At 31.1% G+C, this 72,089-nt stretch overlaps 5 protein-coding genes across 9 annotated transcripts; 3 read left to right on the top strand and 2 right to left on the bottom strand.

The window, feature by feature from the left end:
- The first annotated feature begins 2,866 nt into the window (after positions 1-2,866).
- LOC109814043 (protein INVOLVED IN DE NOVO 2) lies at positions 2,867-12,128 on the top strand. 3 transcript variants are annotated; one of them, XM_020378371.3, is made up of 12 exons: positions 2,869-3,190; positions 3,473-3,597; positions 4,333-4,680; positions 4,842-5,186; positions 5,369-5,860; positions 6,039-6,395; positions 6,555-7,493; positions 7,887-8,068; positions 8,832-8,921; positions 9,022-9,309; positions 10,896-11,105; positions 11,886-12,128. In XM_020378371.3, exons 3-12 carry the CDS (start codon positions 4,365-4,367, stop codon positions 12,120-12,122), a joined length of 3,456 nt encoding a protein of 1,151 aa, XP_020233960.1. In that variant the 5' UTR covers positions 2,869-3,190; positions 3,473-3,597; positions 4,333-4,364; the 3' UTR covers positions 12,123-12,128. The 3 variants fall into 3 exon arrangements, 2 of the variants coding, with proteins under 2 accessions (XP_020233960.1, XP_082920614.1); XR_002241046.3 differs by lacking the exons at positions 3,473-3,597; positions 11,886-12,128 and adding an exon at positions 10,365-10,448 and having other exon boundaries at positions 2,867-3,190; positions 10,896-11,099; XM_083064488.1 differs by lacking the exon at positions 3,473-3,597.
- A 2,860-nt stretch (positions 12,129-14,988) lies between these two features.
- Positions 14,989-16,828, bottom strand: LOC109814044 (expansin-A4). Its single transcript, XM_020378374.3, has 2 exons — positions 16,263-16,828; positions 14,989-15,628 (listed from the first exon to the last, which is right to left on the bottom strand). Exons 1-2 carry the CDS (start codon positions 16,730-16,732, stop codon positions 15,319-15,321), a joined length of 780 nt encoding a protein of 259 aa, XP_020233963.1. The 5' UTR covers positions 16,733-16,828; the 3' UTR covers positions 14,989-15,318.
- Positions 16,829-42,547: 25,719 nt separating this feature from the next.
- Positions 42,548-47,993, top strand: TBP1 (telomeric DNA binding protein 1). Of its 2 annotated transcripts, none has more exons than XM_020378353.3 (9): positions 42,548-42,770; positions 44,064-44,204; positions 44,295-45,087; positions 45,192-45,416; positions 45,511-45,590; positions 45,733-45,962; positions 46,330-46,647; positions 46,720-46,783; positions 47,470-47,993. In XM_020378353.3, the coding sequence occupies exons 2-9, from the start codon at positions 44,124-44,126 to the stop codon at positions 47,644-47,646; spliced, it is 1,968 nt and encodes a 655-aa protein (XP_020233942.1). In that variant the 5' UTR covers positions 42,548-42,770; positions 44,064-44,123; the 3' UTR covers positions 47,647-47,993. The 2 variants fall into 2 exon arrangements, with proteins under 2 accessions (XP_020233942.1, XP_020233943.1); XM_020378354.3 differs by having other exon boundaries at positions 42,548-42,842.
- Positions 47,994-48,144: 151 nt separating this feature from the next.
- On the top strand, positions 48,145-49,516 carry LOC109814030 (FtsJ-like methyltransferase family protein). The gene is made up of 2 exons (XM_020378355.3): positions 48,145-48,920; positions 49,049-49,516. Exons 1-2 carry the CDS (start codon positions 48,365-48,367, stop codon positions 49,177-49,179), a joined length of 687 nt encoding a protein of 228 aa, XP_020233944.1. The 5' UTR covers positions 48,145-48,364; the 3' UTR covers positions 49,180-49,516.
- Positions 49,517-49,646: 130 nt separating this feature from the next.
- On the bottom strand, positions 49,647-55,464 carry LOC109814028 (actin-related protein 5). Of its 2 annotated transcripts, XM_020378351.2 has the most exons (12): positions 55,196-55,464; positions 55,047-55,117; positions 54,130-54,254; positions 53,991-54,035; positions 53,630-53,732; positions 53,275-53,384; positions 52,272-52,381; positions 52,092-52,182; positions 51,575-52,015; positions 51,118-51,245; positions 50,445-50,787; positions 49,647-50,323 (listed from the first exon to the last, which is right to left on the bottom strand). In XM_020378351.2, the coding sequence occupies exons 1-12, from the start codon at positions 55,294-55,296 to the stop codon at positions 49,820-49,822; spliced, it is 2,172 nt and encodes a 723-aa protein (XP_020233940.1). In that variant the 5' UTR covers positions 55,297-55,464; the 3' UTR covers positions 49,647-49,819. The 2 variants fall into 2 exon arrangements, with proteins under 2 accessions (XP_020233940.1, XP_020233941.1); XM_020378352.3 differs by lacking the exons at positions 55,047-55,117; positions 55,196-55,464 and having other exon boundaries at positions 53,630-53,737; positions 54,130-54,226.
- Between the last annotated feature and the right edge of the window lie 16,625 nt (positions 55,465-72,089).

The raw sequence follows: 72,089 nt of genomic DNA, 5'->3' as shown, positions 1-72,089 counted from the left end.
CGCATATCCTGACCTAAAGGCATGAGTAGCTTAGGACATCATGCTAGGTCACAACCCTTATGGCATTCTATATTGGGTGGACATACACCAATGGCGCATTTGGACAATCGTGTCTCACAAATTCCACCACATGTGCACAAACAGGTGAGAATGGGGCTCCCAAATCCAATTGTCCCTTAGGTCATAAACCTCCAAGCTTTTACACAAAGTGAACCTTCCCTAGTAATAACATATTTAGCATCGTATCCATCATAAAACACATTATGCACATAATGCATGTTCATATCAACCATGTTCACAATTCTTAATTCACAATGACTACATCTTTGTTAGGCAATTCATCCAAACTTTCACACTGCTAAGTTAGACTTAAACTTGATCACATGATTACTCGCACATTTGTCACATAACACATATCTCATGATTTAAAGGTTTCACAGAAGCAACACACATGTTCTTATATTACCATTTTTCCACATTACCATCTTAAGCACACATACTTCACTTATCGTAATCAACTAGTTCATATGGTTCACTTATCTTAAAGTCATTCACGTTCACTAATTAATTACATGCAACTTAATTTGCAGGCAAAAGATAACGCTCAATGTGGGGTGCCTTGCGTCAACACAATCAAGGCCAAGAGCACTTTGTGCTTTATAGGGGAATCACATCCAACGCAACCATTCCCACACCCGATGAATTTCGCAATAAGGAGCCCTTGGAGCTCTTACACCCAATGTAACCATGTTCATGCCCAAAATTAATATCACTACGAACACTTTATGGCTCTCATGCTTAGTGTGGTCCATCTTGTGCTCGACATGATTGTCATAGAGAGCCCTCAGTCACTTCGCTCTCGATGGCCCCATGTGGCGCTTGATGTTGTATCAGTAAGGATTTTCTGCATAATGTACAAATTACAAATGATACAACCTACAAATGTGACTCTACGAAATTATGTGATATTATGAGATCTACAACATAATTATTTTATTTTACTTTGTAGGCTTCCTATTCACCTTTATTTCTTTGTTAATTTGTTTTGTATTAATTCTTAAGGTTCTTCCAATAACTTACAAGTACTCATAGGTTCATAATTATAAACAATCTCACATATTAGAAACACAATTATAATATAATATCACAATTAGAATGTGAGGGAATTAACATATACCATAAATTTACTGTCACAATCAAAATTGGGTTTACCTTCTCAAGCATCACACACAGACAAATGACGGGGGCCAATCACACACAGACTCAAAATGAGATTCTTATTCCCCCTTACCTTGATAGATGTCAAACTCCACATGTGTATCCTCAAGGTCGTCTCCAACTATCTCTAGTTCTCTTTATTCTTCAAATACACGAGCGCACATTAATTTATAAAGTGAGACAACCTAACTTTACTAATATATTTATACAAGGAAATACTAAATCATATCCCGCATATAATCTATTAATAAAAGTTTGTTATCTCACCGTTTATTATTATCCTTCTCTAAAAATTTAAATAATTATCTATAATAATTATTTTTCAAAAATATTAATTTTTTTATCAATAACTTTTGTTATCAAAATAATTCCAATTAATTAAATTAATGTATATTTATTAATTTATTTAGAAAAAATTATGATATTACAAATATGGTGAAAAAAAAAAGTTAAAAATCTTGATTTTGGAATTAAAACTTAATCTTCAAAGACCAAACCAACCCATTAAACGTGATGCAAATTTGATTTTACCCTAAACTTTAAACCAAACCTTCAACACCCCTAATTCCATGAAATGGGTGTGCAAAATCATTAAAGGCAAACATCATAAACCTTGTTTATAATGAAACACACCAAATACCGAGACTTAATAGTGTTGGAATTTCAATAACCATGTAATACACGAGTATATACATGCATCGGTACATGTATTATACAAATATAAATATAAACATGTAAATAAATATAAATGAAAAATAATAAACAATTTTTTTTATATATATTCTCTTTAATCCTTTATATATAAAAATAACTAATCCATCAAAATCAATAAAAATATTTACGATAGTTAATTTTTATTAATATCACAGAAATAAATTTTATTTTAAAAATATTTTTTGAATTAATTAATTTAAACAGTTGATACATTAAATAATAAGAACTGATCCAACGGATGCTGGGATGATTAAAGATACAATTTCTTTTACCGATAAATATAATTTATATTATTAATAGATTAATAAATATATCCACTTATATCAGGGTATAGAAGTAATTTTCAATTAATACACTTAAAGTAAATATTTGTATATATTCATACATCTATGTATGTACTCATGTTCCATGTCAAAATATTATCATTAATCTAACATCGAGCCTAGTCTTTCTCCATTCTATCTTGAACAAATTGTTTCCGATAAGATTAAGATGCAATCTCAATACTGTTAGAAAACATTATGAACCCAGTAACTCACATATGTTTTATTAATTTTTTTGTTTATAATACGAATATCTCTTAATCAATGATTGGAGATCAATTTCTTCAAGCCTAAAGAGCACCAGAATAAACGTTTACATACACTTGATCAAGAATAAGATCTTTACAACATACTTTACAAAAAAAAAAAAAAAAACTCAATTATTTATAGATTATATATAAGTTAACCTCTAAAAATGTATTAAAAATATATTTGCATTCATAAAACTTTTTTCGCGATGGTGTACTTAACACTTTCGACTTCTGTATTAAAATAATATTTAATAAATAAATATGATGTATACATATGTTGGTGATTATGTCAGTAAAAAAAAATTATTTATATTAATATAATGCATCATCTACCCATAAAAATAAAATATAATACATGTATCGATGATGCATGTATCATAGTTCCGTTTCCCAAGTGCTCTCAGTTAACGCCGACCTGGGCCCCTGAGACTCACTGTCTGGGAAACGCGAAAACGTCAATGGCAATGGCAGCTGCTCATACCACTCACTTCACACTTCGCAGCGCCAAACCCTAGCTTCTGAGTTGTACAGATTCTTATCTCGCGTTTCGCTCCCTCAAATCCGATCCTGTTCCTCTTCAATTTCGCTCATGTTGACATTTATCGTCGGAATTTGCAGAATCTGAAGAACGACAATCCTCTCCTCTCTCTCCCTCTCTAAGTTCCTCTCATTTTGCTGCAATCGGTATTCTTCTAATCCTGCATTTCGCATTGAGAATTCAGGAATGATCGTATGTGTTGAATCGCTTTTACTTCTATTTTTATTTTTCATTGCATGTCGTTTTCTTTGGAACTTCATATCTGTACACGGAATTTCGTTGTCAGTTATCATTTTGCTTTTAGGAGTTTGGCCATGGTGATGACTGATAAGATAAGAGTCCGCATTTTTTTTTTTTGAAATATTTTATTTTCCCTTTCTTATATTTCTTCCAATGCTTGCTATGGCTGACTTGTTTTGAGTGAACAGTTCTCTCGGATGACTTTACTGTCTGACACGTGGATCGTTGTTTAGAGACAATTTCAGTTTCCGGACAACGAGACGCTGGTTTCTTGTTCATTACGCCATGGCTGAATGATTGGAAGTGTCTAAGGGTATATAAAAATTAGAAAAGAAAAAAGAGATGTCTCTTTGCTTCCATTCTTGGATCGTCTGCTGAATTTATAACATCCGTGTGAACTTTGAGAACTCTTCATTTTATTATGTTTTGGGGCTTGCTAACTAGTGCCCTTAAATTAGTGGTTAAGGACTCCATTACAAAATCAGTATGTAGAAGGTTTTTATTGAAAACTAGATAAAAGTTACATGGGAGAGAGTATGTTATATTTTTTAATAAAAAATTTCTACTTTTGATTCCTCAACCAATGCTCTTAACCATGACACTGATTAGCATTTTCCTTATGTTTTTCTTATTTTGATTGTAAGTTGTTTACCTGTTTATTGACTTTGGTTTTAGGATGCATATGTTCATGCTTTATTTTTTCTTCCCTAAATTATTCGATTCCATAGTTCAAGGCAAATTCTGATTTCTAAAATAGCAGTGAAGGATATTTGAATGTACTGGCTACCAAGTTTTTAAATTGCGGTAGTGGTTGTGATTTTGTTGCGATCCTTGATATTACTGGAAATTGTGGCCACAATTGCGGTCACATGTGGTTGCAGACACAGACACCCCAAAAACCTTGACGTTGTAGTTGAATTGAAATTGCAAATGTGGACCATTTTCTCAAAACCTTGCTTGCTGCTTTGTGATGATATTTATTGGAAGTAATCTGTAAAACAACATAACTGCTAGCACTAACAGTCTGACGTTAATTTTTATCTTTCAGGTGCCATAATATTAATTCTTGCAGATACCGTAATGGCTCACTGCTATAACAAGGATAATGACACAAGTGCATCTCAATTAAGTTGGTGGTATGTAGATATATCTTACCAAGAACTTAAAAAGGGAAGTTACAAAGTGAAAAGCTCAGATGATACTTTCATTTGTCCATACTGTCCTGAGAGAAAACAAGATTATAAGTACAGGGAACTCCTTAATCATGCTTCTGGAGTTGGTCGGAGTAGTTCAGAAAAGAGAACTGCAAAAGAAAAGGCTAATCATCTGGCCTTAGTGAAATATTTGGAAAAGGATCTCGCGCATATGGATGGCCCATCAAAACCTGTAGATAAAGGTCTTCCTGTTAATGAAGTTACTATAACAAAATTTCAGTCCAAAATTATTTTCTTGTTACTTATGCTGAAACTTGCCAATTCACGAGGATATTTAATGGAATAATCTGACAAAGTAACACGACAACAGTCAGCACTAACATTATTCTTTTTTGTCTTTCAGGTGCCAAATTAAGCCTAGGAGAAACAGCAATGACTCACGGCTCTAATAAGGATACTGATATAAGTGCATCTCAAATAAGTTGGTGGTATGTAGATGCATCTTATGAAGAACTCAAAAGTGGAAGTCACAATGTGAAAACCTCAGATGTGACTTTCATCTGTCCATACTGCCCTAGGAGAAAACAGGATTATTTGTACAGGGAACTCCTAGAACATGCTTATATGGTGGGTCGGAGTAGTTCTGAAAAGAGAAGTGCCAGAGAGAGGGCCAATCATCTCGCTTTAGTGAAATATTTGGAAAAAGATCTTACTGTTATGGATGGCCCATCAAAACCTCTAGACAAAGGTGATTCTCCTGTTAATGAAGTGGCTATAACAAAATATCAGTTCATGATTCTTTTTTTTATTCCGAAGTTACTGAATATGTAGAAACTTACCAATTCACAATTATATTTAAGGAAATAATGAAAATATAAACAAAGCAACATGGCAGTAGCCAGTACTAACACCAATTTTTTTGTCTTTCAGGTACCAAAGTATTAAGCCTAGGACAAACTGTAATGCCTCAATGCTCTAAAAAGGAGACTGATATGAGCGCATCTCAAATAAATTGGTGGTATGTAGATAAATTTTACAAAGAACTCAAAAACAGAAATCACATTGTGCAAACTTCAGATGAGACTTTGTCCTGTCCATACTGCCCTAAAATGAAAAAACAGGATTATGTGTACCGGGAACTTCTTGAACATGCTTCTGGGGTGGGTCAGAGTAGTTCACAAAAGAGAAGTGTCAGAGAGAAGGCCACTCATCTGGCACTAATGAAATATTTGAAAAATGATCTTATGCATATGAATTGTTCATCAAAGTCTGTAAATGAAGGTAACCCTCCTGTTAACATGGTGGGTCAAAGTAGTTCACAAGACAGAACTGCCAAAGAAGACACAACTCATTTGGCTTTAGCAAAATACTTGAAAAAGGATCTTACTAATGTGAGTGCTCCATCAAAACCTGTATATGAAGGTGATCCCTCTGTCATTAATGAAGTGATTGTTATTGATTATGCTGTGATTGGTTAATTCAATTCACTATGATATATAATGGAAGTAGTCTGTGAAGTGACACTTTTTTTTATATCAAAATTAAATATCTGCAAAGAAACATGACGGCAGTCAGTTCTAACACTGTTTTTGTCTTTCAGGAACCATAATAGTAAGGCCAAGAGAAACTGTATCTGGTTGCTGCTCTAGCAAAGATAGCAATATAAGTTCATCTCAATTTGGGTCGTATGTAGATAAATCTTATGAAGAACTCAAAAAGGGAAGTCACAATGTGAAAACCACTGATGAGACTTTCACATGTCCATACTGCCCTAATAAAAAGATAAAACGGGATTATGTGTACAGGGAAATCCTTGAACATGCTTCTGGGGTGGGTCACAGTAGCTCACAGAAAAGAAGTCTCATTGAAAAGGCTAATCATCTGGCTTTAGTAAAATATTTGAAAAAGGATCTTATGAATGTGAGTGCTCCATGTCCATCAAAACCTATGGATCAAGGTGACCCCCCTGTAATGAAACAATTATAACATAGTTTCTGTTTCTTTTTCCCTGTTACTGAATATGCAGAAATTGGCCAATTCACAAAGATACTTGATAGAACTAATCTATAAAGCAACATGACAACAGATGTTGCTAACACTAATTTTTGTGTTTCAGGCACCATCACAATAAGGCCAGGAGAAACAATGGGTCACTTCTCTCATAAAGATACTAATATAAGGGAATCTCAAATAAGTTGGTGGTATGTAGATAAAACCTATGAAGCACTGAAAAAGGGAAGTCACAATGTGAAAACCTCAGAGAAGACTTATTCATGTCCATATTGCCCTAATAAAAAGAGAAAACGAGATTATGTTTACAGGGAAATTCTTGAACATGCTTCCGGGGTTGGTCAGAGTAGTTCACAAAAGAGAAGTGCCTTTGAAAAGGCTAATCATCTGGCTTTAATGAAATATTTGGAAAAGGATCTTATGATCATAGATAGTCCACCAAAAACTGCAGATGAAGGCAGTCCTCCTTTCAATTCTGAGAAACAGTTTGTGTGGCCATGGACTGGGATTGTAGTTAATATTCCTACTAGACAAACAGAAGATGGACGATTTGTTGGGGAAAGTGGTTCCAAGCTAAGGGATGAATACCGAAGTAGGGGATTTAATCCACGTAGAGTCCGCACTCTTACAAATTTTTGGGGTCACTCTGGAACTGCCGTTGTGGAATTCAATAAAAATTGGACAGGATTAGATAGTGCTTTGGCATTTGAAAGAGCATATGAATTAGATCATCATGGGAAAAAAGACTGGTTTGCTAATACTTGGCAGAAGTCCGGTATTTATGCATGGGTTGCTCAAGCTGATGACTACAAGATGAACAATATCATTGGGGAACGATTGCGGAAAATGGGGGATATCAGAACAATACCTGAACTTATGGAAGATGAAGCTCGGAAGCATGATATACTTGTGTCCAGTTTGAATAATTCTCTTCAAGTCAAGAAGAAACAATTAAAGGAGGTGGAAGAAAAATACAATGAGTCTTCATGCCGCATGGACATTGTAATGGGAGAAGTAGATAAGCTCACTCAAAATCACAATCAAGGTATTTATTATTGTTGAATCTAAGTTGCTTCTTTCTCTAATTTGGATCATGACTTGTTGGTTGTTTGTTTTTGTTTTATTTTTCAGTCATAAAGGCCCAAATCTATGATGAAATCACTAATTTGTTTACATCAGTACAACTGTCGAGTGCTAGTTTATAGATCACTGGATGGAATATGATTTTAATAACTCTTTTGGTAGAATCAAAGTCCATAAACCACAACCTGCTGTTGCATTCGAAGTGGTTACACTGTAGAATTTATCTATGTAAAAATAATTGGTTTGCAAATGGTCTGCTAGATTTTGGACAACTCATTTATGATATTTCATTGTTTTTAAATGATGCTGAACTATTTTAGTGATATTGAATTATGTCATGATTGCTTGTATTCAGAGATGAAGAAGATACATTCAAGTGCAACTCAACACTTTCAGAATATTTTTAATGGTCATGAAAGGCTCAAGTTACAACTGGAATCTCAAAAAAGAGAACTTGAGTTGCGGAGAATTGAATTGGAAAAACGTGAGGCACGTAATGAAAGTGAAAGAAAAAAGTTGGAAGATGAGATGATGGAGGTGTGGTGTTTTTCTTCTTATTGTTGAATTTCTTCTACCATGCTGTGATTGAGATGCTTGTGAAATGAAAATTGAAGGAAATATTATTTAGATGTTTTAGTTATTTCACTAGAGGAGTTGGCAATCAAGGTTTAACAAATTTTCCACTTTTACTTAGTTTGATAATCACTTGATCATTGGAAATCATTTGCAGTTGACCTTGTGGAGAACTAAGCCCAAGAAATTGGAAATATAATCAAATTGGTTTCTATTATAGTAGGCAGTCATAAATTCAGTTGACCTTGTGGAAAACATTTTCGCTTTGAAAAATTCTTTCTATTTTTTGCCTGTCATAAATGGACTGCATGAGATGGTTTCTGTCAATGAATATTGTAAATTTCTTCAAGTGTGTCCCTCTTTACTTGTTTCTTTGTCTTTTTGTTAGTTAAGATGTTGAATGTACTTTATTCTAAGGTGGATGTCAATAATAATAATATGAACACCATTGAGTTGTCATATGTTAAGGAGTATAGATGAAATTTAGGAAACGGAGGGCAAAAATAAAAGCCATCAATTTAGAATTGTATGTCCAAGAATTTCACTGGAATTTTTTTATTCTATTTTTTTTTTTCTCTCCAGGTAAGGATCTTACCGTGGAAACAAGAAGTTTGGCATTATCTTTTTTTTTTTGTGTGTGTGTTTTTGAAATCCTTTAATAATGATGTAGATTAGATTTTTTGTAGGATGTTATGTTTAGTAATGTTGATGTCTATTGTCTTTCCAGAATGCATTGAGAAACAGCTCTCTGGAAATGGCTATTCTGGAGCAACATAAAGCCGGTGAAAATGTTTTGAAACTAGCTGCAGATCAAAAGGTTTGTGTTGCCTGTTTTTGTGTTTTTTAATGGCTAAAAGTATCATTTTCCACATTAGAATAACTGGTTGTTAATGTTATCTGACAATCTATTCATCCAGCGGCAAAAAGAACAACTCCATGCTAAAATCATCCAGCTTGAAAAACAACTGGATGTTAAACAAAATCTAGAATTGGAGATTCAACAACTGAAAGGAAAATTAAATTTCATGAACCACATGGAAGGTGATGGAGACTCGGAAGTTCTGAATAAGGTGGATGTTATACATAAGGTATTAAGAGAAAAGGAACAATCGCTACGAGATTTAGATGCCTTGAACCAAACACTGATTATAAAAGAGCGTCAGAGCAATGATGAGCTACAGGAAGCTCGAAAAGCATTGATTAATGTAAGTGTGTTTTTCTAACCAAATATATCTTCTATTCTCATAGTGATGATTTTGTAAGAACATTTCATTGAATTCACTCATATTTGAATTATTGGTTGTCTGTAGAATATGCTCCAGCCATGTCTTAAATGATGATTTTTCTTGTCCATTTAAATATTTGTAAAAAGGGACATGATATTAATTTATTGATAAAACTTCAGTGCATATCACACAATGGCAGTAAAATAAAATTGCTCTGATGTACAGTGTTATAAACTTTCATTTGTGCAGAGCAAGATAGCATTGTGAATGATTCAAGTAAAATATAGACCTCATCATGGTTTCTTTAACATCTAATTGACAATCTGACTATTACCCAACAAATATCTGATGTATGAGTCAATGTGATTATGCTTATGCAGAAGAGACCTATAAGTGTGGTGAATAATGGTGTCTTTTAAGAGAGTTGCTATGGTGTACCCAGATAAATCTTAAGGGTTTTGTTACAATCTTTTTTGGGCAAATAGTTGAATTAGTTTGAATACTAAGAAAGAGAATGTTTCTCAATAACAGTACTAAAACCCTTATTCTGAGGATACCATAGAATTTCTTGTCTTTTAAACCATAGTTTCCAAATTTGCTCAGCTCCCCTTCAAACCAAAAATTGGGACATTTGACCCAGTTCACAGTTCATTTTCAAACCAGTTTGCTGCCGTTTGTGTATCAAGATGCAACTACTGAAGTACTGATATTCCAAAGCACAAGCACACTGTTGTCTGAAGGCTCTTGATATTCAAACATCATAACAAGACACATGGTGCTTCCGGCAGCACAGCATGGTATTGGGATGTTGAATTAAGGGGGGGAGGGAGAGAGATAGAAAATAATCTAGAGAATTTAGTTGCGAAACAACTTTCTTATTCAAGAGAATGTAATAGGTTCTACATGTCATTCATATATAGACTTAGTGAAGGCTATTTCTAGAATTATAATACGTGATGTTACTCCCAATACACTAATTCCCATTAACATTAAATGCATTTAAATGTGAGAGGCATTAACATACTATTTTTTAGGTACATAAAATGCCATTATTTGCAACATGAGACATAAGGTGTAAGCCATGCAACCATAGAAAGAAACAGAGGAGAGAGAAAGCGGTAGGGTTCTCCTTACTTTGTTGATTTCATGAAGGAGAAAATGACTATTATTTCTTAAATTTCAAACATATATGTATGCATAAATGTAATTCTTTTAAATGTTTTGGGAAAATTTTTATTAAGATCATATTAATTAATATTTCAAAAGTAATACGAAAAACCCAAATAGCATATGAACTATGTATACCTCCCCTTCCCACATACCGTACAATAGGGGTGGCCTCCCTTTCCCATATATTATACTTTTGTTGTAGGTACCGTCTATCGTGTACAGGTACCTGTGGTCCTGTACCGAATAATATGGTGAACCGGGTAAAATGTTTAAACTGAGATGGTGTGGGTATATTCAATACTCATTTGTTACAGACTTTGTACTTGTAGCTCTGTGATTTTATGCTTTGAATTTTTTTTTTTTTTCAAACCTTAATGGAATTTTATCTGTTGCAGGGCATTAAAGAGATATCTTGTCGTGCTAATGTCGGTGTGAAGAGAATGGGGGAGCTTGATATTAGACCATTCCTTGAAGCTATGAAGGAAAAATATAATGATGAGGATGCAGAAGATAGAGCTTCAGAACTGTGTTCGCTGTGGGAAGAGTATATTAAGGATCCAGACTGGCATCCATATAAAATTACTATAATTGAAGGGAAACATCAGGTGTGCCTTACTTAAGCTTATACATACCACTATTAAGTCTAAATGAAATCTGGCCTTTTCTGTTGTAAGTTGCATCTTTCTGTATGTTGTTTTGTTGTCTGAAGATAATGAATTTCCTTGAAGGATACTTAGCTAGAAACAGGGAGATTAAGAAGCTTAATCCATGTACCTTTGATACTAAATAATTGGTTAGAACTATTTGGCCTCTGAAACATGTATTTCTTTCAACTTGTGTTATCTGAAGAGCATTTTATTTTTATTATTTCACTTTCAAATCCATGTTTTGCAGAAGTATATAGATGTTTTTGGTCTGATTGATTTTACCTACCTACCTACTACATCCATATATGAACTTTGATTGACCTCAAAATTGGAAGAAAAATAGTACCGAATGTCATTGCTATATTAACAATTGTGATCCGCATGTAGATCGTATAATGGTTTCAGATGATTAATTTTAGAACTAAGATACACTTTGTATGTTTAGGGAAGTTGAGTAGGATTTGTATTAAATGAGGTCATAATGTGGTTGGAACTGGGCATCTCTAACTTCATAAGTGGGTTTGGTTAAAACATGACCAGCAGGGATCTCCAGTTTCTATTCGTCTCTGCATGGCCAACTTGTTTGGCTCATTCCACTAGTTTGGGACGATATATTTTCAATATATGTATTTGGTCTACACAATGGTTTTCATATTCATTTTAATCTAAAATTTATTGCACTAGTTCTCTAATATATGTTTTTCAAACTTGTCTGGCTTCATGTTTTTTTCAACTCAGGAAATCATAGATGATGGAGATGAAAAGTTGAAAGGACTGAAAAATGAGATGGGTGAAGCAGTCTACAAAGCTGTGGTGACAGCTTTGACGGAGATAAATACATATAATCCAAGTGGGCGGTATATAACCACTGAATTGTGGAATTATGAAGAGGGAAAGACAGCTACCTTACAAGAAGGAGTAAAATTGTTATTGATGCAATGGAATCTACATAAACAAAGACGGGGGACGATGTGAAGACTGGTATGAATCTAATTTAAGACAGTACAATTTTCTTTAGAACTATACACTTTTAGAAAGAAAAAGATTTTACTCGTGTGATTTTGTTACTGATAAAGAATTGAAGACTAATCACCGAGGGTGCAGGCTGCATCTTTTCTTAGAATATAGCTAGATAATTTAGAAAGTTTTGATTTTTTTTCTCCTACCTACTTGATTGCTGCTTCAATGTTACCACGGAATAAAATGCTGACGGGTTGATTTGGTTACAGAAATAAACATGTTGCTTTCCAAGAGCTAATTGTGCTTTGATGCCAAGCTGCAACATCTAAGGGCTGTGAATATTTTTTTAGGAATACAGGTTTATTTAAACTCATTTAGTTAAAATTATTGAAATTGTATTTAAACTCGGATTTATCTGATTACGAAACTGTATTTATAACAATTATGCTTGTTGTTTAGGTCAAGTTCCATCTTATACCTAAACTTCCAGTTTGGGTCCCTGAAATTGTGAAAACATTCAATGTAAAGAGTTGAGAAATCATTAAAAAAAAAAAAAAAAAAAAGGCTATTAAGGTAGGCTACAAGTTATTTTATTATTATTTTTTCCTTCTAAATTTGCAACAGAATCTGAGCCATATCCCAACACAGCATATTGATATTGATTTCGGTCTCTTTCTGCATGTTTCATCATATTTGATAAACATCATATTCGATAAACAATCTGTCATAGTATTTTCTGTTAACTTTGTTCCTTGTCTTTGATTGCAAGATTTTAAAATTAAGAAGTTTTAGGCAAGTAGCATTTTATGTTACTTCATTGAAATTATTGATGAATTTATACCCTTTTATTTTTCCTCACTATACGTCTCTTCAGTTTAGGAAAAAACTATTCAATTTTGGGATGTGATTTTGAACATTTTGTTTACTGGTTCAAGACATGAAACATGTTTATAAAAATGTAAATATCATAAATAATCAGAAAATCAAAAACTTTAATATTAGATTTTTTTTTTTTGGGTTAATTTAGCCTGTGGTAATCATTTTTTACATGTGTTTTTTTTTTCATAAGGTCAAGACACGTGACGAAAGGTTACTAAAAAGTAAATAAAGTAATAATGAAAAGAGATTAAAAATGAAAATTAGGAGCCATGTCATGTCAAAATTCTAGTGGAACAACTTTATTATTATAATAACATTCCTTTAATCCATATTTCAAGTATTTTAAATAGAAAAAAGTTTAGTATTTTTTTTGTAAAGGTTTAGTAAATTTAATATAATTAAACTAATAATTGAGGAAAAAATATTTTTTATAATAAAAATACTGGCGTATTGCCCAACACTACGAAGTGTGATTTACGTTTTTCCAACTAATTAAAAATGAGTAATAATTATATACTCTAGCTTAATAATAGCTTTTAAAAACGTTCTCATATATAATGTAGGAGCAATACATTTTTTAATATACCCTTCCTATTAAATTCTTAAAAAAATTTATTAGTTATAATTTATTGGAAAAGACGATAAAATTTGATAAATAACAAGTGGGATCTACATAATTTTAGAATTTTAATATAAAAAAAGGGATCATGTTTAGAAGAAATATGTTCCTACCATTTTTCTTATTAATATAAAAAGTGAAAAATCGCATGTGTGGCATATATATGAACCGTGCACCCATATCCATGTCACATTGATAACTATGAGAAGATAATACGCTTGACATGGATTCAATTTCAATGAAGCATGCAGCCAAGTGAAATTAATGTTCGAAAAAAAAATTTCATTGCGATTTGAGAAAATAAGGAGTGACCATAACATGTAAAGTCAATTTAAATTTGAGAGCATATGAAAGGAAAATGATAAAATAAGGGTATACCAAATTAGTTTTAAATTGTACGCAGTTTTATTCATAGACGTGTTTGGTGACATGTAAGCATGTCGCTCTTTTTTTTTTAGAAAAACAAGAAAAAATATTATCTACCTTGTTATTCTAAGTTGAATTATGAGTTTGGCCTAATTATCAATGATTAATATATTTAAGAAGCTAATCAACTTAAAATGTGACCTTGAACCAATTAAATATTTAAGAAGCGTCGCAAAACTAGAATGTGTGTGGAAGTGCAGTTTGAAAATCTTACTAGCTCGGGACCTGATAATGACAAGTGTGCGAGCGTCAGCCTGCCACGTGGATCACTCACAGTATCGCTGTTCTGTCTGGAAAATCAGCATACGTTTTTCTACTTCTTAACGAACGGCTATCACAGTTTACTCTTCTTGATTTAAATCTTGTGTTAAAAAGAGAAAAGAAAAAGAAAACACTGCCACACCCACAATCAGTTCTTAAACTCAAACTTGTCTATATCTTTACATATTTGAGCTTCTTATGAGTTTTACTTTTACTGTGCCTCTTTCCATCTCAATTCTCAACCCCTCAAGCCCGTGTATTTATTAGAGTGAAATTCTACATTATTCCAACCAAAAACAATGACTATAGTCCACTTTTAATTAGCCAAACGAGAATAGAACATATAATCGTTTTATAATCCATGGTACTTTTAATTTTTGCATCGGAGAAGTGAGGAAAAACAACACGGAAGGTATAGAATCTACTTTGCTACCAATTTATGTAGAGGAAAATACGGTCCATTAGCACCTATTTGCATAATTCTCATTTCCTCCTTTATCTTTTCGGCGCAGCCAAGCGTGCTTAACAGCTCAAGTTAAGAACATGCATGCATCAAACACTCTTTATCACTTTAATAAATCATAGTTTATGGTAAAAGGCAATAAAGTAATGACTCAATGAGTCCGTAATACCAACCTTAACTAACTAAATTGACATCAAACACGTGAACAAGAAAAACTATAAAGATCGACGAAGAACAAGATAAACATACTTGATCTTTTCATACTATATAAATATATAAGAAACATAGCTGCGGGCTCATGCATTTGAAGCCACTTCAGCCCCTTCCCTCCATTTTTCTCGAATCCTACTATAAAACTTCAAACTCGTATACCAAGACAATGACAATTTCACATTCAAGACAAGACAAAGAAGAAAAAAGTCAAAAAAGTTCACTAATCACTAACACCACTTACTTAACTTTCTCTCCAATTTTTTTCCCTTATATCCACATCCCAAGGTAAATTCAAAACTACATAGAGGTGATCCTTTTTTCTTTCGAGAAAAAGGAACGAAGAAACATGATTAGACCCTGAAATTTTTGCCGGTGAAGGTTTGTCCAAATTGCCAACTGGCGGGAACAATGTTCCAGGAGGTGGAGGTGCGTCGGTCACTGGCTGTGACCCTGAAGGAAAGTGACTGACCAACCAGAACAGCGTTTGACTGCCAGTTCTGACCCCAGTTCCGGCTCATGCTCATCCACCCAGTCTTTGACCCTTTCACGCTCGTCCTCACGATATCCCCTGCACCCGCCACGTTCGTGATCAAAACCAAGTTGAAGTAACGGAAGCCGTTGATCGTGAACCTTATCCCTCCCTGCTTCCGGCAAGGTACCCTGCACGTCACCAAGGGCATTATAATTCGTAATATAAAAAAATTAAATAAAAAAAGAAGCACTTATAAAAATTTTGGTTGGCTTAGAGAATCGTGCAATTACGCTGCAAAAGTTGCACGTTTGTCAAAATCCTGAACCGGTTTCAGATGAAGGGTTTAGGTTCACTTTCTATCTCAAGCTAGGGACCCACAAAAACGATTCCCCAAAATCAAAATGAAACATCAACCGTTCTCATCAGTTTTCACTTTCACTTTTCCCCAATTACGAATCACATACTACTACTACACAGTCTACTCTCTACTGTCTAGTCCCCAACACAGCGCAAGAATCTCAGAACACTTTGTCGTGCTAAACGACGTCGTACTTCTGATTACGTGCTTTTCTTGTACTTCGAGAGGGCCAAAAGCCAAACAAGCGCCTTCTTGTTTTCTTCTTTCTATTATTCTAAATTTATTTTAATAAAATAACAAAACATCAAAATCCCCCTTAATTTGTTTTCTAACCTCTAAACAATAATAATGCCGAAAACCATAGCTTCCGAAATGCGAGCAATTCTGAACCATTCTTGAGAAAACATTTCACAAGTTTAAAAATTGATGCTTTAAATGGGTGGAAATTGAGAAGGGTAGGGTACCTGCGGTAAGAAACAGGGACGATGCCGGCGCGGTACTGTGCTATTTTGAGGAACATGGGCATGGCGAGGTCGAAGTGGGGTCTGGGAGGGTTGCACCAGCCTCCATTGTCGCTGGGGAGAGCGTAGTTTGGAGGGCAGAAGTTGGTGGCGGTTATCAGTATCGAGGGGCTGCCGGCGTGGCACCAGCTGGGGTCGTCGGCGCACTTTATCTCGAAGCACGCACCGCAGCTCAGCCCGTTGTTGAAGAGCGCCGTGCTGAGCGCCGCCGTGTTGACGCCATAGCCCTGGCTGTAGAGGTTCCCGTAGCCGCAGGCGCCTCCCATTGTCCCCGAGGCGTCGCTCCCCCCGTAGAACGTGGCGTGCGCGCTCTCCCACGCGCCGCCGCTGTAGACTCCCGGGATTCTCCCCTCCGAAGGAGTGAGGAGGGTTATGAAAGCAATGGCGATGAGGGAAAGTGCGAGCGAAGGCATTGGTGAGTGTGGAAAGAGAAGGGTTTGTGTTCTGAGTTCTGAGTTCTGAGTTCTGAGTTCTGAGTTCTGACTCCTGAGGAGGGAAGGGAGAAAGGTGCGTTGGTATTTAAGGAGAGAGTGGCGGGGAAAAGTGGGCCCCACTTGGATCCATGTTATTATCACCGTTCATTTACGCCTCTTGCTAATCAAAAAATTATCTTATATTAATTTATGACCCAAGGGGTAGTGACAGTGTAGTGTGGTGATGAGTGTAGGGGACAAAAGAGGTTAGGACCTCAACCTTCATATCAAATCTCTTTGCTTCATTCGCAAGTTGTGACATCTTTTTTCTGTTTTTGGATTGTGGGTTCTTCTTTATGCTAATACTTACTGTGCTTGTATCCATATTTCAATTTTCAACTTTGGTGTGTAATGCTTGGACTCGAGTCAAAAGTTACCGCCATCCAATAGTGTGGTGCGTTACGTTGGATGATCAATGGCTTTGCAATGTGAATATAGTAGTAGTACGGACTTTTTTTTTTCTTCCATGGGAATAGTGCTGGGGGACGAGGACGACCAGAATGAAAGAGAATAATCCTGCCTGAAAAATTATAACTTCATTCACATTATTTAATTGCTTCTTATTTTAGAATTAAGATGCATTGGAAAATGTCTTAGAATGTGTACTTTTCATTACAAATGATTAATGACTAATGTTTCGATATATTAAGATTTATTAGTGTTAATCTCCTTTAATATATGTTTTTTTTCTTCTGTCAACTATTACAGTTTATGATGACATATATTATTATTGATACATTTTAGCTAAATTCTTACAATCAAATTTAAGTTAAATAATAAACCTGAGTCACATATCACGGCTACTGCACCTGGATATCCCGTTTCCGTTACTTTCCCTTGTCTATTTTCTTAAATGGAAAAAATCCGTTCAACACGTTCATTGATTTTTCAATATTTTCAGTCGCGCCATAGTCATAGAATCTGTAGCAAAAACAGAAAAAGTCGGAGAGACTAATAAAGTAGAACCTAATATTTTCTCATAAAGATCCAGGGAGTGAAAATTATGAATCACAGATAAAAGTAAATACATATCTTGAATTTAGAAATTTGTTAATCACTATTTGGGATGAAAAATAAGAAACAGATGGAGACCTTAGCCATATTTGGTAGCCTTTCACATTGTTTCCCATGTCAGCTTTGTCGAGTTAACACATGAAAGAAGTAATTCACTCGGAGTTTGTTGCTATTTTATTTTTAAATTCCGTTTATAGAAATCTCGTTGTAATAATATAGACTCTTTATTTTTTTTATTTTATTTGGTGATAATTGCCAATCTAACTCTCTATTGTACATCAATGGAAAAAAAGTATATATCAATTACACTTTGGTGTACAAAATGTTTATCATCGTTTTAATATTGTCACACAATTCAAGAGATAAGCATAATTTAAAAATAAAAAAAATACAACACTTCTTCTAATTTCCCTAAAATGTATGTATGTATGTTTCCTTAATTTTCATTAATCTAGTTGTTACTCTCGCTCACTGAAGTGTTGAGGATATTGCGAGTGACCCATTAATTATTGTCAGTCCATTGAACAAATAGAAGAAGAAAAAAAATCATTCATGAAAATTGTAATGCAGCCACGATAAGAGTGTCTTTGATTTCCCATTCATTCACGTTCAAGGAACTTTCTCACTTTCGCAAAAAACGCAAAAAGAAGAGTGATGGATTCACATTCTATTGAATTTAACCAAAAAAAACAAGCACAGACTAAAAGACCTATCCCCATTGAACTAGTGAGGAACAATAACCATACTCCAACTTTAATGAAGTTTTGGTTATTTACAAAATGTGTTATAAATATTTGTTTTCGTAAAATGTTCATGATTTACATATAATTTAGGTCTCCATAAATTATTTTTTATTTTAGCTTTAATCCTTATATTTTTAAAAATCTAGTTTTTGATCTTTGAAAGTTTTATTTGATTAGGTTTAATCTTGATAATTTGTTTTTATTTACATTTTGGTCTTTATAATTTTTTAGATATTGGCTTTGCAAATATCCTTTAAAGATATGTAGGAATGAGTTGGAATAAGTTGTTTATTGTTATTACTGAATAAAATAATTGTTTTAGATTGTTTATTTGAACTCAAAATGTTTCAATCAAAATTCAAAATATATGAAGTGAGATTTGGTCAATTTGATATTTTAACATAATGTACTAATTGTATTATAATAACATTATGTATAGTTAAATTAATTATAAAATAAAAGAGACATAGAACCTAAATTAATATATTTTTGATAATATATGTTAAAATAAATATTGTCATATTATACAAAATATTATATATTAAAAATTATTATTATTACATAATTGTTCCACAAATTTATACTTTTTTAAAAAAAATATATATAAGATATTGAGATCACTTGAAATATAACTCCTAACTCATCTTAAATATTAAATCGGATATAATTTTAAAACTCAAATATGTCCAAATCAACAATAAATCAAAATAAAAACAAGATAAAACAATAAAGATCAAAATTTAAAATTTCAAAGTATAATAATCAAAATGAAAATGAAATGAACTATAGGAAAAAAAATATAATTGTGATTTTTTATTACATAAATATAATTGTTTAAAATCAATTTTAGCAATCTCACAAACATACATATAATTATTTTTAGTTGTGGATGGAATAATTTTTTTGACCCATATATATTGTTTATGTTATAAATATATTTTGAATAGGGTGAGTGTTTGGGTCAAAATTAATCTACGGACCAACCTGTTAAGACGGAATCAGAATGTTTTTTAAAAAAAATCTATATTCTCATGGTACTCCTAAACTAATTTTATTTATTTGTGGATTTCGCATATCAAGCATAAGAAAAAAAAATTGGCTATTTATTTGGTAAATCAAACTTATCCAACCTATTAAAATATTCGAATTTCACAAACCAAACCTTAAACAAGCTAATCCTACCTAATATTAAATATTGTTAGAGTTATTATGTTAAATATATGACTTCTCTTAAAATTAATATTGTTAGTTATTATGTTAAATATATGATTTCTCTTAAAATTGATTTATATAGAGAGTTTCGGGTCTTTCTCACTATACCTGTAATATTTTTCGTGCTTGAATATACCATCTGAGACATAATTCATCGGTGTTTAAACTTTAAATACTTATAATGATAAATAGTTTATTATAAAAATGAACATTCTTGGGATGTTAGATGTGAACAAGAGAGACCGTTAAAATAAATAAAAAAACTTCCTCTTTCATGGCTGTTGATATTTAAGATTAATATAGAGAAATGAGAAATTAGTTATTTGATATATATTTGAAGTAAAATATTTATTTAATTTCATTATTCAATTAAAGATTACATGATTTTTCACTTTTTCCCCCATCCTATCCTCTAATGAATTAATCTTACAAAAAGAAAATGTTATTAACACGATAATAATTTTCATATTTAAAAAAAATGTATTTAAAAGGTATTAATAACATTTGATTTTTGTATGATTAATACATTAGATGAGAGGATCAAATTAGTCGGGAAAATACATGAAAAATTGTAAAATTAACTAAATATAGTTGAAAAAGTATTAATTAAAACATTAATAGTTTTAAATTGATTAAGTTGAAAAATAATCTTATTTTAAATAAGCACATGAAAACTGTAGTTGAAAAATATTAACTAAATTAACAATTTCTAAAAAAATTATTAATTTAGAAGAAAAAAATTCACTAAAAGTAAATTTCTTAATTGTATGAAAGCAATAATATAGGTGATGAATATTTTACATGTATAACATACAAAATTTGTAATGATTTAAAAAAATAAAAATAAAAAACTAAAATAATGGAAGGAGTTAGTAAGATGTAAAGACAATTTAGGAGTTGAAACTTTAGAAAAGTAGTGTCTGTAGAAGGAAGAAGATTAACATGCAAAAGTAAGTGGAATAAATTCAACGGATATAGATTCAGCAAAGTGATGCGATCGAAGCGTTCACCGCATTCAGCGCTCCACGTATCACGCCGTGCATTTGCCGTACATTCGGGGGACGCCGTTGAGTCTTCCGTCATTCTAATGTCCCACCCACGTACTACTCAACGGAACGGAGAACAAAGGACACTTCTATTTTTTATTATTTTTTTTAAAGGACATGGTTCATGCATTTATGTATAGTCTAAAATTAATAATAAAAAAACTAATCTATATTCAAAATTTAATATTCTTGAACTGTGTTTACTCTTGTGACTCCCACCTTCTTAAAGGGTTTGAGGCGTGACTTTGTTAAATTATTCGATCGTATTATTATCTACCAAATCAGCCACATCTGCCACGTATAGTGAGTATAATTAAACCGTAGTTCAACAACTACGTAGGTGCACACACCATTATTTGTTGACTCACTAAATGCTAATCCATAACGGTGTTATCTAATATTTGACTTCACCATATAACAGGTACCATAAATTAGTACGTAGGTCTTGCATTATTAAGGTATATTGTTTTTGGATTAATTAGAGGCTTGTTTCTTGGCATAAGTGAAGTGATGGACGTGGAAAACAAAGAAAAAGGGACAAGTGAAATACGTGCTGCTGGCGTTTTTCCTACTACTACCTACCAAACTAACAACACATCCACTTTCTTCTCAGCTACGGATTGTGCACCTGTGAACCTGTTTATTATTTCACCTAATATTATTAAAGGTCTTCCAATAATGCCTATTGCAATTTTCACAACTTTATAGTAAGAGTTTTATTCTGTTATATATGATTCAAGCACCGGAAAAATTAACTAATTTGCCACAGGACTATAACAAGCATATAGATTTTGGGGTTTAAATTAGGATGTAGAATGATAAATGGTTTAGTACTAATAATTGAAAGACGTCATTATGGTTATTATCTTTCCTTTAGTGAAAAGTTTCAATGATATGGTGGTAGGTAATTCAGTTGGCACTGACAATTAACAGATGCCAAGGTAACCAATGATTAAAAGGCATTCTTTGCCCAATTTATGTGAGAGACCAATTGCAAAACCATTCCTTGAAATTTTGATATGGCCAATTGCATTCATTTATGAAAATTTATTGGTCTTTGAATTGATTACAAGCAACTTCTTCACTCCATGAGACACTCAGCAATGTACTACTAGGCAATAAAGCTATGGATTGAAGTTTGGTTTTTAAGTCACCAAATAATATTTTAATGACACATCAGTAAAATTCGATATGATTCAATTAAGTCAATTATTAGAAACAGATTTGCTTTCAATTTTAGATAATTAGGTAGTATATCATTTGATGAGTGTAGTCTCTGCTGCAGTGCTGCTAAATCAACTAATACCACTTACTTTGTATTGTATGGACAAAAATAATAACCAAATGAAAAGTATTTTTGTCATTAACACTTTGAAATAACAACAGAATCAATACACTGGAGGTTGATTTGAAGATGAAAATTTCTAGAAAATAACAGCTATGTTTTGATGAGATATTGATTAATGAGAGCATTGTGTAGGATGGGCTAAGAATTGATATTTTCAGGATAGAATATGCGACTGATAAACTGGGAAACAATTAGGGAAGTGTTTCTAAGATGCCTAATACCATAGAAGGTTAAAAAAAATGTGACAGATAAGAATATAAACCATTTGATGATTAAGTAAAGGAACTGCTCTAATCACAAGAAATCGTTAATTAGCAAACGTTCTTGCTATGTCCGAAACATTCATAAGTTAGTCAACTCTTTTTGTAAATCTGATCGGATCTGCTTTTTCTAGTTTCTTCTACATGATTATATAAATTAGGGAGCCATTTCTCATGAGACATAGTACCTGTAAAAATAGGTTAGATGTCTTAAAAGAGATTTTTAAACCTATCTTAAATCCAATTGTGATCCTAATCATGAGTTAGTGTGACGATTATCCAAGACCCTATTATTGGAACTTGGAAGGATAAAAAAATGTTATTTAGTCTATATAATATAAAATATAAAAATTTACATAATTATGAACAATTAATTAATAATAATTTTTTTTACTATAGTTTTAGAAAAATAAATTAGTAATATTAAATAAAAATAATAGAATGTGATATAATATTGACTTATTTTTTTCAACATTAATGTAAAATTATAAATAATGATTACCTTTAACCTCTCTTTTTTTCCTATTAATCTCTATTTTTTTAATTCTCTTTCTATTTTTTTAAATAGTAACCTATCTTATTGTATTGAAAATTTGAAATTAAAGTGTGAATCTCGATCTCTCTACTATAAGCTTGATGTATCATTATTATTAATTCATTTTTCAATATTTAGTGATCTCTAAAAATATCTCATAGTCTCGTACAAATTTATTATATGTTTAGTTATTTTTTAACAATTACATTTCTAATAGTTTACGTGTTTTACACTTTTAGACTTAAAAACTGGAGTAATAATATTCAAATAATTATACAACATAAATTTTTTACTTTGTTCATAACACCAAAAAATTCAAGATCAATTCTATTTACATCAGGTCGAAGCCTAACTTTTTTTTGAAAATAAGACAAGCTAAGGCTTTCATTAAAAATACTAAGTTTTATGTCATTTAAAAAGCCTATTAAACTTAATAGGTCGACCTTTTAAATAAAATAAATGAATACTTATTATTATTGTATTAAATTTTTTATAATATATTAAAATCATATATTAATTTATCTTTATAAATATTAAACATTTTAACTTATATAAAAAGATAAAAAACTTATAATTTTTATTCAAAGATAAATATATGTGATTTATAAATTTTATTACAAAACATGTTTCAAATAAGTTATATTTGGCATTAAAAATAATTATTTATTTTTATGTATAATATTGTTAAATTATTATAAAATAGACTATTAAACAAATTTATAGACTAGACCAGATTTTTATCTAAACAAGACTCATTAATTCCTTTAAAAAAAAATTGTCTATAAGAAGTAAATAGGTGAGATTCATGTCATATGTATTTAATTGAAGTTAGTTTCAGATCTAAGAAAACCTAGCAGAACCTAACTTATTTCCTCTCTTAAGCCAAAACCTCGAAATTCATTAAAACAAAAGCCTTAACATATAAACCTAAAATTGGAAATTCAAGACATACGTATTTTGCTTGCCCTAAATCGAGAGAATGCACTATATTTCAGCTTCATGTTGAAAAGTTGAAGGAAACTTAAAATAATAAATATAATTAGCATATAGCTCGACTTAAAATTAGGAGATTATAAGAACGACAACAGTTATAACTAAGGATTTGAATTGAGTGTGAAATAAGTATTTGCTTCATCTACATGCTATAGAGCATATATACACATATTCATATATTTGCGTAAACACAAACAACTAATCAAAATCTTTAATGAATGAAATGGATAATTAGAGAAATAAGTTAACTGTATCCTGTGCCTGTGGGTGTGTCATGATGCCTCTATAAGCATTTAATATTGCATCATGCATCTAGAAAAGTATCATTGTAAACAAGATCATGGCCACAGTAGAAAAGTAGTAGTGGAGAGATGGTTGCTGCGGTGGAAATAAAACTAGTAATTATTTAATGTGATATGACAACAAAAGGAACAATTAGGGATAAAAAAATTTAATGACTGCCCTATGGCCAATACACTTGATAATATTGGTAGCATGATTTAATATTAATGCATCACATTTATTCATGTCATGCATGCTCTAATTGAAAACGTGACCAATCTTTAGGGGACAATGGTGGACCGTTTACAATGTGGTGTCTTCTCTTTAAATGAAATTCTTTGCTGAAATTCAGCATGCTCTATTGAGCTTTACGCAATCCCCATAAAAACCCCAAGTTTCCCCTATAAGCAAGCAAGTAGACCAAGAATCATATCTTCAACTTTTGTACTTGTTCTCCCATGCATTCCCACAACCACCAGCTTTTTCTTTGTATATGTGCTCTTTTTGAACTCAAGCTATGTTTTAATCATTCATGGGCCCCAAGCTAGCCCTGCCACACTGCCCTAACTAAGCAAAGCTTGATGAAGACAAACTACCTGTTTAACTACCTAGCATAATGGGCCATGGAATTTTCAGAAGACCAACTACCAAATTTGCTTTTAGGAGTTTGGGCCCTTCGGATCTAGATTTTATTTGGAGATGGTTTTCAAGAAGCCTCACATGATTAATCTCTTTTAGGTACATTGATAATTTGATATTTGATAGGTTGGGACCTTGTGTATATCGATTGTCATTAAGGGCCACAAAAACTATAAATTACTATATTTTTAAGTTGATGCTGTGATTTAACAAACTGCTATTAATTTATGAAGATTCCAATTTCTGACACTAGTGTGATCAAATGAATTAACTGACGAATTTTAAACTTTTTAGGATTTTCTTATCATATATTGATTTCTCACTTGCATAGTATGTGAATATTATTTCGAATATCACGTTTATTAAGTCTAATCTATTTTCTCAAAATATGGTATATTTTATTAAAATATATATATTCTTTTTGGTAAATTAAAATTTTTATTCTTAGTTTGGTTAGTACCGACACATTGGAGAGATGGCACCATAACATTTAAAAAAAAAAGATAATAATAACTAAAGAAAATACGACATGTGTTTTATGAAATACATATAAAAGAAAGGTAAGAGAGACAGAAATTCAACCTTTAAGTAATCGTGATAGTTTAACTATGATCTGGGTTACTGATATTTTTAATTGTTTATTAATATATTATATTACATTAGTTACTTTTATTGTAAAAAGTAGAAGAAAGTCACGTTGTGTCTCTGTATATTTAAGTTTTGAGAAAAGAATATGATTATAAGAGAAAAAGAAAAAACAATATTAAGATATGAGAATAAGTAACCATAGAAGTTAGTAAGAGTGTTTTTTTTTTTTAAATTATAGAATGTGTGGTATAGTTTTAAGATAATAGTGTCTAATTTAAAAATGAAAACTAAATGAAGGTTAAAAAAATCTATTTTATAATATGTTTAGATTCCATAAATAATCTTCAACCAAATCCAAATAGACAAATATTATTTTAGTTTTATAAAAATGTATAACTTCATCTCACAAGTCAATTCATATAAATAAATATATAAATTTAAATAGAAAATTATATGTAATTAATAAATATTCAATTTAAATAAAAGTAGTCAACTGAGAATAATTTAAAAATTACAAATAAATTAATTAGAGAATAAAAAAATAAAAAGAAACTGCTAAACTAGAATGGTAACCCCTGAAATATAGAAAGAGGATTTTTTTTGTTACATTATAAGAGCAACTTAATAACGTTTACATCATAAACTCTCAAAACTAAAGGTTGGAATATTATTACGAGAAAAAAGACTCTGCAACGACGTCTCAAAGGGGTTCAGCTACAACTCGAGTTAGGGGAATCGGAGAGCTTGTCGCGCTTAGAAAAGGCTATACAAGCGGAGCTGGACGAAACTTGTCTTCAGGAGGAGTATCTATGGTTTCAAAAATCTAGAGAGAAGTGGGTGAGGTTTGGGGACCGAAATACGTCTTTCTTCCATGCTCAAACTCTCGCACGAAGAAGGAGGAATAAGATACAGGGGTTGTTGCTGCCAGATGGGTCTTGGCACACGGATCCGGTGGTAATGGAAACAGAGGCAGTCAGATTCTATAAGGAGCTTTTCTCGATCAATAATGACCACGGGCCTCTAGACATGCATGTAGGGGCTCCACCTGGCCTGGGTGGTGCGGCCCTATCTGCCTTAACGGCCCAGTCACGAAGGAGGAGGTTCGCCGGGCGGTGATGAGCATGAAGTCTTTCAAGGCACCAGGGCCGGATGGGTTTCAACCGTTCTTCTTTAAGCAGTACTGGCCCATTGTGGGTGATGAACTATGGCGTACAGTGAAGGATGCCTTTCGGTTGGGGTACTCGAACATATCACTCTTGGAGACACAAATGGTGTTAATTCCGAAGGTGGATCATCCGGTGAGTCTCAAAGAATTTCGTCCTATCAGCTTATGTAACGTTGCCTGGAAGGTTATTTCTAAAGTGCTTGTGGCTCGTCTTAGACCCTTCCTGTAGGACGTCATTGGTCCTTTCCAGGGTAGCTTTATCCCTAGGAGGGGGACTCGGGATCATAGTATTGTTGCTCAAGAGGCCTTCCACTTCGTACGGAAGGAAGGTTCTGGTGTGGGATCCTTAACCTTAAAAATTGACCTTGAAAAGGCGTATGACAGGGTCAGGTGGGACTTTTTGGAGTCTACGCTGGTGCAGTTTGGTTTTCCAAGAATCACAATTCAACTTATCATGTGGGGGTTGAAGAATTCGTCCATCTCACTCCTTTGGAATGGCAGTTCCCTACCGCCCTTTGTTCCGTCTCGTGGCCTTCAGCAGGGAGACCCATTATCTCCGTATCTGTTTGTTTTTTGCATGGAGCGCCTAGCCCTTAGGATCTTTGAGTTGCTCTAGGAGGGTCATTGGAAACTGATTCAGCTATCCCCTGGGGGTTTACCGCTATCACACTTGTTCTTTGCTGATGATATTTTACTGTTTTGTCAAGCTTCAAATGACCAAGCTCAGTTGGTGGCGTCAACCTTGGAAGAGTTTTCGTGCTCGTCAGGCTTGAGCGTCAATTTGACTAAGTCTAAGTTTGTCAGCTCTAAAAGGGTTTCACTGAGGAGGATAAATACATTAGAGGGCTTGCTTGGGATTGGCCACACGGCTCGGATTGGGAAGTATCTGGGGGTTCCCATGATGCATGGTCAGCCGAGGTGCGCAGATTTTTATGATGTGCTGGACAAAATCCAGAATCGACTTGCGGCTTGGAAGTCCAAGCTTCTCAATAAGGCAGGTAAGTTGTGTCTGGTGAAGTCTATCGTCTCCTCTATTCTAGTTTATAGCATGCAAACATTGTGGCTTCCTCAAGCAGTGTGTAATAGAATTGATCAGGCTTGTCGTCGTATGCTCTGGGAAAAATCTGACAACACCCGGTTCTGGTCTCCAATGAGCTGGGATGTTGTTACGCAACCACAAGAGTTTGGTGGCCTTGGAGTTAAGGAGGCGCGAAGGGCGAATGTATCACTTCTTGGGAAGTTAGTTTGGGATATGCTTACTGCTCCTCAGAAGCCTTGGGTTCAAATCCTCAGCGATCGTTATCTACATGGGGACTCTATATTGTGCGCTCAACACAGGAGGGGTGTTTCTCCAACCTGGTCTGGTCTTATTAAGGCCCTTCCTTCTCTTCGTGAGGGATTCGAGCCTCAACTAGGGTCGGGGGCCTCTTCCCTTTGGTACACGGACTGGTCAGGTACTGGACTTTGGTGCGGGAGAGTTCCTTTCGTTCATATTGCAGACACCAACAAATCGGTCGCAGACTGCTGGGTTAGAGGAGAATGGAATTTCACTGCCTTGTATACTGTTCTCCCGACGGAGCTGATAAACTCGGTCCAACGGTTGAGCGTCGACAATTCCCTTTTGGGGCTGGATCACTTTGCTTGGAGAGGCGATAGCTCATGTTGCTATACAGCGGCATCTGGGTATCATTTTCTGACCACGGTGCTGTCAACTAAAGGGGATGAAGTTTGGAAGAAGACCTGGAAGTTAAGGATCCCTGAGAAGGTTAAGTTCTTTCTGTGGCAATGCCTTCACTCAGCCCTTCCAACGAATCAGGTTCGGGCTGATAGGAGGTTGGCCGAATCTGGGGCTTGCTCGCGTTGCTCTTGCCCTCAAGAAACCATTTTACATGCACTTCGGGATTGTCCTTATTCGCGAGAGGTGCTGATGGCTGACGGGATCAATGCAGGGTGGTTTTTCTCTGGAATGGATTGCTTTCAGTGGCTGAAGAGGATTATTTTGCATAACGAGGCGATCAAGCTATCCATCACCCTGTGGTGGGTTTGGCGGTTTAGGAATAACATGCTATTTAACGACGAGCTTTGGACGATTTCGGCGGTCCTTCGGAAGATGACACTATCTACGGTGGAGAATAGTGTGTATAACGCTAAGCAACGTCTATGGGCAGAGCATGCCATATGGAGGCCTCCGGAGCATCCGTGGGTCAAACTAAACACGGACGGGAGTTGGGTGAGTGGGACGTCTGCTATGGGGATGGGTGGAGTAATTCGAGATTCGGCAGGAATGTGGCGGGGGGGTTTCTCGCGTGGTGTTTTACATGGTGATGCGTTACGTGCCGAGCTGTTGGCCTTGGAGGATGGCCTAGCGTTTTGTTGGGATGGTGGGTTTCGGAAAGTGAGTTGTGATTGTGATTGCCTGGGCGCTGTTACGCTGTTTCAAGATCGGTCAACGGATAGGGATTACCTGCATAAGCACTATGATGTTATTCGTCGTATAAAGCGCATGCTAACTAGGGACTGGGAAGTTCATGTAAGTCATATTCCTCGAGAGATAAATTCAGTAGCTCATACGCTTGCTAATTGGGGTATAAGGAACATAGGTTCCAATGTATTTTGGAGGAGTCCTCCAGACTTTATCCTGTTACCATTAGGGAGAGACTCGATGTCTTGAGTTGTCTACTTTTTAGTTTTCACTCTTTACAAAAAAAAAACTAAAGGTTCATATTATTAAAAGTTGTAATATATATATATATATATATATATATATATATATATATATATATATATGGTTTATATGTCATATCACTATCACTATATTCCAGGACAAAAAAATATGTCATATTACTAATAAATTTTTATTAATTAATAGTATAAAATTGTTTACGCCGATAATATATAATCATCAAACTCTTTCAAAACATCTCTTTTAAATTTATGTTGGAAAGCTTGGGGCTAAGTGAAGTTAAATTATGAAATGGATGTTAGGGATTTAAAATAATCAATTAGTAGAATTACAAATTTTTCTCTTTTTTTGGTGAATTGAGTTAAGAATATCTAAATATACGCTGAAAAAGGGGGATGACCTTCAAACGGGTAACTTGTAACGATGGACAAAAAAAAAAAAAAAAGCTAATGATACTATATTTTTTTCTCTGTCCAAATAACGCTATTATTTTTAGGCAAATGATAAACACACCTCCACTCTCGTATAAACACACCCTCTTTTTAAAAATATATATATAAAATGTCTAAATTACCCTTTTAAAAAAAATGAAATTCCTAAATTTACACCTCCCTTCCCCGCATCCCCTTTCCCCGCACCCCACACTCCACACCCCTCTTCTTCCCAAAGCCTATTTCCGCTCAATGTCATTAAGCAATATACTTTTACAGTCATTCTGAATAGAAAAAAAGGACTAGCCCCACCATAACCAGGATAAGAAAGGTTCTTTTACAATCATTAGAATTCCGGAAAGTACTTTTACAGTCATTAACATTCCGGAAAGTACTTTCCGGAATAGTAAAATTATTGTTCATATAATTCCGGAAAGAACTTTCCGTAATAGTAACTTTAATATTATGGAAAGTACTTTCCGGAATTATATAACAAAACATTTCCGGAAAATACTTTCCGGAATAAGAATTTAATATTATGGAAAGTATTTTCCGGAACATTTTTATATAATTTCGGAAAGAACTTTCCGTAACAGTAAGAAGAAGAAGAAGATGAGTGCCAGAAAGAGAAAGAAGAAAGGCGTGCGAGGTGCCGGAAAAAAAAAAAAGAAGAGGAGTGCCAGAAAGAGAAAAAAGAGGGGTGCGCAATGTCAGCAGGTGGTCTCGTAAGAGAAAGACTCTTACTTGTTCTATGGAAAGACACACTAGTACAAAAATGACTTTTAAAATCGGAGTTTTAAAATCAATCATAAGGTAGCCATTTTAAAAGTGACAAGGTGGCCTGTACTGCAACAGAACGGCCCCAGAACGGGCTGTACTGCTTTCAGAATGGGCTGTACTACAAGCAGAACGGCCTGTACTGCTTGCAGAACGGGCCGTTCTGCAATCAGAACGGGCCGTTCTTCTTGCAGAACGGCCCGTTCTGGTGCCGTCTGGTGCTGGGAAGGAGGTGCGGGGAAGGGAGGTGTAAATTTAGGAATTTCATTTTTTTTAAAAGGGTAATTTAGATAATTTATATATTTTTTTTTTAAAATGAGGTGTGTTTATACGAGAGTGGAGGTGTGTTTATCATTTGCCTTATTTTTACCGGGGGGTGAATAGCATAGGCCTATCTACTTGAGACATCAAAGGCCCAAAAGAATGGAATCCAAAGAAGCTCCGTTGACCCAACAGTGAGGCCCATGGTGCCATGTTAGACCTTGAAATCCATTACGCACAGAGAGGATCCAAAGTCCAAACTAAACCAAATTAACAAGCAGAAGCAGTGGCAATGGCAAATGCGAAATCCAGAACGAATAAAACGTCAAAATTTAGTTTAAGTTTTCATTGTTAGGAATCATGTCGAGTCACCTCATAAAAAACATTGTGTTAAAGATTCATTCATATATATAAGCAAGTTAAATTTCAAACTTAAATTTGATTTATTAGAAATATATAAAACTTATCCATATAATATGACATAATTGATAAATAACTTTATTATTAGAAATGTAGTTCGAGATTTAACATATCTTAATTCGAGATATCAATTATAGACTCTCGTAGTCTCGTTTGAGAGATATTTTAATTCATCCAAAAATTATGAAACTTGACGTTACTAGTTTAATATATTTATAATTTAATTGCTTTTTATTTTTCGAATATATTTTTAAATTATTTTTAAGTTTATTAATTAAATACTTAGTAAACATTTTTATATACTTAATTGACATTTTTATATTATATGATGACATAAGATTAATATAATAATAATAATAATAATAATAATAATAATAAATATCTAAACATATAATTTTTTATTTTATAAATATACTATATATACTTAAATCTATTTTTCATGTTGAGAACTATTAGTTAATAATTAACTACTGTTTTTTCATAAAGTTGGTAAATATATTCTTCTAATTGCAGTTTGAGTCATAAATAAGATCTTTATTGTTTTTAAACATTGCACAACTCTCCCATATTTAATTAAAGTGCCTTTGTTAGTTGTCTTCTATTGCAGTAAAATTTGAAATTCTTAAATACTTCCGTTACTACAATATTAAAATAACATTACAATAATATACGAGAACAAATAATATAATGATTAATAGTCTTCTCATATCAAGGTAAATACTATAGTTTATTAACCCCAAGTGTGTGGTTCAGCGATAGGGGTTGATCCACGCTTAAGCAAGGTCAGGGGTTCTAATCCTGCCTTGTGTATGCAGCCGCGCTATCCTACCCTTTGAGGTGCCTCCCTCGTAGCGAGGAGATTAGTCACTGCTGTCGGCGATGGATACTCCAGGGACGAACCAAAAAAAAAATTTATAGTTTGTTGCAATTAATAAATTTTTAATAAAATATTGATCATACAAATTATTATCACTTACAGATAAGATAGATCAAAACTAATAACATGTTACATATGAGAATTGTCGCTATATTAATATAATAAGAGTTAATCACTTATATACGTTCAGTATAAAAAAAAATTTATACTGACAACTAATCATATTTTCTAATAATATCATGTTATTTATTTATTTAATCAAATAAAAATAAAAAAATAATTTAAAATATATGATTGATTGTTAATGTAAAATATTTTACACTGATAGTGCATGAATAATTAACTCATATAATAATATATAAGATGCTTTGCAACAACTACAAAAAAAAAATGCTAAGATCACTAAAATAACTTGAATTGGGACAAGTAGAAGAGGTGTTCATAATGTAATTTTTTACAGTAATAATATATGAAAATTAAACTCCGAAATTTTGAAAATAAAATAAAATAAAATAGTAATAATAGGGTGATCACTTAACCAGTATCTTCTATTTTTTATAAACATATTCTTCCCAGCCAACCAAACGACGATTTTTCATGCTTTTTATATAATAAAGACCAACTTTTATATTACATTTATCTCTTCATTCCACCAATCACGATTTCTAAATTTGTCTTTTATGATATATTTTTAAGAAGATCATATTTTTCTTGTGTTTGAAACAGCATGATATTCTTTTGACAGAGATGAAGAATTGACACTATATTATGTATATGGTACACCCTGACATGGTAATAACAGTATCAAGGATGAAGCCTTGCAAAATATTCAGATATACATCATCATCCTAGGTACCAAAGTCAACAATATTATTAACCAACAATCATTAACTCCTTATTACATATAAATACCAGCATAGCCACCGACACTTGCATATAATCTTTATTCTTTAATACATGCAAGTGAGTGGGTTACCATCTCATTCTTAAATTTATTAAATATTAATGAATTTTTTTTTACAATAAAATTATTAATAGTTTTTTTTTTATCCATATACATGATTTACATAATGTCTCTAATTAAGTTGGTTGTAATAATGTACGTTTTTCTTAATTATTATATTTTTATCAATGATTATGTATCATGTGTTATTTTGGAATTGTTGGAAAATGTTGGAAGTTAAAAATTCTCCAAAGAATTTTTGAGTATTTAGAGATTTTTTTGAACAAAAGTCTAGTTTAGCCTTGAAGAAAGGAATATATAACATTTCTTTTGATATTTGAACCTCATAAACTTATTTCAGAGAGAACCTTAGAAAGATTCTAGAGAGAGAAACTCTAGAGTTTTTATTCCTCTCGTTCTTCTTTTAGATTTTCCAAGAAAGTAATAGATTTTTGGTTGGTGCTTAAGTGTTGATCGGAGGCTCCTAGCTAAAGATCATTTTCTTAAGGAGTGGTGTGGAGCTTCTCGGAGCTCAAATTTTGTTTCTTCCTTCTTACTCTTCTTGATTTGGAGATTTTCAAAGGTAAGGAAAGATAGAAACTTGCTCTTGATAAGTTGTATGTTATTTGATTGTCATCAAATGTGATTGCATTAGTTGATTTCTAGATTGCATTATGGAAGTTGGAATGTTTGAAGCATGTTGAAAATGATTTTGGGTGATTCTACCAAGTTGGTTGTTGCATGTTGTAAATTTGGTGTAATATGAGTTGTTGATGATGTATAAATGTGATAGATTACATTGCATGTTGATTTCCTAAGTTTCAGGTGAAGGTTAAACCAATTTGCAAGTTTGTTATGTGTGACACTCACTATTACCCCAAGTGCTTATCCTAAGCATCGAACATGGCTTCAATTAAGGGGCTTCTATTTTGCTTGGTGACACCAAACATGAGAATAAAGAATTGTCTCAGGTTGAAATCAAGTCGACTAGTGTTTGAATGTTGTTGAGCGTAAAGTAAGAGAATTGAAATTTTATATTATTATTATTATTTATTTCTATTTAAAAAGTTTATATAAAAATAGTAAAAATAAAATTTTTAATATTTTATATTTTCATGTTTTATATTTTTTAGACAAAAACTAAAATAAAATAATAACATAAAACATTTTCTTAATCCAAATAACTTTGTTTTTAAATAAAAGATAAAATAACTAATAAGGTAAACAAAATTATTTATTAATATTTCCTTTTACGTATTTTCTTTCATTACTCAATAAAGTCCATGTGAGTAAATAATAAGTGATCACGAGCCTAATTAAATTTTTTAATTGAATACATGTATCTTTAATCTAACAATAAAAACATACTATTAACACTATTTAACTAAAAATAGTCAACCTTCTTATTTCTTGCACCATAAAAACCTGAAACAACTGTTTACTCAAAAAAAAAAAAAAACTTCAGATATTTGCTACCGGTAATCTTGATTATGGTGTTATTAAATCCTAATTCCCACATTATATTAAACAAATGCATCTAATGTCAAATTTCTTATCCACGAAACACATGAAGGTCCAGCACTAAACGACTACAAAGACAAATGGATTAGATCTTAGGCCACCAAATAATTTAAGACTTTTTATTTTAAAATTTAGATAACATTAGTATTAATAAAATTAGTTTTGTACCGTTAAAATAATATAATTAAAAAATACGTTTAAATTGGTTGTAAATATTTGTCAAAGGGCCAGCTACCTTCCTTCTAATTAAAGGTGGTTTAAATTGTTTATATCATATATGATGAGTATATGATGTTAGGTGAATCCAATCAGAGAGGAAAAAGATAATAATATGATTCCATTTGGCTTAATCTGATCTAGAATTGGAAGTCGCCAATCACGCATCATCATATTATAATGGTACTTCATTTAATAATTATTTCTCATTCTTCTGTAGTCATCCATCACATCATAATTGTACCAATAAATTAAATTAAACACTCATTTGCTGAATAGAGTACAGGCCCCTTATTATATTCACATTTTCACATAATGATTCCGTTCACAGATTATATATATATATATATATATATATATATATATATATTAAAGACAATTTATTTACTTTATGCATAAGAATTAAATTCAGTATTGAAAGGATTTGCATTATCACATGTTGAATCAACTGAACTAGATTTTACTGGATAAAAATGTTTAGTATTAAGATTGTCTATAAGAATACATTAATGAAAAAAAAAATGTCTATACGGATGTATTTGCTGTCCAACAAGAATTATATTATAGGTATATGTTTGAGAATATAGTTTTTGTTTAATAAAAATTAAATTAAAAATATAAACTTGGTATATATATATATATATATATATATATATATATATATTAATAATAAGATGTATATTAAAATTGAGAAAATAAGTGATGCACTATTAATGTAAAATAACTTTAAGACTTTTATTTAATCACAAATAATTATATATTATGATATTTTTTCTTTTAATTCATACGATAAATAAATAAAATATTGAGAATTATAATTGAGTAACAGTATAAAAGTCTTTTACATGATTATTAAACTCATTAAATTTAAGGTGTCAATAATATTATATCAATTTTTAATATTAATTAAATTATTTATTAGTATAATATATCATCTATAACATATAATAAAGAAGATTTCATTTAGTGTATATATTTTTTGGATAATTTTATTTTTAAATTTATAAATAATAAAAAATAATATTAAAAATTAAACATTTTTATAAAGATAAAACTCGAATTCAAAATTTTTAAATTTAAAGATCAAATACAACATTAATTAATTTATCAAATATTAATAATTTTTAAACACTCTTATTAACTAAAATATATAGGCATCAAGTACCTCAACTCCATTAATATTGTTAATATAGATAGATTATTTATATTAATAAGGGGAAAGAGTACTTAATCATCTTAAATTTTACCATTTTTTTAAAATAGATACTGTAAACTTGAATTTAATCTCAATTGATCTTTAAATGTTATCTTACTAGCAAATAGACACCATCAATTTTTATTGTGTTATAATTGATCCTTAAACTTTATCTTTTTTATAAATAAGCACCTTAATTTTAATTTAATCTTAATTCTTAAATTTTATCACTTATTAAGTATATAGTCATCTCCTATATTATATTAAGATTAACTACTGATTATTTATTTATTTTTAAGTCACACTCATTCATTATTTGTTTTCGTATCACTTTTCTTTATTGTATATTAAATCATAAAATTTAGAATTTGAAAATAAAATAAATTTCTTTTATTGTTTTTATTATTATTCTATTTTTTAAATCATATTTTATCATATTTAAAAAATAATTGTAATATAAGCAACAAAAAAAAGATCAATGAATGATTAAAATTTAAGATAAATATTTGAGCTCTAAATTAATAAAATAAAATTATTTGTAAAAATTACTGTAGTAACCCAATTTCGTCCGGGAAATGTCAATTTTGTTAAAAAAAATAGCAAAAAAGGTATATACAAGAAAGAATAAAAAAGACAAAAATATGGAAGTCAATTGTAACGCCTCATTTTTTATATTTTATGGGGGGTAATTTAGTAATTTTCATATGATTTCAGAAGTCCAGAACGGGCCGTTCCAAAAATGGCCGTTGTGAGTAAAATTGCAACCCCGGAACGGGCCGTTCCGGATTCAGAACGGGCCGTTTTGGTCCCTCCTGAAAGTCGGCCCTTCCTCTTCCCAAAGACACCCACACACACACACCTCTACCTTGGACCTGGGGGAACCCAAAGGAAGAGACCAACAAGTTACCGCTACTGAAGCGAAGAATTGTGAGTATATTAAACTCACTTCTTTTTATTTTTTTTATTTTTATATCTGTCATTAGTCCTTATTTAAATTCAAAATGTGATCAAATATAGTGTTACAATATTTAATGTAAATATTTGAAATTATTGTATTAAAAATTTTATTTGGAGGAATGGTTAATTAGATGTGACATCTTTTTAACCTTTGAATTTAAAGTACAAGTTGTGACAGCTTATCTTTAAATTTTTTCTCAAAAAAAAAAAAACAAAAATGTTCAATCAATAAATTTTTTAACATCATAACATCTATAGTAATAATTAAAATTAAAATTTTATTGAATTGACTTTAGTGTACACCTTAGTCAATTTTATATTTTTAGGGTGAATGAGCTGAGATAGTTCAAGAATCCTATATTTAACAAAAATAAAATTTAATTTAAAAATATCAACACACAAATATTTTTTACCAAAGAACTACGTGACTCTGATTCTTCATTACACATGAAGATACGTAGGAGCAAGAAATAAATCTTGTCGAGCCAAAAAAATAAAAAATAATATTTTCCTTTTTATATAACAATAATAATTTTAACCTTTTTTTATATATATACAATAATAGTTTAGTTAAATAAAATATATTTGATTATTTAGTGAGATAAATATTTTTATAAATTATAAATAATTAGTTTAATTAATTAAAGGTACTCGTCTTACGACGAACGTTGTAAGGTGCTAATACCTTCTTCACACGTAATCGACTCCCGAACTCAAAAATTTGGTTTTCGTAGACTATTTTCTATTTTATGGTTTTTTCAATATTTTTCCTTAAAAACAACATTGGTGGCGACTTCTTTTTTTCAATTTATTTTTCGCCGTCCCGTCGCGACCGAGGTTGCTACAATTACAAATAGTAAATATCAATTATAATGAAATTATAGTTGAAGATATTTATTTACAAAATAAAAAAAAATTAAAGATTAATTAAAATAATATTAAAATTTATGATATTTATTTACAAATAAAATAAAATTTAAGGATGGATTAAAATAAGTTTAATGTTCAGAATACGTAAAAGTAGTAAAATTTAGGATGGATTAATACTTTTTTCGCTATTAATAATTTAAAGTTTGTTGGACAAAGTATACCATTAAATATTAATCTAATGATAAATTAAATTCAACAAATTATTATTATTTAATTTTATAATGCGGTTAGCCAAAGTAAATGGTTTTTTTTAATTTTTTTTAGCTTTTATAGTTTAAGATAATTTTTTTTAATTCATATATTTATAATTTTTTATTCTTTTAATTGTTATCATTAAAATTTTTTTTATAACGTCTGTTTTGTGATAACATAATAAAGGTCTTTAATTTTGTGAGGATAAAAAATGTGTCTATACAATAGAGGTCATGTGTAAAAGTACAAAAGATGCATAAAACATTAAGATACTTAATTTAAAATAACTTTATTAAAATAAATTTGATATAAGACAAATTTTTTTTAATAATTTGTTATGTCAGCACAAATGAAATAACGTTACAAAAAAAATTAATGAAAATAATTAAATGGATTAAAAGTTGCAAATATAGAGTTAAAAGATCTATCTCAAACTATACAAACTAAAACATAATAAATTCTATGGTGGCTCATCTCTTCATTTGGAGCATTATGGACAAATTAGACATCTTTACCTCGTGAATGCTGTTAGTGAAGGGACAATTGATGCTGGCAACGTTAACATTGTTAAAGCGAAAGAAAAAAAAAGGTTTTTCTAGTAATCGTCAATGGTGGTGTCATGATGGAGTTTTGGCAAGGAAGAAGATGAAAGGTTTTTTCGCCATAAAGGACATAAATTGTTGGATTACATACACCACTTTAACGTAGTGAACTGTGTCATCATAGTTGCTAGAGAACATCCTTAATCATCGCTTTCAGCATGATATGGTGAAGGTGTTGACGTAAATTGCATTCGATAGGTCAATGCTGAAGAGGGAGACATGGAGAATAGGCAGGGAAGTAGAATGACTAGTGTGGAGACCGAAAAAATTATAGTGGTAGATTGAGAAAGGAATATAGTGCAAAGGGTGCACCATAAGGATCTAAACATTAAATTATTCTAAATGTTAAAATTAATGGATCACAATACAACATATGATAGGGATGACAACCCTAGCCCATGTCCTAAAAGAGATTGAAAAAGATAAGTATAAACACTAATTTTTTTATTATTTTAAAGCATAAAGATTAAAAAGTGAAGTACGAGAAACTAGAAAATTAACAAAGTATTTTAATAAAAAAAATATTTTTATCTTTTGAATATTTTTTATTTGAGACAAAATTTTGTCTCATTATATATATGTATATAGTAACAAAAATTTAAGTTTTCTTAGTCTTCTTCTATAATGATCTGATAAGTCACCATACTTGGTATAATATAATACTACGCAATAGAAAGCAAACATAATATACTAAACTATGGTTATCATGCAACAATGCATGAATATTCATAATTTAGATATGTGTATAGGGTGTAGAAAACCTTAAATAATCCCTGCCAAAATTTGTTTCAAGTGCCCCACTAAGTGCTTTAAGCGAGTAAAGTTAGAGACTACTCCTGAAGTGATCACATTCACTTGCTTTGAGCGACTCCTTGAACACTTTGAGCAAGTGAGCCAAGAAAACATGCATGAATAAGAACAAGTTTAGCATCTAAAAGAAATCACTCAAATCCTTACATCCAAAACCACAAAAACATGCATGCAACTCAGATCCCATCACATACTAGCATCATACAACTCATAATAGAAGAAAATGTATCATGTAACAACAATGTATTACAAGATCTTCAATTCCTATTCATTCTTCACCAAGAATAAGGAAAATCCAAGTTTATACTATTCAATTTCAACTTAAATGATTACTAGAGTATGAATCAATAGATTAAAATCAACCTATACAACATAAAAGATCAAACAACAAGCTTTCCTTACCTCAATTGCTCCTGAATCAAGGAAAGGAAGGAAGAGAAGCGAAACCCCGAAACCCTTCGTATGATGGCTTCTCTCTAAAATTCTCAGTTCTTCAACTTGAATATTAACTCCCACCACACCAACTCATGATCAAATGAAGAAAAAATACCTTCCACTTGAATCAGATCAAAGATCGAACCCCATTGACTCCAGAGCACCTCTCTTTAACTTCTCTCTAAAAATTATGGAATTATGAACTTATGAAGTTCATTTCTCAAAATCCATCATATATACCTCAACCTTTTGTGGATCAACTTTCACACGCTTAAGTTATATCCTCTACAACTTAAATTTAAAGTTATCTCAACTCTAACTTTACCCCAACATAAACTAAAAATAATAAAATTCTTAATTACATATGTCACAAATATACATAATTTAAGAAAAACGTGGTATTACATCTTTTCGCTTAATTTGTGTTATCTCATAGTCTTTTATTAAATCAATTATGAAATATATTACTCCCTCCATTCCTATATATAAGAAACATAAGACGAAAATCACACAAACCAACGAAATGTCAGTTGTTAATCGTAATTAATATATCATAAATTTAAATTTTATTATTAAAATATCCATACAATTAAATGCTTTAATAACACTAATATGAAAAATTGGTCAGTGCCTCTTTCTTAATAAATTGGGGATATAAAAAGAATCTATTAATTAATACAAATAAAAATATGATTATATTTCTTATATTTAAGAGAAAAAAAAAACTTTTGTTTCTTATATATAGAAACGTAGGTAGTATTATCTATGCTATTCAATACTTCCTTTTGATTTCAAATATATACATAAATAAAAAACAAACAGCAAACATGAGTATTGATTTCAAATATAATCAAATTTTAATTAATTTAATTTAATTTAATATTATTATCTCTAAAATACTCATTATTTAATGAAATTTTATTTTACATGTTTTTTTTTCTTATATCAATAAGATGGTTAAAAAGGTATTTTTTTAAAAATAAAATTAGTGTAATTAAATGATATTAAATAATTTTTATAATATGTATTAATTATTTTTTTTGTTTATATACGTGATATTGGTGTAATTATATTGATGTAAATAAATTAAATAAAATATAACGTAATTAAAGGATGTATAAATCAGCAATTAAGTGATACTAACGAACTCTCTAAATAAGTACTTACATAAAAGAAGTAATTGATTAATAATACAAATATTTTAAGAATAACATCAATGTTTGGTGATCTTGTGAACAACTAAATCGTTAATTTCCTCTAAAAGAAAAGTTAAAGTATTATAGTTTAAATTAAAAAGTTTATTTTGTAATAATTACGTTACTGTATATAGAAAATGATTAAAAATATTTTATATTTATGTAAGTTTGTAAAATGATTAATTCGTAATACGTTTTTTTTTAATTTATGCAAATGTTCATATTAACATTAAAAAATCAAAATAGATTTATTATTTGAAATAATGATCAATTTGAATGATTTGAATTCCGTCCTTAAATGTATTATAATTAAATTTATTTATTATTTAAGAATTAATTACTATAATTATTGAAAAAAATTCAAGTCACACGTCGACTAAAGATTAGATAATTAATATTATAATATATAAGTGAAAAACAATCTTCATCTTACAAGTCAGTTTTGTAGGATTGAGTTAGGTTCAAATCCACTATTCTAAGAATAATCATAAAAAGTATTTCATAAATTTAAATTTCATTTTATATAAAATTAAAATTCATATTATAATCACTTTAATTTCTTTAATAATGTATTTTTTAAAATTAAAATATAAAAAATTATTGTGATGTCATTATGTGAAACAAGCCTACATGATGAGATCGTATTTTATAGTATTAATATATAATTATTTATAAGATAATAAAATAAAAAAGTTTTAAGAGAAAAAAAAAAACACAAATAATATAGACCAGTTGTTGAGCAATGAAACCAGTCTTTTCTCGAAATAGGGAAGCTTCCTTATTGCCAAAGAGATCTTCATGCATTCGCTGGTTTTTCGGGTAGAAGCAATTGCTTTTGCTTGTAAAATGAAACAGAAAATCACTCATTTCATTCATCTCTTTTAAAAAGTACTGCAATATTCACACTTCTCTCGTTCACTTTATCATAAAACTAAAAATACAAGTTAAGGTTGGATTATCTTCTCTTATAAGATTTGGGAAAGCTTGCAAACTTTGGCCGTTAAGATTTTTATAAAATAAGAACAAGAATGTACAGTTTTATTAAATTTATAAGTATGTATGAAAAATTAACTGAAAGAGCTTTTGAATAAAAAAATAAAAGTCTCTTGTTTAATTGTAACTTTTATAAAAAAAAAATACTTGCGTTACAGTACCAATTGTACTCCATAAAATAGCTAAAATTCACACGCCATAAATTTATGACCGCATGAAAAACGAGAGAAAAGAAGAACACCACAAGAAATTAAGGAAAACAATAAACAGGGATCCCATCTCTTATTGCTTGGTTGTTTGAACGGAGAAGAATGCGACGTGGCATTTTTTGTGAAACGCAAGAAGAACAAGAGGACTCCACGTGAACCTGCTCCACTATCACGAGGGATATCAAAGTCTTTTTGCTCGTTGTGCGGTCAAAAAATTACAAGTGAAAAAGAAATAAAAAAAATAAAGGGGGGTTTAAGGTTTGAGGACACTGTTGCGTGGTTTTTGGTAGTTTATATGCTGTTGGTGTTGGTGGGTTTTTGTCCTTTAAAACTCTAACTCTCTATCTCCTTCTATCCTATCTATCTCTCTCACAAAAGTTAAAATATATAAATGAATTTTTGAAAGAGATCTGGGATTTTAACTTCCTTAGATTTCTTATGCATTTTCGGGAACTTCGATGCTTTTCCCTTTCAATTTGATCGCAATTCAACCTCGGACTGGGAGGTCAGTTGCATGTTAAGGATTCTGAATTTTGCTTCCTCTTGATGTTTCTGCCATCTTGTGCTTTTTGTGAAGGTTTTGTTTTCTTCCGATTCTCGTGTTTTTCGTTGAATGTTGGGAGATGCTGGATTATGTTAATTTTGAAAGTTTTGATTTTTCTCTCTGGGTTGTCAATTTTGTCATCAACAAAATTCTGGGGTTATGACTTGTGAGGTTGAGATCCGATCGGTAAAGTTAGGCCATCTGGGTTTCCATTCATTTCAATTCTAAAGTTTGAATTTTTAAGGCGTTTAATTTTTTAGTTGGGCGGAGGGGGGATGGTGGTTGAATTTTGGGGTGTCTTCTTCATGTTGCTGAATTGGCTTGAAACTCTGAACTTTTTGGTGCTCAAGAGTAAAATTGAGGGATGTTTATTGTTGATCTCGCGAAATTATGTTCATTAACTTTATGAAGCCTTGTAATTGTTCTGGATGTGCATGTGTTGACTTTTCTTTTTCGGTTCATCCGCTTTTTGAAGTGTGTGTAATCTTTCCTTTTCCGAATTTTGGTGTTTATTCGTTAATTTTATTATGGTTCATCATGTGTTGCCATATTGGGGAGACGGTCATGGGATTTGATTTGCTTCCTCGCTATTCGTTTGAACCTATGTTAGCATTGTGCTTCCATGCGTTCAATTTTCAAATTTCTCTATTTGCTAAGTCATGGATTTGTCTTTCATTCTCTTGCATGTCCTGTTTTACTTATATGTTATGTATCTTACCAAGAGGCATGCATTCGTGAATCAACTGGGTTGTTTGCTTGAGTTGTTTTACATCTTGTCTTAATTTTTTCTCCTGTTTTCACTTGAGGCTGAAATGGTAATAATATGGAAGATTTTGTATATCTGGGATCTGGTTCCTTCAATTGGTTAACCTCATTGATTTTTCTCACTTTTTTGTGCCAAAATAATATTATGATCAGCGAATCTTCCTTTTGCCTTCATTTTTGTAGTGAGACAAAATCTTAGTTGTCTCCTTAAATCTTGTTATAAATAACAATTTCCCATAATAGTGAAGCTTAGATTATTTAAGTAAATGTTTGGCATATAATTGTTTTTGGTTTTGAAGAAGGTTCTCTTCCTTTGAAATTGTTGCAAATATCTAATCATAATGGTAGTGTCATAATGGTTTATTCTTGAATATTTGTCACTGGCTTAAGTTATTCAAGTGATCTAATGGATTTTCTTTCCCAATATGCAAAATCTAGCAAATTATGAAAATCAAGTTGATACGTGGGTATTTTTCTATTTTATGACAGTGACGAAGATCTGGTATACTGATGCTTCTGGTTAATTGATGAGTTGTATATATTCATGCTATGGTGTTGAAGAAAAGGCTTGATTATGGATTCAGGGGCTTTCAGGTCCCCGTTATACCTAGACATCCTAGATCTGCAAGAGTAAGTGATCGCTGCAATTATGGCAATTGTTTATTTGGTTTGTGATTTTGTGCTTCGAACTATATTTTATTCAAGTTTGTAATTGTTCAGAGGAGGAGGGTTCCTTTCAAGAAACCAGCTGAGGATGGCCAAGCTTGTGCTTTTGAACTACTGGCATCTTTAGCTGGCAAGTTGTTGCAAGAGAGTGAAAGCTCTGCTTCTAGCAATGCATCTGAAGGAAATCATCACCTGGCCTTTAGCAAATGTGTTGTTGAGAAGGAAAGATGTGATGAAGTTAAACCATCAAAAGAAGTGGGAATTCATAATGGAAGTTGTGTAGAAAGTATTTTTATGACTGAGGTGGGCTCACAGAAGAGTGGTGAGAAACCCTTTGCATGTGTCAAGACTGATAGTGTATTAGAATGTGTTTCAGCTAAAGATAATTCTGACAGTTGGGAAAATATCAAAGCTGGTGTGAAGTCTAAAATTTTCAAATGGGAGAATAAGTTTGTAAATCATTCTAACAGATTGGTAGAAGTACCTGAAGATCAAGAGGCTGGCAATTCAGCCTTTGAGGGATTATCGTTGGAAAATAAAGTTCCTTCGAAGGACCCATTGGAGTTGTGCATTAACTCTCCTGCACTAGTTAATTCAAACAGTGATGTGAAATCTCCATTGTGTAGGAATCAGTTTCCCAAATCTGCCTTTTCCGGGCATGGGAATGATATTAAGTTAGGTTTTATTGATGATGACGAAAAATTTATAAGGTGCAACAAAGTTGGCACCAAGTCTAAAGCTTTTAGACCTCAACAGTGCATTTCACACCGCATAATCAGGAAGCGGTTGACTTCCAAATCCTGGAAGGTTGCTCCAAAGTTGAAGGACTATGAACATTCTAGATCTGGTAAGGTGGTTAATAAATTATCTGCTATCAAGTGCTTCATTAACTGATGCATATCAAGTCTATTGGTTATGTTTGTTTTTCACTATATAACATATAATTTGCAGATGAGGGAGTAAAAACTCTTAATCGTAAGAGGAAAACTTGCTACAGTTTTGATAGACCTCAGCATTGCACTCTTTTCAAGCGTAGCAAATTCATTGACAGGGGTTCAGTGGTAACTTCTGATGGAGGATTCAGCAGCGACAGTGTATATGATTCACATGAGAAAGGAATTGATGGAGATAACCCTGGCTCATCTGGAAAACCGCGACAAGCTAAGGATTCTCATGGTAATTAATTACACGGTGTTCATTAGTTTTGGTTAGCTCAATTGTTCTTCACAGCTGCACCCTGTAGGAGTTGATGTTATGTCATTGTGTACAGTTAAGTTTAGCATCAAGTCATTCAAGATTCCAGAACTTTATGTTGAAGTTCCTGAAATTGCGACTGTTGGTTCACTAAAGGTATGCATGAACTATATTTTCAATTTTATTTTAGAAAAAAATGTTAATGTTGTCATTGAACTTCATCCACAGATTGAAGTGGCTGCTGAACATCCCTTTTTCTTATGGTAATGAAATTTAATTTTTTACAATACTTTTGTAGAGGACAGTCACGGAGGCAGTGATGACTATACTCGGAGGTGGAGTGCATGTGGGTGTTCTTGTTCAGGGGAAAAAAGTAAAAGATGACAACAGAACTCTTCTTCAGACTGGTGTATCGTGTAAAGAAAATCTGGATAAACTCGGTTTCATGTTGGAGCCCACTTCTTTTCAATCTTCTCCTACTGATTGTGTTGGAGATCCTTCTCAATGCAAAACCCTCAAGCCTTCCAGGTGAGTCAATGTTGATAACACAGTTTCTTTTCTTAACCACAGCTGATTTTATGATGCAACATTTGTGATAACAGATGCCCTTCATTTACTGCATGTGTTTAGTTTAATTGTTTTTATGCTCATCTGGTGAAATTTGGATATGGTTCACCTTAGTCAATTAAACGTTCCCTTTGTCTATATATCTAAATCTAATGAATAATTTTAAACCTTTCCTACTTCCTTTATATGGTAAGTATTGAATGAATTTTATATTTCCAAGACATTAAATATAGGAGCCTTTTCATTTAATACTTTCTTTATGAGGTAGTAGGAGGATATATATCATGACTCATATCTAATATCTAATTTCATAATTTGATTTTTCTAGGTCCCAAGGAACTCCCATCTTCGATTCAGGGGTTACTGATGCCTTACAGGATTCCTCCTTGCTGACAAATACTTCCAACCTTGATGAAATTAACCATGACTCCACTTCTTCCTTGACTGACACTACAGCTGACAAACTAACACCAGATTCCAGAGCCCTAGTTGCTGTTCCAGATAGGAGTACAGAAGCATTAGCTCTGGTTCCTGTGAATCAGAAAACCAGGCGCTCTGAGCTTGTACAGCGTCGAACTAGGAGACCATTCTCTGTGTCTGAAGTAGAAGCACTTGTTCAGGCAGTTGAGGAACTTGGAACTGGAAGGTTCGATGTTTATCTGCTTCTCCTACATACAAACAGGAAAAATTGGTTACTGACTATGTTTTCACCATGCAGGTGGCGTGATGTAAAGTTGCAAGCTTTTGAAAGTGCAGACCATAGGACTTATGTTGACTTGAAGGTACTCCCTTTTATTAATTTTCTGGGGATCTTGATGCCCCTCGTAGTTGCATTATTACATCGATTAGTCCATTTGCATTGAATATATAGAATCGAATAATTCTAAATCCTCCTACAACATCTTCTTGTTAATCGTCCTACCTACTTGCTTTGTATGGTAACTATTGAATGCTTTTTATGTTTTCAAAACATTAAATATATTTTTCATTTAATACTTTCTTTATAAAATATTAGGAAGATTAGTAGCTCAATTTTGCAGTTATCTTGGTTATCACATCAGAGGCTTATTTTATAGTGAGATTCAAATCACCAGTCCCCTTTCCTATTCATCCAATTGAAAATGACATCTCACTACATAAATTTCTCTTTTAAATTGCAATCTTCTCTCTTAGTTGTTAGTCTGTTTTTGCTGGAATATCTGTTTATAGTAAAAGGGATAAGAAAACCCTTTTCTTGTCATGTTTATCTTTGCTATGTGTGAAAACCTTTTAGGTCACCGACTACCGTAGTACTATGAATAAAATTAGTTTTTGATCTAGTGACAACTATATCCGTGACAGAAAAAAAAAATAAAGGGAGAAGAAAGGAGGCATAGAAAGGAAAGTGAACATGTTGATTTGATTCCATTGAAATGTTTGCATTGTTTAATTGCTGAACACCTGATCTATGGCTGTTCAAACTTCACAGGATAAATGGAAAACATTAGTGCACACTGCAAAAATCTCCCCTCAACAAAGGAGAGGAGAACCAGTTCCCCAGGATCTATTGAACAGGGTTTTGGCTGCTCATGCTTACTGGTCTCACCACCAAGCCAAGCAGCACGGCAAGCATCAAGCTGCAACCATGAAGGTCATAGAAGCCTAAGCCAAATGAGACAAACAGCGTTGATGTTGTGATCATGTAGAAATAATTTAACGTTGTTGACTTGTAGTAGTGGAAAACAAACTTGTACATTCTGATTCAATTTCGTGTAATATCCTCACCAAATTCATTGCTGGCCTTTAATTTCAAGCAGGCTGGCATTTGTAAATGATTTTAAGGAATAAGATTGCTCTGATAGGAACTTAGTTGTTTTCTTTATTTCTTTTGTTTTAGTTTCATGAATGTAAGTAGGAATGTCAAAAGAACATGACAGCATAACAAAGGAAAAAGAAATTGTTCTCCTTGTAATTATCTCTAGTTCTATCAATGCAACAAGTACTTGGGATCCATTTTGATGTTTCCTTTTTCATTTGCTGTTTTATTTTCCTTGTTAGAAAAATTTACACATTTATGTCCGCTTAACGATGAATACATATTTTATTTTGGCATAATTATTTATGTCGGAAATTGAAACTATATAATAATCTAATAATCACCTGGCCCTATCTTATCTATTTATGTTCTATTCACTTTGTGCATGGCAGTGCAAGGTTATATATAAATAATTAACTTTTTCCATTTAAATGTACATAGTTAATTAAATTTGAGGTTTTAGAAGTTATTAAATGGTGGGGTATAATTTTATTTTTGTTGACCTAAATTTTTGTGCAAAAAGTAGTTAATTAGTACTGAAAACCCTTGGGAGAAGGAGGTGGGGAAGATGGGTGTGGGAGGAACAGCGGATTTCTTCTACAAGGAGGCGCAACGCCTGGGCTACGTGGCTCGCTCTGCCTTCAAACTCCTTCAGATACAAAGCCAACACAAGCTCATCACCCCCGGCGCCGCCGTTCTCGACCTCGGCTGCGCCCCCGGCGCCTGGCTCCAGGTCGCTTGCCAGAGCCTGGGTCCCCTCCGCGGCGGCGGCTCCGTCCTCGGCGTCGACACCAAGAAGATCAAGCCTCCCCCTCTCCACTGCGATTCCAGGGTCCAAACCCTCTCCGCTGACGTCACCACGCTCCCTCGCCGCCGCCTCAGGGCTCTCTCTCCCGCCCAAAAAGGGTTTTCCGTTGTTCTTTCCGATATGTGTCCCTTGGTTTCCGGAATCACCACCAAAGACGCTGCCTTGTCGTTTGAGCTCGGGATGCGGGCCTTGGGTTTGGCTCTCGGCGACAGAATTCACCTGGAGCCAGGTGCTGATGATGATGATGAGAGTGGCGGAGTGTTGCGAGTTGGAGGGCACCTTGTTGTCAAGCTTCTCGAGAGTGAAGATGCTAAAGGTGCTTCCTTTCTTTATTCCTTGTTCAATTCAAGCGCATTGGTTTGGTTGTGTTTCTACTTTCTAGTGTGAGTCTGGTGTTTGATTTTTTTATTTTTTATTTATTTATTTAATGTTTGTGTGGTGCAGAGATCAACCAGATTTCTAAACCGTTCTTTAGGAAGACGTCGTGGCTCAGACCTAAAGCCACAAGGCCTTCTTCAAGAGAGATTTATTTGATATGTCAAGGTTTAAAGCCAGAGGCTAACATTATTATATAGATTCTTTTACAACATCACATTCCTTGCAAGGGAGAATGTTAGGACATGTCCCATTTTATTGATGTTAATTAAGGTGATTGTGAAACTCACTAGTTTTTCTAGCTAGCTTTTGATGTTTATTAATCGATGGATCTTGACTCCTGTGATATTTGAGGAGGGTGGTGAGAGGTTTGTGATTTGCCCCATGCCAAGGAAATTGTATTTTTTGTTTGTTTGAAGGAAATTGTATTTGCTAAATAGTTTCAGAAGAAAAATAAAAGTGACTTAAATTGGGGAATCAGTGCTGTATATGAATTTTTAATGAATTAATAAATTAATTTTATTCGATGCCTAAAAATTATCACATTCATCTATTTACCATCAATGTGAAGCAAAGTTCCCCTAACAACAACGTACAACGCGCAAAAGGCACTGAGATACCCACGACCACGAATGGATAACGAAAACTAGACGGGTAACTAAATCAGTTTAATATCAACCAAGTATTTGGTATTCACAAGATTGAAAGTATTTGCAGTAGCACCATGCTTTCGATGACATTCAGTTCCAGCTCCAGCAAAAGCAAGACCACGAATTATACTATACTTTGTAAACTATGATAGAAAATTCTAGACAATATACAGTACTATACTGTGATCAATTACACTGTATACTGCAGCTGATAATTGCGAAGCCAGTCTTCACCTTTTTCATAATAATCCAGTCTACTGAAAGTTTGCGTATGGAACTGTGGGTCTGAGGCAAAGGAAGCAGCCCCACGCCATGCATCCATGACTGGATCCAATGCTCTCACTATTTTTATAGGTGAGCCACATGGTCTAATCATCCGAATTCCAGCTTCCAGGCGTTCAACTATTCCAGGGAAAAGAGAACTTCCACCAGTAACAAGTATGGAACTGGTCAGTCTCTCTTCCAAGCTTTCATCCTTGTATGGTAACCTCCTTATTGACACCCCAGCCATTTCATCTAATCCTACCTGATCAACCCCAATCCAGTTTGGATTAAACAATATTTCAGGACATCTGAATCTTTCCACCCCAAGAAAAATCTGAAAATCTTCTTTGGTCAGAGGTTTAAAACGCGGCACCTCAGCAGGTTGAGAAAAACCAGCATCTAACTTGGGTATAAATGTTGGATCCAACTCCTACCAAATCAACAATACAGAAAAGTTTTTGTGAACTGTAAATCAAGACCCGTGTACAAAATGATCTTGTACAATCGTAAATTAATTTTATGGGATTTTATCCTGTATAAGGTGAACTAACCTGGAGCCTAGAAGAGATGCGGGCAAGCTCTGCCTCGTCCTCATCAGGTCCCTCCTCATCATCGTTAGCATAATCTTTGCTCATCAATTTGTAAAGTTCCCAATCTTCATCTTTGACACCAAACGTATCTTCACCTTTACCACGATCAAAAGCTGCAGTTGTCAGGAGACGCATCCGTTCCCTCTGAGCAGCATTTAGTCTTTCACCACGGCCAACACCACCGGACAGATTATTTCCATTTGAATGGCCTCCGTTTGTCTTAAGTCGTTTTTGTTGGTCAACTCTTTCTGAAAGGTCTTTGTATCTGGTATGTAATTGTTCCAAGTAAAGCTCCGGGTTCTCTCTACAGTAAGGAGACACAAAAATGTTTATACAATAATAATCATTCAAAACATAGTCAATATTGCAATCATGCTGTGGACAAAAGTTGTATCGTGAGCATAAGTAAATGCCGATAATACAGTACACACTTTTCCTTGCCGTCCTTGTCCTTAGAAATACTTATCAGATTCAAGCTAGTAACCTTGTATTAAATAGAACGCGTGCTCTTCTCTCTTGCTTTCTCCCATTTTACTTGGTTGAATATAAAGGGAAAACACTTCTACTTACATATGCCAGCCACAAACAATTTATAACTTGAAACTCAATAAAGAAACTAAAGAAGCAGACATACAGGCGTTTCTCCTCCTCTAGCTGTTGTTGTCTCTCTCGTTCCAATTCCTCTTCATAGCGCTTCTGTTTTAATCGCTGCCTCCCTTCAGCCATAGATTTGAGTGACAACTGTTTCTTCTTTTCATTGAGCTGTCAAATATCAATATAGAAAATGAAATGAATATTGTTAACTTCACAGAGCACAAAGAACATCATGCAAAGAAAATATTTGGAAAATTAAATCATATTAAGATTGTAAGCAAATGTGGCTCCGGGAAAAAATTGTACAAGTACATTTATCGCATGTTTAGTAAGGCTTTTTCCCAATATTTAATGTAAAAAAAAAATGAAAAAAAAATCTCTCCATAAAACAACAAAAGAAAAGATAATTATTTCTCCAAAATAAGCTGAAAGTGTGGGAACACACAGCTCAATTTATTAATAATGCATGAGATCAGCTGCCTGATACAAAAACATACCTGTTCTGGCGTCAACATGTCATCAGGAATGTTAATAAGAGAATACTTCTCATTAGCCGCAAGATCAGCCTTTTCAGTTTCAGCTTGTTCATTCTTTGGTTCACCTTTTACTTTCCGTAAAGATTGCATAACTTTATTACGTGCTGATTCAATCTCCTGCCTAGAAACATAGCCAGTTTCTGCCAGGAAAGATGGAATCTCACTCTCTTCTACTTGGTCAAGCTGATGCAAAAGAAACTCTAAAGCGTGCAATTCATTTTCCAGTTCATTGATCTTAGAAGACCTCTTTGCCTCAGCCATTTCTCGAAGCCTTTGACCTTGTTTCTCTTTTATTGCTGCCTTTCTTGCAATCTCTTCCTCAGAAGGAGGCTCCTCAGTTGGGGGTGGAACCCAAGGGAGCTGCCAACATCTGGTTTTTTCTTCAGCTTCCTTGGCTCCTTTCTATTAGATCATTCATGAAGTTTTAGAAACAACGAAGGAACTTAGTGGGAAAAAAAAAAACAATTTATACATATACCTGAAACAACCGAGCTTCAGAAAGATAATCTGGTGCAATGTAACAATGTTCCATCTTCAGGTCTTCAACCCTTTCCCATGTAAATCTAGTCCTGCAATGAGCAATCAATAAAATCTAAAATATTCTTCAAATTTAGCATTCAGTTCGGTAATAGCATAACCCAGATGATTTGACACTCACAAATGATAAGGATATTTAAGTGAAAGAAGTTGCTTCAAATAATCAGTCACATGGAATCCACCAATATTAGTACGACAGCTTCCTTTGTAAACAGGCTCCCCATCTACAAACTGGAAATATCCAAGCAAACAATATCAAGTTATCAACACTTAGGTAGATTTTATTTGATCCTATTTTGCGACTCTAATATTATCTAGAAGAAAAGATGGCTAAAGACACACTTGCATATATATTTGAATATCCCTGTTGTCAGAACTGATCACAATTTGCCATTAATATATACTGGCCTCCCCAAATGCACAATCACATGCCCGATGGATTTCTTTTTATTTATCAATATTTTTCAAAAAAAATCATTTATTTTTATGGAATTTTTAAGTTTTAATACCTAAATCTTTTCCAATAAGAGCATACCCTCTATAAGACTAGGTAAGAGTTTTTGGTTTCAACTTTCCGCCCCTCTTTTACAAGGATAAGTTTACAACTATTTTAATTTATCTACTTAAAATTTTAAGAAGACCATAAGGAGAATTTCCTTTATATATATAACATAAACATATGAATAATTGTTATTAATTACCAAGCTATCTTGAAAGATAATTATACAGATTAACACTATTATGGCTGTCATAAGACTAGGCACTAGGCAGTCAGTTGCTAAAAAGCTAATAAGAGCAAATGAGGCATATTGATGCAAAAATATGACATGCAACTGTTACTTAACAAAGGCATATATGGTGCAAAACAAAAAAATTGTGTTCATCAAATTATCAATCTTGGCCCATAAAGACAACAATCTGTCAGAGGCAAAATAGTAACCGCAAGCATATTAACTATGTTAACAACTAAAATTACAATGATGATCATAATATACAATGAGATCCTATTTAAAAATTTAACCATGTTCAGGTAGATGCTATTCGGATAATCTGCAACAGAAATGACAAACTCATTTCGTTGACATATAAAATCCTTTAATTCATTAATAACATAAAAAGTTTACCGGAATCACATGGGTTGTGGTGAATCCAGGACACAAAGCAAGACCATCTTTAGCACAAACTCCTTGTTGTTGATTATATTTATAGCTGAATGCCACATCAACACCAAAGGCTGCAAGAACAGGGAAGCACAACTAACTTTTATAAGCAAAATTGCACATTTAGCATATAGCACAAAATCCAGACATGTATCCCTAATGAAAAAAAAAAAAAAAAAAAAAAAAAAAAAAAAAAAACCCTAAAAATCATGCGACAAAACCAGGGTACTTAAGGGTTTTGCATTGAAATCAGTTTACTATAGAAGGTCACTTGTAAAATATGAAGAAGTTTTTTCTATAGGTTGCAAAGTATTAGTACCAATTGATGGAACTCCGTAAGTCTCAAAAAGAAGTTCAGCCATTTTACTACGAGATTGAACTGGGTTGCATACACATTCTGTGATCAGGACAGGATGGTCAATCTGCTCTGGCGATAAACATTAAATTAGAAAGAGTGAGTCAAAATTATTCAATTGCCAGGAAAAGGAAGATTATGAATTTATTAAACAAAAGAACTACTATGTACGGAGGTACCAACTCGAGGCCATAATGTTCTACAACTAGTTCACCAAATCTAGAAGTAATATCAACAGCACTAACTAAACCATAGAAGAAAAGGCAATAAACTTAATGTTAGTGGGAAAGAGAAAAATGAAACACTACTCCATCTATTGCCATACCTCCATTCCATTTGCACCCATGCGGTCAAATCCAAAATCAAGAATCTATATAATAAAAAAATGTCAGTAACTCTATCCGCTACACATTCTTCTAAAATAATGAAGCATACAAGTTAAACTCGTGAAAGAAAAAGTTTACATATTCCATTGTTTCGAACTGGTAAACAACATTGCTGTCAAATGCAGAGCGTGGCCCTGAGCGAGTGCAGTCAAAGTATTTCAGTAATGCTGGATCATGGTCACCCACAATAGTGACAGTTTCCCCTGCGTTGTACAACGTGAAAAACAATATTCAATACACCACACAATTGTAGGCAAGCAAAAAGGACCAATGTCGGGACAGAAATTGTCTCAAATCTATTAACGCAGAAACAACAAACACATAGGACCTAGTTTTTTTGCCAAATGAAAGAGTACCCTAAACAAAGCACAAAAAAAAAACAAGAACTTGCAAAAATATTAAATCCAAATGTTAGCCAATGCCCTAAGAAAACAAAACAGTACGAGAAAGAAAATATTCATTATATAGAAAACAAATTTATTTTACAAAAATGTTAATCAGTCCTTTCAAAGCTGATTTTAAGCTGTTAAAAATAGTTTTTTTTTTCCTTTTTTCTTTTGTTTTCCTAGAGAGGCCATAAATATTCACCAAACGTGAAACAATCCTACTTAAATCAGGTAGGACTATAAGACCATTATGAGTGACAAAGTCCTCTCTGTGAATATTAAACAGAATTGTATATCCGAGACTCAAATTCAATATCATTGGATAAGCTATAACATCCACATATTAGTTGAACCATGCACTCCGCAATAAAAATAAGTTCTTATTAAGAAAGAAATGATTTATTACATAAAAAAATTATAAATACTTTCTTTTTGAATAAAAACTTAATAAATAGAATTAGAATTTAGAAGCAGCGATTAAGCAGGGCAATCGATGACAGGATCCAATACTAAATAATTATTATATCTTTACTTAACAGGCAAGCATGAAAATGAAGTGAATAATGCATAATTAAGAAATATCGGGAAAAAGTGAAAAATCAGTAGTACCAGTTACTTTATGGCGTGGCCTTTGCACGATGTTGCGGAACACAACACGAGGTTCAGACTCTCCCGCCCACCTGACAGTAACGAGCATTAACTAAAATCAATTCGGAAAACAAAAATTAGGGTTGGCGAGAAGAGAACAATATTAATACCCTATGCGGAAATAGGAGGCGCCGTTGTCTATTACGATAGGAGTTTGGGAATCGAAGACGTTGAAATCGGATTGGCGCTGAATTTTGGAAATGAAAGGCATAGTGAGAGTGAGGTTCTGTGTGCGGGTCACTCGCGGAGAAAGAAGAAAGGAATCGGCGTGAGTAGTAGCAGCTGCGTGCTTTCGTTCTCTCTTCTTCTTGCGTTCAACACTCTTTCTTCAGGAAAGGAAAACCCAAATGAAAAGGCATTTACCCATGTTATGTTATCTTTTGGGGACGGTCCACGCTTTTACCTATTTCATAGAAATAGAAAATTAAAGAAAAAAAAATAAAGGAAATTTTAAAGTATTTATTTTAAAAACTAAAAAAAACTTATCTAAAGAAGTATTTTATTTTTAAATGACTCTAAAGCAGAAATTGATGTGTTTGTTTATAATAATAAAGAATGCTTTTCAATTAAAAATTTTACATAAACATGTAAAAAGTATTGATAAGTGATTATTTAAATAAAAAAAATTTCTAAAAAATTTAAACAAACAGACTCAAAATTATTTATGTTGAGAAAAATGAAAAAAAAAAATAAGAGAAGTAAAATATATAAAAATAGAAAAGAAAAATAAATAAATAAATTTTTTTTAATTTTTTTAATTAATTAGTTTGATATTAATTGCATAAAACAAAAAGTTTAATCTATTATGAAAAGCAATAGCCAATTAAAAGTTGCAACCTTTTAAAGTAGTATCTATCTAAAGTAAAATTTAATTGATTGAATAATAATTTAATCAATAAATTTTGGGTAATAAGCATTTCTCATTTTTTCAATGCTAAGGGAACAAATTTAAAGGTTTGAATCTCACTTTACTTCTCTTTATTTTTTTTTTTCTCAACTAAACACATAATTTTATTATTTTTCACCTATTTTTTCCTTCTTCGCATCTGACGATTTTTATTATGTCAAACAAAATATATCCCTTTAAAATTTTTGTAAGATCAATTTTGCAAATACAAATCCAACTAAATTAATACTTCATAATATTTTGGATTAATCAAATCAACTTAACTTATTAATACAATGATTTAATTTTAATATTATATATAATATTTTTGTAAAAAAATATATAATATATAATTAAATCATTAAATAAAAATATACATATAATAAACTTATATTTTATAATATACATTTTAAAGGAAAAGATATCAATATCAATATAATAACGTTATAGTTAAAATATTATTTATTAAGTAAAAAGTTAAGTAAAAAACTGTATTACTAATTCAAAATTGTTTAAAGAATATACATAAATTTTAATAGAATAAATAAATTAGACTAAATTATTGCAATCCAAAATATAAAGAACTTGTCTATAAAAATATTGGAAATAATTTCTTAAATTTGGACCAATCAAAATATCACTGGAAGATCGACATAGCACATGACAAGTCATAAATACTCTTATTCTGTTCTAATTTTTTATATACTTTATAAAGATTATTTACAAAAACAAATTACTTTATGAAAAATATTTTGTAAAGTGAAATAAATAAAAAATATACTCCAAATTTTAAAATTATTTTTCTAAATTTTGGGTAATTAAATACCATGTAGAACACATAGCCATGTCTATAAATTTTGAAATCCTAAACCCGAATATAAACAAGCTAACATCAATATTAAGTTTAGGGTCTAGGATCTCGAGTCACATCTTCTGAAAATTCTTATTTGTAACGATGAAGTAAATGGTTTAACATCTATTGCTAATGTAGTTTATAAAGAAGTCTTTTAAACTCTGACATAGGTAACTTGAATTTTTTTTATAATAACATTATAAAAGGAAAACATGTCTACTTTAGTTTTAATTTTACTAATTTTTCAGGCATTTCACCAAGTTTATTTTTTATGATGGATGTGTTCAAGGGTTATTACATAAATACTGTATAAGGTAAAAATTTAATTTTGTTTTTTTTTTCTATTTGAATTACTACATCTTTATAGTATTTTAATATTACACCTCTTATAAGTTAATTATATAAAAAAAAATTCTTCAAGTTAATCCATTAGCTCATATTGTAGATGTTGATGTTTTTGAAACCGAGACACAATGCAATTTAATTTTCTTAATATTTCATATTATTATGTTTTCAATCGTTTATCATTGTCATTTTATTTGTATATTCAAATATATTTTTTATATTACGTTGAGTTTAATTAATTTTTACAATTTTATATATATTAATTATTAAAATAAAATTTATTAACTATAATAATTTATTTTTCGTACAACGCACGAATACAAGTTTAGTTTAAAAAGAAAGGGACATTATTTTAATTATACATTTTTTTTAAAACAATTTTATCATTAACGATTTCACCTTAATTTTAAGTCCTCTTTTTTAGAAAATAATATTGTATTATAAGTTTATTATATTTTTAATTCTTAATTAGAAGGTCTACGTTACATGTTAAATTAATAAATATATTTATTTGAGAAAAATAGATTAAAAGTTGTTAACGCATGGAAAATTTAACTAATCAAGTTAAGTTTCATATTTTAATGGAGTCAAACTGGAGTTTTAAATTTGATTCATCTGAATAAATAAGTGAAATTTGAGAAACATTCTATTTTTACAAATAAAAAATTGATTTATTTACACAAATATACTAAAATAATGTTTATATTCTGTACATATTATAATTATCATTTTTCACTATTATAATTTTATTTTAAACTTCATATATATTAAAAAAAAAAAACGACCATGTAAATTTGCTGCAATGTTATTCATTGACAAATTACATAAATTTGTTGACTTTGATAGTAAGTATTAAACAAAAATCAGCCAGAAACTTATTTATATTTAGTTGATAATATAATTATTTTCTAATATAAATTAGAATGATTTTTCATTATGGAAAACGCAGTGTGACAATAAATAATAGTATTTACAGAAATTCTGCACATTGACCGTAACTTAGTAATAGTATCTAATTATCTATAAAGAAAGCAAGCGTTATCCCTGACATTAATTTAATAAACAATAAAAAAAATAAAATAAAAAGATAAAAGGGTATGAGTAGGTGACGTTACGAATTCAAAAGGAGAGACCAGGGAAGAACATGAACATCAACGGCCCAGCTTTAATTGGCGGTAAGGACAGGAAAGTCATTTGACGCAGGCACGCACTGTCCTCGAATCACACCATAACTCCAAACGTGGCCCATTACCCAAACTTTCCCGCCAAAACCCAACGTGTGGACTAAGTTCAAAGCCCAAGGAGAATCCTATGCCCCTTCCTCCCTTTTTGCCACGTGGACTCCTTCTAGATTCCACCACACGCTTGTGCAACACTCTCTCTGTCTCCTTGCCAACCAAGTAACCCACTTCCTATAAATAACAAAACGCGCGCTCCCATTCTCAAACATTCTCAAACCTCCAAAAACAAAACATGTCCACGGACATCCAGGAAGGTTGCCGCACGCCCAACCGCCGCGCTTCACGGATACCGCCGCCCGCGGTGTGTCCGCCGGCGCCCAAGAAGAAGCCCGCGCTTTCCCCGGCCAGGAAGAGGCTCCCGCCGCCAAACGGCTACTTTGTGCCGCCGGACCTTGAGCTCATTTTTAGAGTAGCGTCCGCGAGGGAAGCTCTTGCTTAGTTCATCCGATTCTAGCTATACTCATCGTGACCTTTTTCAATGTCACAAATTTAACATTTTAACCTAGTTAGTTTGATTTCTGTCATGTAACTAGAGAAGTGTGGTACATATTGTTGTATTTTTATATTTTTCATTTCAATTACTTGAACTTGGAGCTTGCTAAATGGGTTGTTTATGTTGGATGAAATTGAAGTGTAGGGTATATGGAAAATGAAGAGCAACATAAGTGATTTGAAGATGGTACGCGGTTTGGATGTTGGATCCTTTGGTATAAACCAAAAAGTCCATTTGACCTTCTAAAGTGTGGTTTGTGGGACATAGTTGGATAAACTGGCATTTCCTTATTTTATTAATTTATTTTTACAGTCAACGCTATAGTTTTCTGGTCCCAATGTTGTCGGTTGAAATTGTTTGTTAGATCGATGTTGCATAATTATGAGCTAAGTGTGACGATATAAACCGTTGGGGTCGTACTCAAGATTAACCAGCGATTCAGCCTTATTCATTTCACTCCCTTAACATAGGGAGAATTTAGAATCTATTATTATATTGGTGTTTAAAATTAAGAATTCTAAAATTAATTTCTAGAATGTAAAATAAGTTTTGAATTTAACCACTGTGTGATTTTAATTTTTAAATATATATATATATATTAATATTATTATTTTAGTTACATTTATTTCAATTTTTGAATTGATATAATTATCAATTTGCATTTTCAGGAATTAAATTTATAATTTATAATTTCAAAAATTAATATAACGTTATCGTTTAAATTCATGATTAAAATAAGTGTTTACTCAAAAATCAAGTGAAGAAAAATAAAGAAAAGACAAATAAGTGAATAGAAATAAAGTAAAATGAATGTTTACTTAAAAATCAAGTGAAGAAAAATAAAGAAAAAACAAATAAGTGAATAGAAATATAATAGATTTAAGAGTGTTTAGTTTAAGAAGAATAAGGAAGGAACATAGAAGAGAAATTCTTTTAAAAAAATTGATCACTATTTTTATCATAACTTATTTTTAAACTTTAATCATTTGTTTGTTTTTAATCGATTTTATATTTCTAGGAGTTTTAAAATTACATATTTGTTCAAAGAAGATAAAAAATAACTGTGGCAATTGCAAAACCACCTATATCTATTAAAATGTAAAATAGTAAATCTAACTGTAGTAGTTTCCTAATTGTGAAAAAAGATTAATTATTTCAAGTGATTTGAAATTTATGTTTTTTAATTAAAGATTGATGTTCAATTTCTACTTTTGACATGAAGTGCAATCAAGAAATATTTTTTATTTTTATAAAAAAAATCCAATAGAAACAAGTTATTTATCCAATAGAAAGAATTTATTTCTCTTTATTAAAGAGAAAAAAAATGTTTTATGAGAGCTCAAAATTACCTAATAGTGTGTTTAGACGGAGAATTTAAATGGAGTAATTCATTTATTTGAAAATTTTCAAATTCTTTGAGGTGAAATACCTTGTTTGAATGAGGAATTTATAGAGAATTTAAAATTCAAGCATTTGTGAAATTTCTTAAAATAGTAGAATTTCAAATTCTCTCAAAAGAGTAAGAATTTGAAATTCCTCATATTTTTTTCCTTCTTATTTCACTTATATAATTTATCTTATCTCTTATCTCTTCATGTTTTTAATTATTGAATATTTAAAAATATTTTTAAAATTATTAAATATTATCTAATATTAATTTTAAAACTATTAAATATTTAAAAATTAGCTAATATTTATTTTTATAAAATTTAATTTAAAAATCTCAACATATAAATGTATTTTTAAAATCAATTTTATTATGGTGGAATCAAATTATCATATTTAACCTAATAATTTAAAATTTGAGAAATTTGAATTGACTTATCCAAATAAAATATTTTAAGAATGATAGAAATTGAAATCAAAGTAATTTAAATATCAAGAATTTAAGATTTCTTGAATTTGTAAAATTCCTCGTCCAAACACACAACAAAGAAAATGTCACATAATGTGTTAAGCGCCAATTCTATCCTAGTAGTTAACGTAGAATAAAAAAGCAAATCTTAGTTATATATACTAACCGCGAAAGAGATATCATGTACCTCTATTTAAAAAATATAAAATAGGTAGTTACATATTTTTTTATAGTTATGAATATAGTTACGTTTTATTTTTTTAATAGTTGATTAAGGATATAATTGCTTCTAAAAATGTAAATAAAAATAAAAATATTTCTTTTATATATAGCTCTAAATATATAGAGAGTGTATAATATAAAAATGTCATTTATATATAAAAATGAAAATATACTATTTCAATCTTTAAATTAAAACAAATATGTTATATTAAAATATTATAAATAAAGTTATGATATACAATAATTATTATAGACTTGTAATTGTCTCTATCATCGTTAATGTGTCATCATCGTCGATGGAATTACTATTATTATCACTGTTGCTACTTTAATCACCATCATTATTGTCGTCATTGTTATTATTAAATTCATTGTCACCATTATAGTTATTGTTATTATTATATTGTTACATCATCACTATTGTCACTTTCACTACTATCACCACTATTTCTATTATCACTGTTGATGTTATTGACGATGGCAGCGACAATGGTTATGGCAACGACGATTTCAATGGTGATAATAACATTAATAATGATAAAAATAACTATGATAGTGATAGTATGTGATAACTTTATTTGTAAACTGAATCAATTATTTCAATTTAAGAGTTGAGATAAACAAATTCATTATCAAATATACGAGGAGGGATCCGTTTACTCTAGGAGTAAGTCTACTTAAACTTATCTCATTCAATAATTCATGTTTTATATTAATTTTCAACGATCCAACCGTTGAATTTAAAGTTCTTAATGCATAAATCAAATATGCAAAAATTTTAAAAAAAATTGAAAATCATTTGATACTTCGTTTTATTAATTCAAATCAATGTATAAAATGATTTTGTGATTATCCGTCAATTTGAATTAATGAAATGAAGTATCAAATAATTTTCAAATTTTCTAAAAATTTGTAGACTAGATCTATGCATTAATAACTTTAAATCCAACGGTTAAATCGTTAAAATTTGATGTAGAACATGAGTTATTGAACGGAATAAGTCTAGGTAGACTTACTCTTAGAGTAAACGGATCCCTCCCATATATATATATATATAATACTATCTATAATGTTAATTATAATCAACATATTAAGTTTTTTTTGTCCTAATTGTAAGCAACAATTATTAGTTTGTTAAGTTATTTATGGTTAATTTTTTTACACTTTTCATTTATATTAACTTTATTTTTTATAAGTTCACTTATAAGTAGCATTAAATATAACAATTACTTAAAATAAGGTGTATATTTGGAAATAAACTTAAATTTAAGGTAAAATTAATTAAAACTAATCATATTAAGTACTTTCAGTGATCTTGATGATTTATCTTATGTTACTTATAATTAGGGCCAAAGGTAACACAATATAAAGTAAGAAATGAAAATTATAAGTTTAGATAAAAAATTAAATAATAACTATATGACAAATTTAAATTTTTGTGAAAATAATTAAGATGAAAATTATGTAACATAATTTTTGTAATTAAATTGCACTTTTACTCCCTGATAATATTTAATTTGTAATTTTGCTCCTGAAATTTTAATTCCCCAACTTTAGTTCTTCCAATTTTACACAATCCACCATTTGGGTCCCCTTGTTGAATGTCCATCTGTCGATCGTTAAATTTGTAATGTTAATTATGCTAAATTATACTTATAGTTTTCATCTTTATTTCCACAACTTTAGTTCTGCCAATTTTACACAATCCACAATTTGGGCCCCCTTATTAAACGTCCATCTATCCATTGTTAAATTTGTAATGTCAATTATGCTAAATTATACTTATAGTTTTCATCTTTATTTCATTTTTATCATAGATTATCGCTTCTATAAGACAATTAATGAAATTAATGATATGGTTATTCTCAATATTAGGGTTTGGAGTACTTCATTTATGGATAATGAGTAAATCACACAAGTTTTACTTATATACTACTCATCAAGCCTAACTCTAATTGATGGGAGACCTTTTTTCACTTATATATTACTTAACATGTTAAACTGAATTTGACACCATATCATTATTTAAAACTTTAAGGCATTAAATAAGTGAGTTTTTCTCACTTATATGCTACTTATCATGCCTAAGTCTAATTGATAAGAGACTTTTTCTCAATTATATATTACTCAACATGTTAAACTCTAATTAATGTATGATCTACTTTACACTCAAACTCCCACAACCAATTATAATACTCAATACTCATCTAAACCAATCATTAATCAATTGGTTGAACCATAAATTCTAATACTAAAGTTGGGTTGGGAAGGAGTTTAAACACATGGAGCATTTATTTTAGGTTTGGGAGTTATCTAAGGATAATGAATATACTATACAAGTAAATTTGATACTTTATCATAACCAAAAATCTTAAAGCATCATAGTAAGTAATTTCTTATTTATATATTATTTAACGTCATATTCTAATCGATAAAAGATTCACTTTACATTTGAATTTTAAAAAAAAAAAAAAAAAACACAAATAAATACCAAAGTAATTTGATTAACATAAAATAATTCTCGCGGGCTAATTCCTAATCCTAACAAGAAAATATTCTACACACTCGTTGAGATGGTACAACTCCAAAAAAAAAATGATAAATAAAGAAACATGCCTAAATGGAGAAATAGAGTCAATCCACAATCTTAAGCTGTTACAAGGAATGCAATTGGAAACTCTAGATATTGTCTGGTATATACACGTTAATTTAAATCAAATTTTTTTAAAACATAATTCACGTGGTTATAATTAAGAATTAATCTGTTAAACATATTATAATTAAAATTATTTTATATTCGTAGAACGATAATAAAATATTAAATAGTTTATAAATTTTATAAAAATTTATAATTTAATATATTTAAATAATGACAATGTACATTTGCACTGTAAGTTTGGGCTAACAGAAATTCAAGCCCAATTACATGATAATTCTCTGGTTCGAAGTCTTTTATAGTAAAACTCCACTCCAATATTTCCAGTTCAGATTGTCAATCAAACTATAATGAAAATTAACAAAATAGAAAGCGTGCCAAGTCCTAAAGGCAAAAAACCGTTGAAAACCAGCAAATTAAAACATACACAGATAAATGCTACTAAACATAAAGAAGTTAATGCATTAAAAATATAAAAAGGGTTGGTTTCTTATATTTAAGAAATGATAAATTGATACATTGTACTATTTGCCATCAAATTGGGCCAACATCAGCCAGACCATGCTATTCCATCAATGCATTAAGTGCCTTCACATCGGTATCCGTGCCACACAGGCCCACATCGGAAGGGTCATTTCTTTAACCATCGTATCACTGTTTTTGAAATTGCCCCGTTACCCTCTTCCAACACACCATTTTGTACCATCACACGGCTAGCTGGATCACATTACATTACGTAACACATTCTTAGAGCCATTTTTATTCAAGTTATAAATTATCATTTTCTAAATTTTAATCACTAATTCTAATTTTTAACAAAATTTCAAGTACTTTTAATTTTTGTTATAACTCTCTGATTTTGTCTGAGTATCAATCACTCTTTTAATAACTAATTACTAGATCTCAAACTAAGAGTTTTATTAAAAGAATAATTTCAATATTACTTAAATTAACTACTTAATAATGCATTTTTATGCTGCATTTGTTTAGTTTTAAGAGCCGCGTTTGTTTACTTTTAAGAAAAAAAAAGAATATAAGTATTTGAATAAAGTGGAGTCTTAATCAATATAATTTTTATGTTCTTGAATACAACAAGTGTTAATCAAATATCATAAAATGTTATCCGAATATTTAAGTATAGATTTGCACCTTTATGCATGTTAAACCAACACTGATAATTGATTAAATAAATTATTTAATTGATTGTAGTGTCCCATATCCACCATTTTCAAACTTAAATAAAATTAAATAAATAACTTTTTATATCATGAGAGTTGAGAATAGACCATCACAGAAATTTTTTGTGTTGTAAATTGTATTCCAATGAGAGAAGACAACATCAATTGTAAGCATTTTGCAGGATGTAAGATATATATGTAAATTTCTCGCCTAATAAAACTCATGTACTAAACGAACAAACATATTTCTTACATCTTATTTCCTCTTTCTTTTCTATTTTTGCAGCATTTTTTAAGCGTCAAACACAATGTTAATTTCTTCATCTTCCAACTAAAATGTAAACTTGACAATTTATACAGGCAAGTTGAATACTCCCTTGATAACTATTACAAGGTTACAGGCTGGCTAAATTAAGTTACAGCCTGACTAAATTAAATCAGGAGCAACAAGGAATGTAATGGAACTTCTAAATTCTAAAATTTGTTGATGTAGATTTTGGGAAGAAGAGCAAGATAAAATTGACTTATTTACTTCATACGTTGTCCATAAGTCAATTTTTAACTAATTTACATATAATATATATATATATATATATATATATATATATATATATATAATTAGATACTAAAACATTTTGAGAAGCTAGCTTAAATGCATAGAGAATAAAGGTCTTAATAACAAAAAATGTAATTATAATTGACTTTCAAGGTAATAATATTTATTTTTATAATTATAAAAGAATTAAAATATTTTTTAAAATATTTTTTATATTATAAATTTTCTTTTTTTCTACAGTTTAAACAAACACTTTTTCAATTATTTTAATCAAATTACTTAAATTAATATCTTTTAATTAGTTTAAGTGGCAAAGTTCAATTTTTACTAAAGTTAGGAATTCTTTTTGATTAATAGGTATGATATAAGGAGATACGGGTGATTTATGAATTTGAATTGATTTAAATTGGCATAATGAATTAAGATTATATTTTTTTAATATTTAAGTTGAATTTGATGTAATATGATCAAAGCTTGATAATGTAAAAGGTTAGATAATGAATTTTGTATTTTTTAAGCTCATAATCCGGTACTAAATAATAATAATAATAATAATATAATATTCATCATTTGCTTAAAAGAATACTGGAATCACTCTTGTTTATTATGAATTTTATGTTTTTGAATTAATATTATTATAATAAAATAACATATTTACTTTAAATTTGATTTTGTATTAATGATGATTGTTTGAGTTGATAAAAATGCAACGAATTAACAAATTTATTTTTAAAATTTCATTTGTATCATTATTTTTTTTTTGTGAATTGGTAAATTTAAATTAATTTTCAACCAAATATAACATGATTTATATTTATCAAAAAGTTTAAATTTTAAAAATAAATAAATTTAATTATATTAATCCGACTCAACGAAATCTAATCTATTTATGATCAGATGGATTGAATTGTGTTAAATATTTTTAAAAAAATGCACAAATATAACCTGATCTAATTTATTTAATTTTAATAAGATAGAATAATTTTAATAAGATAGAATAACAGATTAATCTAAACTTGAACTAATAAAATGTATTTATAAACTTGCAAGGAAAACTATTATGGATTGTGATAAAAAAAATGTGAGACATCATCTAACAATTATTATAAATTAAGCTGCCCAAACCACACAAGTATATTATTCATTAAGTTAGGAATTTGATTATTATAAATAGAGAAAATATTAGCAAGCATAGTTAGAGTTATGCTTCTTAAGTGGGTCTATCAATAATTTTCATTTCATTCATTAGGATCCAAATCCTCAATACCGAAGGTTGTCTGTATAAGATTACAAAAAGAATATTTTTGTTTTAAAAAGAAAGTTAATATTATTAAATTAAAATATATATAGGTGAACCTTTATAATTGACTTAACAGTTGAAATAAAAATGCGAAAATTCCTATGTTCAAATTCCATAACTTTTATAGATAAAATAAAATATAGGTATATTATTTAACTTATGCGCTTATAGTATTATTTTTTAATTAAAAATTAAAATTTTACCTTATAATCAATGTTAATCTTTGAGGTGTTGTTTTTTATCACACAAATTATTAAAACAAAATTTTAATTTTAATTAAAAATAACATAAAAATATTTTTTTAAAGTCATACATATTGTAAATATATATATATATATATATAACATAAAAATACTTAAGATATTGTACTGTTAATAATTAAGCAAATGTTTTGACATCCTGTGTGACATTGATAATGGGCCCTAGCTAGTCATGTTATAAAAAAAAGTAATTATAAAACACTTTAATGAATCACTAAAATACGGGAATGTTCTTACACTGCAAGAATCTTATCATTTTGAAAGACTGCTGTCTAAATCCCACCCATATATAGTACGATACTCAATACATTTCTTCATCCAATAGTAGTAGTGTTACATATATCTCCATATAAAAAAACATCACACTCTTCTCTCTCGATTCAATTCTTTAGTTTTTTTTGGATCTTCCCAATAGACTTGGGTAGAGAATTAATTAACATTATTAATCAAATCCCCACTAATTATGAAGATAGTTAAACCTCTAAGGGTTAATTTATATTTTCTTTACCAATGAAAAAAATAAATTAGAATCCAAGATCTTGTATATGCTATTTTAATTTGAATTACATGTTAGGTTAAATCTAATAGTTTAATTAATTTATATTATATTTTTTTTTATTTCGATTTAATCATTAACGAATCATAGATATGCTCTTCATAATTAAAATTGACTCTTGAATAAAAAAAAATGAAAATAAAAATGACTCTTAGCTAGACTCAGTTGTGTATTCCTAATTCGCTAAACTTGTAATTTTAAGCTTCACTTTATTACATGAAAGGTATATATTCTGAGTATACAGGTCAGTGAAGCTAGAAATGTATTGAGAGGCACGTAAGCATGGTTTGTATCTTACCCAAAACTTCATATAAAAGAGTAGTTTTGAACCAAGTGAAGGGATTTATTTATCTATCTAATTAGTTGGGTGACTGTATAATTAAAAGAGACGTATTGTGAGTGTGAACATATTACTTAATAGTTACCCATATGATTGTTTAATTGTCACAAAATTTGACACTAACAATCAAGATAATATATAATAATAATTCAACAGCATAACAATCACATTTTATTTAAAGTTACCGATAATACACTAGTGCAAAATAAGGTTATTACGTCACCCTTTTTACGTCGGAAATATTAAAATTTGACGTAAAAAAAGTTAAATCTACGTTGGAAGTATGTTCTGTCCGACGTAGATTTTACATTTTACGTCGGACCCTATCAGGTCTGACGTTAAAAAGTTCGCGAAATTGAATAAGAGAGTGTGAGGCACACCGCGCGCATTCACTCTTCATCATTTTTCGTTTTTTTCTCTGTAAACCCTATCCCTTTCTTTTGTTACTGAATCGTTTTTTTGTCTTTTGCAGAGGGGTGAACTCTTTGTTACTCATTCGCACACTGTTGCAGCTCATCAGGTATGAATCAAGGTTTCATTAACACTTTTCTACTTCGCATTGCTACTGTGGCTATCTGTTTTATTCGATTTTTTGGTTGTTCTATTTGTATAGGTCGTTGGCGTTTTCTTTTGGGTTGTTCTACGAAACAGAACAGACCGTTCTGCTTGCATTCATATGTTTTTTTTTGTTTTTTTTTACTAATTTTTACGTCGAATTTGGTAATGTCCAACGTAAATTTACGTCGGTTTGACAGCTCCGACGTAAATTTACATCTCCCGCTTTTATGTCAGTATTTCTTTTGACGTAAAAAGCTCAAAATATCCGACGTGGAATACCTCTTTTGTACTAGTGATATAGTTTTGACTTTGCAATTACAATTTTTAAAAGAATTAATGTAAAAGTCAACAATCTTATTATATTAAATTAATTTTTAGATAAAAAGTTATTAAAATTATTATTTTACTAAGTTTAATATATAATATTTATAAAAAAAACTAATATTCATTGATCATTTTATACATAATGTGAAACCATTAAATATACCACAAGGATTGTTTGAAAGAGTTATAAAGAACTTATTTAAACTTTTAAAAATAACATGACTTACTTAAAAAAAAAAAAAACTTCAATAAGTTTCTTATTGAAACTTATCAAAATAAGCCTTTATTAAACTTATTTTCATGTTTTCTAGTTAAATTTATGGTATAAATTAATTCTAACGTAATAAAAAATATGATAGAACAAATATTTAATTAAATTATTTACTCAAGTGAACCGATATATTAAATTACTTAAAAAGGTTATAAATATTAATTTTTTTCATCTTTACAATATCATAAATGCTTTCTTTTACTTTTGATTTCTTATTATGCATATTTATGGTTGCTCAATAGACAACTCTCTTTTAAATTTTAATAAGGGTACAATGCTCGGTGTTACTTCTTCCGTTTTTATAATTTCACAAATTAGTACACAAAATCAAAAAATATAATTTATTTATTTTTATATATTAATATTTGTAATTTTTAATATAGTCTCAACTATGGTTTTTCTCATTCATGATATTATGAATATAACATTCACTAGTACAAAATATACATTTTAGGTAAGTTATTTTAGGGGTTTTACGTCGAAAAAACTTCTGACATCGAAGCGCGAGACGTAAATTTACGTCGGTTGCAAAAATCGACGTAAATTTACGTCGGACATGACAAGGTCTGACGTAAAAAGTTGTAATTTTTTTTTTAAAAAAAATGACTGCAAGCAGTACGGACCGTTCTGGTTGGAGAACGGCCTGTTGTCCAAGCAGAACGGCCTGTTGTCCAAGCAGAATGACTCGTTTTACATGGAGAACAGCCCGTTTTGCAACCCGGACTTGGCCACTTCCTTCTCCAGCTTCAAAAACTCGGAATGCAACGCAATCATCACCTTCCTATTCCCGTGAACACACTCAGCAGAAGACGCCACCTCATAGAACCCCCCAGAAAAACCCATGACCAACGCAACCGTCCGAAGAAGAAGAACATCATCACGCGAATCAACCTCTTCCCCAACCTTCCTAAGCTCCAGAGGAGGTAGAACTTGTCGAGGCGGAGGGCGTTGATGCCAGACCACTCGCGGCGCATGGTGGCTTCGACTGCGAGGGCAGCCACGATTTGAGGAGGAGGCAGAGGGATTTCTCGCGTGTGGCCTCCATTGCACAACGCGCGGGAGAAGGAAGATTTTGAAATCTCCAGCTATAGTGTAAACCTTCTTTTAACGGGCGGTCCTGTGGATTATTTACGTCGGCCCTAGTAAGGTCCGACGTAAATTTTAACATCTACGTCGGACACAATGCATAGCCGACGTAGATGTTAAAATTTACGTCGGACGTCGGACAAGGTCCGACGTAAATAATTTAACTAAAATTACAAAACATGCTACCGCGTTTTTATTACGTCGGGTATTTGTATGTCCGACGTAAAATAGGTGACGTGGTATACTAATTTTCCACTAGTGATTTAAAATCTGTAATTTAAAATAATAATTAATATTATCTTAATTTTTAAATTAAAAATAAATAGAAACAATTTTTTAAATAAACAAATAGTAATTATCGACACAAACTTTTAACGGATCAGAAAATGCCACCCGATATTGAATTAATGTCCATGCTTTTAGTTTTGCTAAAATAATAGGCATAATGTAATTTGAAATAACTAATAGTGAGTTTGATACGAGAATCAATTATGACTTCCAAAACCATGGTGGCGAAAAATTGAAGTCACTATTTATAATTTAGGCCTTTTAACACAATATTGTAATTTATTTTTGGTTAATTTGAAAGTTGATCCACATAAATATTCATAATCGGTTTACAATGGTCCAAAATATTAAAGAGTAGGCCTTATAATTAAATAGAATCACTCTATTTTATTATATCATAAAATGTTTGTTTTATTAAATGGTTTGATTGATCTATAGAAAATATATAGTCTTAATTAGAAGTTTGGACTTTTGAACCCTCTTGTTGGTGCGCTAAAGATTTCAACTTTTGAATTCTTGGAAACACAATCATATTTACACGGAATGTGACGCTCTATCTGTCTTTCTTTGCTGCAAAAAGATCGTAGTAAGTTCTCTCATGTGGCTGCTATCATTCATATATTCTTGAGCTGAGGAAGAATTTTCGGTCTTGTGTGTTTTCACTATTCAAGGCATAATAGAGGGCACATATCATCGATGGGTTCAGAAACTGTGTTGTACATCATCTTCTACATGTATTTAACTCTGGAATATAATTAATGAATTTGCATCTCTAGATAAAAAAATGGCATTACCAATTTGAAAATCAGACTTTTGCTTGGTGAGTAGATAGAGATAGAAGTAATGAACTAAAAGGGTAATACATGACATTGACATTTCAAGACGAGCACATTCTTCTCCTTTTTACATTATATTTATATGTACAGTAAAAAAAAATGATGATATTGTGAAAGGAAGGAACAAAAGGCAATTCATTGAATGAAACTCGCACATACATGAATGGAGTGGCTGATTTTTTTTTGAGTTTGAGTAATATTTGTTTCTATGCAAAATGCATTCATTTCCATTTTTTATTTTTCAACCTACCAAACTCGGCCTCGATTTTCTAATTACCTATGAATTATTTGTTGCTTCCAAAGAAATTTCTGGATAATCTCTCCTCGTGAAGCCAAAATCCTAGAAAATATGATCGATATGCCTGGTGGATAAACTATCATATACTACCCATTTTTTTTATTTATGATTAAATAGAATGATTTTCATATTTTTTTATATAATAAATATGTTAGTTATTATGAGTTAATTAATTAAAAATTAGATAAGATGTAAGAGTATAATTGATGATATGATAATTATTGTTATCTTAAAATTTAAAAATGATAAGTAAATAAAAATAAAATTTTACTAAAAATTTGGTAAATAAAAAACAACGGAGAGAGTATTATTTTTATATAAGTTCTCCACATCACTAATGACATGCATATATTATTTAAATTTTACAGCATACATATATTTGATGGAATTATATATTGGATTGAATATTCACATGTTCATCATTAAAATTAATGAAAAATTTGTTGGTAAGAATATAAAGAACTTCATCTAAAGCCTAATTAATAATTATGTAAGCTAAGTTTGGTTTTATTTATCTATTTATTTATTTTTTGTGAAAAGCTAAGTTTGGTCCTGAGACAACGAAATAATTTATATGTTTTCCTTATTATTTTGTTACCTTG

This window comes from Cajanus cajan, chromosome 9, assembly GCF_000230855.2.
Source record: "Cajanus cajan strain Asha chromosome 9, NIPB_CcT2T_4, whole genome shotgun sequence".
Lineage (NCBI taxonomy): Eukaryota > Viridiplantae > Streptophyta > Magnoliopsida > Fabales > Fabaceae > Cajanus > Cajanus cajan.
This window is presented reverse-complemented; position numbering and strand designations above follow the sequence as displayed.

What these genes read in the sequence shown, in the direction of transcription:
- LOC109814043 (XM_083064488.1), top strand. Translation starts at nt 4,365, where the DNA reads ATGGCTCACTGCTATAACAAGGATAATGACACAAGTGCATCTCAATTA. An exon ending in ATCAAAACCTCTAGACAAAG is followed by an intron (nt 5,187 to 5,368) that starts GTGATTCTCCTG and finishes TTTGTCTTTCAG; the next exon opens with GTACCAAAGTATTAAGCCTA. An exon ending in CACTCAAAATCACAATCAAG is followed by an intron (nt 7,494 to 7,886) that starts GTATTTATTATT and finishes GCTTGTATTCAG; the next exon opens with AGATGAAGAAGATACATTCA.
- LOC109814044 (XM_020378374.3), bottom strand. Translation starts at nt 16,732, where the DNA reads ATGCCTTCGCTCGCACTTTCCCTCATCGCCATTGCTTTCATAACCCTC. An exon ending in GTCCCTGTTTCTTACCGCAG is followed by an intron (nt 15,629 to 16,262) that starts GTACCCTACCCT and finishes GGTGACGTGCAG; the next exon opens with GGTACCTTGCCGGAAGCAGG.
- TBP1 (XM_020378353.3), top strand. Translation starts at nt 44,124, where the DNA reads ATGGTGTTGAAGAAAAGGCTTGATTATGGATTCAGGGGCTTTCAGGTC. An exon ending in ACAAGCTAAGGATTCTCATG is followed by an intron (nt 45,417 to 45,510) that starts GTAATTAATTAC and finishes CATTGTGTACAG; the next exon opens with TTAAGTTTAGCATCAAGTCA. An exon ending in CGACTGTTGGTTCACTAAAG is followed by an intron (nt 45,591 to 45,732) that starts GTATGCATGAAC and finishes ATACTTTTGTAG; the next exon opens with AGGACAGTCACGGAGGCAGT.
- LOC109814030 (XM_020378355.3), top strand. Translation starts at nt 48,365, where the DNA reads ATGGGTGTGGGAGGAACAGCGGATTTCTTCTACAAGGAGGCGCAACGC. An exon ending in CGAGAGTGAAGATGCTAAAG is followed by an intron (nt 48,921 to 49,048) that starts GTGCTTCCTTTC and finishes TGTGTGGTGCAG; the next exon opens with AGATCAACCAGATTTCTAAA.
- LOC109814028 (XM_020378351.2), bottom strand. Translation starts at nt 55,296, where the DNA reads ATGCCTTTCATTTCCAAAATTCAGCGCCAATCCGATTTCAACGTCTTC. An exon ending in GCCACGCCATAAAGTAACTG is followed by an intron (nt 54,255 to 55,046) that starts GTACTACTGATT and finishes TGTACAACGCAG; the next exon opens with GGGAAACTGTCACTATTGTG. An exon ending in GCATCTCTTCTAGGCTCCAG is followed by an intron (nt 50,324 to 50,444) that starts GTTAGTTCACCT and finishes TTGATTTGGTAG; the next exon opens with GAGTTGGATCCAACATTTAT.